At 43.5% G+C, this 62,730-nt stretch overlaps 2 long non-coding RNA genes across 6 annotated transcripts; one reads left to right on the forward strand and one right to left on the reverse strand.

The window, feature by feature from the left end:
* Positions 1-2,027: 2,027 nt before the first annotated feature.
* LOC101787911 (uncharacterized) lies at positions 2,028-58,647 on the reverse strand. 5 transcript variants are annotated; one of them, XR_010049113.1, is made up of 8 exons: positions 58,633-58,647; positions 58,030-58,467; positions 41,574-41,688; positions 41,003-41,075; positions 35,864-36,790; positions 28,782-28,834; positions 9,804-15,539; positions 2,028-3,335 (listed from the first exon to the last, which is right to left on the reverse strand). It is a non-coding gene; the product is annotated as an uncharacterized LOC101787911 (long non-coding RNA). The 5 variants fall into 5 exon arrangements; XR_010049112.1 differs by lacking the exons at positions 2,028-3,335; positions 9,804-15,539; positions 28,782-28,834 and adding an exon at positions 16,219-25,414 and having other exon boundaries at positions 35,864-35,953; XR_002789722.2 differs by lacking the exons at positions 2,028-3,335; positions 9,804-15,539 and having other exon boundaries at positions 16,219-28,834; positions 35,864-35,953.
* On the forward strand, positions 53,291-58,825 carry LOC134477221 (uncharacterized). The gene is made up of 2 exons (XR_010049115.1): positions 53,291-53,426; positions 53,693-58,825. It is a non-coding gene; the product is annotated as an uncharacterized LOC134477221 (long non-coding RNA).
* The last annotated feature ends 3,905 nt before the right edge of the window (positions 58,826-62,730 follow it).

Genomic DNA, 62,730 nt, shown 5'->3' on the forward strand with positions numbered 1-62,730 from the left:
GCCCGGCAAGGCTCCTCTGAGCGTGGCAAGGTGCTGGATGCCGAGGGGCCCTGACAAGCTGCATGGTCACAGGTGGAACCTGCCATTTCACCCAGGAGATAACTGACCCTTATGCAGGGCAGAAAGGGGTGCTCATCCCCCCTCACCGGCCACAGGGACACAGACCTGTTGAGGAGACAGGTAAAAACAGTGCAGAGAGCAGGTGAGGCCCCCTACAGCCACCTGCCCGCCCAGGGCCGGGCACGCTGTGTCGTCATCTCACCTAATGGAGCTATGGGGCTTACGAAGCATCGTGATGCATCTTTTTCATTGTTGTTTTTCCTTTTGTTGTTTGAGAGAGGATCTCACTATGTTATAGGGAATCCTTTGCTGCCATGTTATAGAGAATCCTTTGCTGTCCTCATCTCGATCCAGGAAGGTTTATATTTGTAATCCCATGGAGAAGTCACTGGAATTCTAGTAAGCTGATTCCCACCTACACTTCCGGTGCGACCCACAGGAGAATAAAGACACTGAGACAGAGACACAGTAGTGGGGAGCTAAGGGGTCCTAAGTCCAGCCTAGACGGTGTTCACCGGAACAAAGGCCTTGCCCACAGGTTTTCCTAATTCTCCATGAGGGGAGTGGCTCGGGGGTGGGTGACAGTGAGAGCGGCAGGAATGCACACCGGGAGCGGAGTTAGGTAGCAGGCCTGAGATCATCTCTGCGATAAGCAGAGGACAAAAAACGCAGAGACAGCTGGGGATTGAGCTCAGCGGCAAGCACCTGCCTGGCAAGTGCCAGGTTGGATCCCCAATACAAAAAGCAAAACACAAGAAACGCAGAGAGAGAAATCTGCATAACACAGCTGAGGTAACAGCTAATCATTTGGGGTCTGTGCTTGAGTTCTGATGTAAAATCATTTTTGCCTTGAGAAGTTGCAGCCTCTGGAGCACAGTTCTCCATCCTGCCCAGCTCAACCACGTATTTGGGGGTCACTGGGCAGGGAAACACTGACCTGTCCCTTTGCTTCAGAGATGACAAATCAGCCCCTCAGCTAACGCAATTTACATTGCTTAGAGCCAACTTGAAGTGGCAAGGGAATAGCCCAGCCGGCTCTGTGCATATCAATACTTGGCGATAGAGACACGTTTATCCAAAATGGAGATAGAAGAATCAAGGAGAGTCTCCTGGGTGGTTCCCCACACTACATAATTCAGAGTGGCCTTGAACTCATGGAGCTCTTCCTGCCTCAGCATCCTGACTGCTGGCTTAACACATACGCACCACCATGCCCAGGAGCCCTAGATTCCTACAGAATTAGGAATTATTTCAGAAAACCCTGGCCCTGTAGAGAGTCCCTGCGGAGAACTATTGTGTTCAGTGGTTTTTTTGTAGCCTGTTGAGCTTCAGTAAAGAAGCCGAGATGATTCCCACTCCGAGCCCCACCGTGAATGAGCCGCCTTTCTCCGTGCACGCAGCTGACAGTCACAGCCCTCAATAACGGCATTCATTGCAGGAAGGCTGTGCGAGCCAGGAGGCTGCACAGCGAGCTATATTTAGAGAACTCTCTCGTCTGGGTTTGCAGCACTGCAGATTACTGGGAGACTCGGCTTTAACCCTTTGATCAAGCGCTATGCTTTTTTCTCTGACACTATTGGACAAAATGGGAAGCAGGCTCCATAAAATCTCTTCATTTACGAGTTCAGCAGAGTTTGGCCAGGGGAAGAAACCAAGGAGGATTTCACAGAGTAAGTTGGGTGTGGTGGTGCACGCCCATCATCACAGCACTCAAGAGACTGAGGCAGGAGGATCACTGCAAGTTTGAGACCAGCCTGGGTTCACACAGTGAGAGTCTGTCTCAGAAAATTAAAAGCAACACCAAAACCCAAGAAACCCGAGCTGTAGCTACCCCAGAAGCTTGTTCCTCCATGCCCCTCGACTGGTGTTAATCTGAGCACCACCCAGCAAACCTCTGACCGTGGCTCTGAAGTGCTGGGCTCTGTCCTGGTGGCTCCACTACTTGAAAACACGGCTCAGTCTATAGATTGCTTTATGCACAGTTTTGCTAAGTTTATTAAATGTATGTATCCATTCACGAACACATGCAAAATATGCTCACTTTAAATAACAAGCCGGGTGTGGTGGTGCATGCCCATCATCTCTGCACTCAGGAGGCTAAGGCAGGTGGATCCCCTGGAGTTCAAGGCCAAACTTGACTACATAATGAGACCTTTCTCAAAAACTCAAAAATAACTATGGTAACATACATCATAAATGTGAGATGCATCTGGTGCAACATGCCCATCCCATGCAGGGCCTGGTAAATGCCCTGTCTGGCCCACACAGCTGGTGACAAGGTGGAGCTCTGGGTGTGAGGTGCCCTCGGGGCTTCCAGTGGGATCAGTGCTGGGCTGGGTTACAGCCTGGCAGCTCTGGGCCTTGTGCTTTGTGTGCTGCTCCTGCATCTTTTTTAGCCTAGAGCCTTGTGGGGCTCAGACCTTCACACTGTGCTTGGGAGGGTCAGTGGAGATCCCAGGGGACTGGGGAATACCGAGGGGTCTGAGCTGTTAAAGCGACAGATATGTAATGTGAGCTGCACCACATCCATGGTGGATGTATGCATTATGTACCAGGAACACACATTCATTGCTGTAGTTGTCACTGTTTTGGGTCTTGCTGTGTAGCCCACATTGGCCTCAAACCTGCAGTGATCCTCCTGCCTTAGCCTCCCAAGTGCTAGGATGAGAGACTGCACCTCCATGCCCATCCACCCGGGCAGTGCTGGTGGACATCGCAGCCTGAGGCTAGAGAGAGCTGTGCTCGTCCTGGATGTCGGCAGCCGGGTCCCTAGGTCCTGTCCCGTCTGGTCTGGGACACGCAGAGCTCCTCCTGTGGGCAGAGCTGCATGGTTTCTCTCCTCCCCGCCTCTCAGAATTCACTGCCTGTGCTGGCCCTCGGAGTTGTGCCTGTGATCCCAGAGCGCAGAGCGCCAGACCACGAGCTAATTAGGGCTTGTCATACACACCACGGCACCTCAGTAATGCACCAATTAACAGTTGCTTTAATTACACCGAGCACATGAGATTAATGAAGAGCTGGGCTCATGAGCTGAGGACTGCCATGGAGTCTGCAGTGAAATCTGCTCCTCCCCAGAGCCTGGGATGGGGCACTGAGCCTGCAAGGGCAGAAGGGGGAGTCGGTTCATCACTGGAAGACTCAGGCTTTTAAGTCGGGAAGCTGAGTGCAAATCTGATTTCCCGCTGGCCGGGCATGGTGACACACACCTGTCAATCCAGCACTGGGGAGGCTGAGGCAGGAGGACTGCTGGGCTCCATAGTGAGTTCAAGTCTGGCCTGGAAGAGATAGTAAGACTCAAGAAAAGAAAGATGCATCCCAAATGGAAAGGAAAAAAGCAAGCCTGCTTTATTTTACAGACAGCATGATCACTTACACAGAAAAACCAATGCAATCGATCAGAAACAAAAAGCCCTGGGTTCAATTCTCAGTACTAAGGAATGATATTCAGTGATTTTCCTACCTAGAGAAAATCCACTGACTTTTGTTAACTAAAATAGTTTACCATTTAAAATAAGCATAAAAGAGTACTTATTTTAATAATGTGTTAAAATTAAGAATACATATCCATGTAATTTGTTTTGAGTTTATGTTTAAAACTGAAAGGGAAAAGTGCACTATTTGAAAGTTGGAATGTTTTTATTTTAAACAGAAATGACATATGCCATTATTGAAAATTAACTTAATGTAGAATAATGTATTGTTATTATCTATGTTCTAATTTTTTGCTTATTTATTCACTTTTATTAGTACATTTTGGCCATATACAATGATCACATTCATCATAGGAAATTTTTACCTATTCATATATTTTAATTCTTTTTCCATTCTCCTCCCCCTTTTTCAACCCTTCTTCCCTTCTCCAATTACAAAATATGTGTTTCTGGTTTTCCCTTCTATTCATTTTTAAAAACTTTTCTCTTTCTTCCCTCCCCCTCTCTTTCTCCACTTCCCATTCTTGTTCTTCCTGCCTCTTGATATCTCCCCTATATTTTGTTCCTCAGTTATCCTTCAGATCTATTACACAAGAGAAGCAATGTGACATTTCAAAAGTGTATCTGATTTATTACACTTGACATTTTGGTCTTGAGGTACATCCAGTTGCCTAAAAATGACTTGTTTACCCTTCTTTATGGAAGAGTAGTACTCCATTGTATATAAATACCAAATTTTCTTTATCTATGCATATATTGATGTGCATATGGACTGTTTTCAAGATTTAGCTGATACAAATTGTACTGCTATCATGTATCACTGTGGTCCGATGCTTCCAATTCTTCCAGAAGGATACCTAGAAGGGACACAGCTGGGTCAAATGGAATCTCTAGTTTTTGTGTTTTGAGGAAGTTCCATACTGATTTCCATAGTGGTTATATCAATTTATACTTCTGCCAGTGATGGAAATATGTTCCGTTGCCCCCACAGTCCCACCAGAATTTGTCATTGGTTCATTTGTTGATGATAGTTATTTTTTCTGGAGTGAAATTAAATCTAAGTGTTGTTTTAATATGAATTTCTCAAAGGACCACTGATGTTGAATATTTTTTCATATATTTATTTGCTGCTTGCATTTCTTCATTTGAGAAATGTCTGTTCATTTCAGATTGCCATTTGTGAATTGGATCTTTAAATTTGGGGGGATCTGATTTTTTAAAGTTCTTTATTCTAGATATTAGTCTATTGTATGAGGAATATATGTTAAAATATTTTTCCCATCCTGTGGATTGTCTCTTCATTCTGTTGGTGCTTTCTTTTTTGTGCAAGTGTTTTATAATTAGAGGTGATATGGGTTGTTGGTTCTTTGTAGCATTTCCTGTATGATCAGGGTTTTTTAAAATTATTATTTAGAGAAAGACAAAACCAAGTAGAAAATGGGCAGAAATAGTAGGGTACATACTTTCAAAGAAAAGAAATAAACAGTAATAAATCACTAGTTGGTGTATACATATTGTACCCCCACAAACAGTTGTTCAGGATACAAAAGTGGAACACATAAATGGGAATTCAACCAGGGAGACTGCAAACAGTTCTGTTCAACTATCCAACAAAAACTAAATAATATGGCTATCAATCCTATACACTTAGACATGTATGCATTTATCCATAACTTCATTTGTGTTGAGACCTAACTAAATTTATTAGATTAAAGTCCTTCTGAACAAAGATTAATAATATTGCTGGATTTCACATCGTAACACTCCACAATCAGCACTGGGTACTGCAGTGCCCCTTTCTTTTCTTCAGAATATTTGTTCATTTCATCATGTGTCATAAGAACAGTTCTCATAAACTGTTTATAGGTTTTATGCAACCATGAGTCTGAGCATGTATTTCTGTCCTTTCTATGTTAGAGGGAGAAACAGAGCAAAGCAGGACAGAACTAAACATATTCCTATAAACACATAAAACTAAAAAGACATATAAAACTGCTGTATAAAGAGTTCTACCATGGTCACTGTGCTGTTTCTTGTTATCAACAGAACTGGCTATATCATCAGATAAAGTATAATTGAATATATCAGTACATAGCATAATTAATAGAAATACAACTTTGTTTATAATGTAGAGCTACAAAATCAGGTAGTAATCAAATCAGAATGGATATCACAGTGAATCATTGTCATTTTCAGTATAGTTGTCTATACTGAACTTGATGCCAGCAACCTAACAGTTTTGAATAAAATCTTGTCAATAATAAGCAGCAATGAAACAAGTCAGATTTAACTAAGATCAGTCATGATATAACAGTATAAGCCATACATGAATCCTGATTTAGTTAATAGGAAATTAAAGATGACCACTGTGCTATGTCCTGATACCTTTGGGACAGCAGTCTGTGCCCTCAGACCCAGTGCTTGTATACAAACTAGGACGAAAAAGTTCCAACCAAGCAGATTGGTGCGAGTAATAAGGGTTTTAATTCATGATACACTATTAGCTATATCTTCTGCTGCTTTTTTAAAAGACTGTGCTTCCTCTTTAAATTCCCCAGGATGAACTGTGTATTTTTGGGTCTCCCAACACTCACGGTTTTTATTGGGGGGCAACCTGCTATTCACCTCTGTGTTTGAACTTTCTCACTGCTGGACTGGATTTCTAGTTATATTTCTTCATTTATTAAAGCCTGTTTGTTCAACCTATCCATAAATACTGGTCAGGTTACCCCTATTATTCTCTGGTTCCCCATCATATCAAGTTCCATTGTCTCGTATTTGATTTTGGTCCATATAACCTTCTTCAGGCTAATTATATTTCCTATTAAAGAGCCTCTCAGTGGACCCTACCTCTTGATCCACTCTGTCTGTGATTCTCTCTTTTTTCCCTTATGTTAGTGTATCTAGGCCATCTATATTATAAATTATATCCTACCTTTTCTGTCGCATTTCTGTTGTGCTCTTTTTCTGTCATTAGTTGTCTGTCTGTCTTCTTCATTTCACTTTTTGTTCCATTTGTTGGGGCTTCTCTGCCATTGTTCCAGAAATTCTTGTGCTTTTTCTCTCTCTTTAGAATGTCCTGTAGTTTTCTCTCTGGAGTTGGATTGGTGGTTGCAAATTCCCCCAGTTCCTCTTTAACTTGGAAGGACCATTAATTTTCCATTAATTTTTAGGGACAATTTTGCAGGAGATATCAATCTTGACTGGACATTATTGTCTTTCAAGGCTTGGATTATTTCATCCCACATTCTTCTAGACTTGATGGTTTGTGCCGAGAAGTTTGTTGTAATTCTGATGGGTTTTCCCTTGTAAGTGATCTGTTTCTTATCTCTGACAGCTTTTAATATTCTTTTCTTATATTGGATTTCTGGAATCTTGATTATTCTATGTCTGGGTTTAGTTCTGTTTCGATTGTGGGTGGCTGGAGTTCTGTATGCCTCATACATCTGAGCTCCTTTCCTTTTCCTATGTTTGGGAAGTTTCCCTTAATTATTTCTGTGAATAGCCTTTGCAGTTTCTTTGTTTGTACCCCTGCTTCTTCATTCCATTCTTTATTTTTAAGTTATAGATCCTCTTGTCATCTTCTAGCCTTTGTATGTTACTGCTTGTTTCCTTGTTATTTTCAAGAAGTTTTTCCTTTGATGTTCCCACTTACAAACCTGCCCTCCAGTTCAGATAATCTATCCTTAGTTTCTTTCACACTATTATGCCAGCTTTCAATAGAGTTTTTAGTTTTCTGGTAATCTCTTTGAACCTGCTTCATGTATTCTATGTTTTCTCTATTTTCTCCATCAAACAGTTCTCCTTTTTTTCTGTTCTTCCATTCTTCCATCTGTTTTTTCTTGGGAGGTGCCTAGCATTTCTTTATTTATTCTATTTATATCTTGCTTTACTTGGTCAAATACTTCACTTTTGAACTTGTCTATGAGGTCCCAACGATATCGCTTTATGTCTATTAGTGCCATGACTGGTATTGCATGTATTCTGTCCTCATTCTCCACTACATTTACCTTTCCTGGATCAGTGTTCTCAGGATTGGGGACTGAGGACTCTTTCTTGTTGCCTCCTCTTCTCATATTTTTTTTCCTTCCATACAGGCATATATAGGAGGCCCAGTTTCTTTCTTTGTTGGTTTCAGTTTGTCTGAAGCACACTGACTAGGTAGTCCTGCTCACTGCAGTGTACTAGGAGGTACAGACTTGGCAGCCTATGTTGGGCCCACCCCTCTATGTCAATCTACTAAAAGCTTCACTGCGTTTGGGTGCACTGTCTGGCATAAGGACTTGGTTAGGGCTAGCCTATTGGGCTTCAGTGCATGGCATCACGCAGGTCAAGTGCTCCCCACCAATCCTGCTTGAGAACATATTCCATATCTGGCTGAAGTCACTGCAGTGCCTTGTTCTGGCCAGTCTGCCTGGTCCCAGAATGTCCTCTGTTGGGGTCTCTTTGTCTATCGAAGGGTTTTTATTCCCCTCACTCACTGCAGGTCGATGCAGGGTTCCCTGCCAGCTCTGCTCTCAATTTGGTGCACCAATTCCTGCTCTCAGAGTGTTCCCATCTCTAGTGAGTTGAAACTAGTGGGCTATCCCAGCTATGCCATTTCAGGTGCATCGGTGACAGGATATTCAAGCTGCGAGTTCAAGCGGTGGCACCGAGACTTTAGTTGTTCCAATCATAGCACCAGGACTGTATTTTTAATTGGTTTCTCTCAGCTTAGTTCATTCCTGGGTTGGCAGGGTGTTTCTCCCTCTGTTTTGGGACTCCCCATACTGTATGATTTTTGGAATCTAAGTTGGCTATCTCAGAGAGCTTCTGTAGCTGCTGTTATCTATCTGCCATCTTTTCTAAGCATGATCAGGGTTTTGTCATAAAGTTTTTGCCTATACCTTTGTCTTCAAGAGTTTTACCTATTCTGTGTTTCAGCAGGTTAAATGTTTCTGTTTTTATATGTAGATCATTGATCCATTTTGATTTTAGTTTGGAGCATGGTGAGATATATATGGAGGTTCAGTCTCTGACAAGTGGGAAGCCAGTTTTCTCAGCATCATTTGTTAAAAAGAAGCTTTTTCCAATTCAGTCTCTTTGTCAAAGATAAGGTGGCTGAGTGTATTTGGAGTTGTTTTCTGTGTCTTCTATTCTGTTCCATTATTCCTGGGTCTGTTTGTTTGCCAGTACTATGCAGTGTTTTGTTTGTTTTATGGTGGTAACTTTGTGGCATAACTTCAGATTGGGAATTGTGTTGCTCCCTGTCCTGTCCTTGTTTACTAGAATTGCTTTTGATATTCTGTGTCTCTCCTGGTTCCAAATAAGTTTAGAATGATTTTCTCTCACTCTGTGAGGTATGCTATTGGTATTTTATTGGGATTCATTAAATTTTATAACAGATAACAGTCATAGAAGTATGACTTTTTCCTTATATTTTTTCTGTTTGTTCATGAACAGAAAAAATTAATCTCCTAAATTCATTAATCTCCTTTGTCAGAGTGCTACAGTTTTCAATGTAAAAGTCTTTTATGTCCTCTATTAAAGTGATTCCTAAATATTTTATTTTTCTTTATGTTATTGTGAAAGGTGTTTGTTGATTTCTCTCTCATTGAATGTGTTACTTGTACACAGAAATGGTATTGATTTTTGAGTATTAACTTTTATACTGCTTGGTTAGATAAAAATTTGCTTAACACTTGAAAAAAAATCTCTTCCTTATGTATTATATTAAAAACTATCATTACTGTCCAAAAGTCTCAGAGAAGTTTTTAGCATTTGTGTTTAGCATGTACAATGTATTAGAACATGCTCTGTGAGCATGTATTTGTTGGCTATTTAGAAACACACACATCTTACCACAAATTACCCCAATACTGAATATGGAACTGATATGGGAGATTAGAATGTGGCAAAGTTGGCTACAGAAGTGGGTGTGACCTGTTAATTACAAAGTCCTGGAGCACATGCACACACTGTTCCCAAATCCCTCACCTGAACTTGTTGTAAGAATTTGCACAGATTTTGAATAGGATAGCCTAGACCTGGCATCAGTCATGGATGTGGGATCTTAGTATTGCCTCTCAGGATCCATATGTAGAAGTGTTCACGGATTTACTTGATATTTTAACACTATAAAATGTCTCAGATGCCAAGAAAAATGTGCTATTGTGCTTTCCCCGTGAGATCGCACTCTGCTTTCTCCAGAGTGTTATTTTATCGTAATTTTTCTTCTTTCACTCAGATCAAGCTTGTTCTGCAGAACCAGTTTCTCCCATACTCTTCACTTTTACTTTTTAAAAATAAACCTTACCCCTGGTTTTTGCTTACCTCATTCAATTCTTTGTTTGAGATGAGAAGACTCTCAAATCTAACTCCAGAATGGGAGGTGAGTAACCTAGAATCCAGTAATGTTCAATTGGCAAGGCACTTTTAGATGAGTTACCCTATAATAGAAATATGAAACTTAATGTTTGCTCTGCTGGATTTTGGTCTTTCTTGGGCCCTATTTCTTTCTATCCCCTTATTAGTACCTTGTGGAATGGAAATGTTTATCTTGTGTCATTTTTATGTTAGATATACTTACCTTTCTTTACATTTTTATAGAGAATCATAGCTAAAGATTTGCCTTAAATCTTAGAGGAGATTTTGGATCTGGACTTTTCTGTAAGATTTTCACTTGCTGTGAGAGTTCCTAAAACCTAATGATGACTAATCATGAAAGAGTTTCAAAATTAATAAGAGTGTTCAGGTAATACGTACAAACCGAGAGAAAGATACTTATTGTATTTGGGTGAAATGACACAAGGAATGTGACAACATTCTCCCTGTTACTGAGGCACAACACAAAACTCCCACAAGTTAAAGGAAGGAAGGTTTATTTCAGCTCACAGTTTGAAAAGTTTCAGGCAGCTAGTTCCAAGGCAGGGAAGCATGGCAATGGAGCATCACAGAAGAGAAACAGTTCATGGCAGCAAGGAGCAACAGCAACAAAAAGTCTGACTTTCCCTTCTCCTTTTACATTTTGAGATATTATAATGGATCAAATATTTTGTTAAGTTCATTTTTAAAAATTCATTCTTAAACTATTTGAACCATCTATGCAACATTCATGTATCACTCATCCATAGAAGCCCTGTAACAAAATCCTATAGCTGTGTATGCCCAGTCAGTCCTACAGGTTGGGTTTTTTAAAGACTGTGCAGTGTAGCTGTGTTAGATGTGTTTTCTGAAGACCACCAAAACTAGTCATCCTCTCAAGGTTGTTTCTGTGCTGGGTTGGGAGGCCTGGAGTAGAGTCTTGAAGGCTACTCTGATGTCAAGTCTTTGGAGAAAGTGGCCATCTCCAGCTGCTTCTTTTCAGGTAGGGACCACTCATCTTATTAGAGTACCAATGAGTTCATTCAATGAATGAATGATGGAGAAATTAGAGCATGATTGGTCTGTGAAAAAGTGACTCGCTTAGAAGTCAGAGGTAGTCTGCTTCATAATCTGAGCACATTGCTCATAGAGAATTCAGAGAACTATTATTTTGGCTGATTTGACCATGAAACGTTGCAGGAATAGATTAAAGCTACGTGTGTTCTGAGCCAAGAGTTTCAAATTTTGTGGGTGTTTGATTTAATCTTCATGGTGGTTTTCTCTGGATGGTGGGGTTTAGTGTGGAACATTGATTTCTTAGTTCAAATATTTACTAACTTCTTTTGTTCTATCAGACATAAGTGAGCATTTTGTGAAGAAAGATTGATACATATTTAATAAATTCCATGATTGTAATTTGAATTTCTAATATGCATAATAAATATTTACTATGCTAATAAGTATGCCTTTTCATCTGGCAGTGGGATTTTATGCCAGTAATAATGAGTTCAATGATTTTTAGGAACAAAATTTCTGATTTTATTTTATTTTAAAGAAGATAAAATTAAACACAACAAAACAGAACATAAGAAAGCAATGTAACAGACATAAATTTTTTTCTACAATTTTTTAATTTTAATTTTAATTTTATTTAAAGGAAGAATAAAACAGAAAAAGGGTAGAAATAATACATAATTTCAAAGAAAAAATAAATAGAAATCACTAGTTGATAATTACATATTGTCCTCTTACAAATAGTTGTTCAAGTTATGAAAGTGAAGCATACAAAGTAGACATTCAAACAGTGAGGCTGCAAACAGTTCTCTTCAACTATAAAACAAAAACTTACTAATATGGTTAACAATCTTATACACTTAAACATACATGCAGTTGTCCATATCTTCATGTATGTTAAGATTAAACAAACCAAGGCAGGCTAAAATCACTCTGAGCAAAGAATAATAGTATTGCTGGATTTCACATCATGACACTTCAGGATAAGCACTGGGTACTGTAGTGTCTCTTTTTCTTCAATGTAGTTCATTTCTTCATGCATTATAAAATCAGTTCTCATATAGATTCTACGCATGCATGAGTCTCTACATGTATTTCTATCCTGTCTGTATTAGAGGGAGAAACAAAACAAAGCAAGACAAACAAAACATATTCCTACAAATACATGGAATGAAAAAGTCATATAAAACTACAGTACAAGGTGTTTTACCAACTGTGTTGTCTATTGTTATCTTCAATAGAATTGTCTATATCATCAAGCATAGTATAATTGAATATAGCAGTACATAACAATGTTAATAAAAACAAAACGTTGTACAGTGTGTAAAACTTCAAAAGCAGGTAATAATCAAACCAGAATGGTATCGTAGTGAATCTTGTCATATTCAGTCTAGTTGTCTATACTCTCAGACTTGATACTATCATCAAAACAGTTTTGAATAAAATCCGTCAATACCAAACAGCAATCTAACAAACCAGATTCAACTAAGATCAGTCATGGTAAAACAGTATAAGTTACACAGGGCTTCAGATTAAGTTAATAGTGAGTTAAGGATGATTACTGTGCTATATTCTGCTATTTTGGGGATAGCTGTCTGGGGCCCTCAGATCTAGCGCAAATAGGCAAACTGGGACAGAATATAATCTATCTAAACAGAGTGGTGTGAGTAATGTGGGTTTTAAATCCTGATACACTATTAACAATATCCTCTGCCTTCTTTTTTTTTAGATTACTACTCCCCTTTAACTCCCACAGGATGCACTGTGCATTTTGGGGTCCCACCAAATCCCTCAGTTTTTAGAGTGAGGGGGCAACCTGCTATTTACCAAAGTGCTTCTGAACATTCTCCTTCCTGGACTTAATCTCAAGTTGTATTCCTTTACCTACAAAACCTGTCTTTCCAACCTATCTGCAGGTGCTGGTTGAGTTGCCCCTATTACTCCCTGGTTCCCTGTCACATAGAGCATTGTTTTCTCATATTTGATTTTTGGTCTGTAAACCCTTTTTCAGGTTAATTATATATATACAGCACCTTGGTGGACCCTGTCTCCTGATCTACTATGCCTGTGTTTCTTTTTTCTTTTCTTTTTTTTTAGTGCATCAAGGCCATCTATATAAGAGATTATAGCAACCTTCTCTGCCTCATTTCTTTCTATTTTTCTGCCATTAGTTGTCTGCTTTTCTCTTTCATTCCACTTTCTGCTCCATTTATTGAGACCTCTCTGCCATTGTTCCTGAAATCCTGGTACTTTTTTCTCTTTCTAGAATGTCCATCAGTATTCTCTGTAGGGTTGGATTGGTGGTCACAAATTCCCCTACTTCCTCTTCTCTTGGAAGCATCTTGTTTATCCATTAATTTCTAGAGACAGTTTTTCAGGAAACATCAATCTGGGCTAAAGGTTATTTTCTTTCAGGGTTTGGAATACTTCACTCCAAGCTCTTTTTGATTTGATGGTCTGTGTTGAGAAGTCTGCTGTGATTTTGATGAATTTTCCTTTATAGATTATCTGCTTCTTTTCTCTGATGGCTTTTAGTATTCTGTTCTTTATTGAATTTCTGGGATCTTGATTATTATATGTCTGGGTGTAGCTCTGTTTTGGTTGTAGGTGGCTGGAGTTCTGTATGCCTCATACATATGACTATCATTTCCTTTTCCTATGCTTGGGAAGTTTTCCTTAGTTATTTCTGTGAATAGCCTTTGTATTTCCTTTGTATGTACCCCTGTTTCTTCATTGACATTTTTAATTCTTAAGTTATAGATCCTCTTGTGGTCTTCTTGCCTTTGTATGGCTACTGCCTGTTTCCTTGTTATTTTTAAGAGATATTTCATTTCATGGTTAACATTGCAAACCTGCCAAGTTTTGAGAGTCTATCATTAGTTTCTTTCAAGTAGTTTTGCCAGGTTTCAATGAAGTTTTTAATTTCCTGGTAATCTCTTTGAATCTGCTTCATGTATTCTAGGTTTTCTTTATATTCTTCATCAAACATTTCTTTCCTCTTTTGTGTTCCTCCATTGTTATGTCTATTATGTCTTCTTGAGAGGTGGTTAACATTTCTTTTATTAATCCACTTATATGGTTGTGGCCACCCCAAAAGGAGAACCACCAGTGTCTCCTGAGATCCACGCCATGTTGGAACTTAGGGCCCTGGGAAACCAAGCAATCAGCTTACCTCCCTGGTAAGGGGCTGTGGTGTGGCAGGCTGTAGCCACCCCAGGGTGAGAACCAACAGCGTCTCCTGAGATCCATGCCATATTGGATCTTAGAGCACTGGGAAACCAAGCAACCAGCTCACCTCTTTCTAAGTGGTAGTGAACCTACTGGCACACGGGCTGAATCAAACATCCCACTTCTCCTCCCACTCCATTAGCAAATGGGAGCCAGAGATCTGGGCATCTCTTAGGAGGTTGACCATGTGCAATATAGCAAATAAGGGGGATTTCCTTCTGCCATCTCTTTGAAGGCAAATATTTTTACCACTGTTTTGCTTTATTCTGATTAATGGTATTGCTCTATTCAATATTCTGTTTTGATAAGTTCTATAATGTTCTGTATTTCATTTCATTTTGCTATGCATGATTGAAAGAACAATTGTTGTGAAGATAACAAGAATACTGTGGTACCTGTTACTGTTATCCCATAATCTGCTGTGAAGTTCTATACCAATTTCAGTACACTGTCTAAATTGGCTTTATTCTGTCTTGTTCTGTTGTATTTTACTACCTTCAAAGTAAAAAAGAAAAAAATTAATAAACTTATATCTTGCTTTACTTGATTAAATATTTCACTTTTGAGCTTGTCTATGAGGTCCTGAAGATACTCTTCATGTCCACTGATGCCATGCATGATAATGCATGTTTGCTGCCTTCAGTCTTTTTGTATTTAACTCTCTTGGATCAATATTCTCAGGATTGGGGACTGGATACTTTTTCATATTTCTTTCTCTTGTCATGTTTTGCTTGAATTATTTCTTCCATACAGGTGTATAGAGGAGGTCCCAGGCCCTTTCCTTGTTGCTTATGGTTCTTCTGAAGTGCACTGCCTAGGTATTTCTGCCCTCTCCAGTTTGCTATTGATCATTGAGGTGCAAGCAGGGGCAGCTTATGTTGGCTTCTCCCCTCCAGGTCAGTCAACTTTCAGGGGCCTTCACTGCATTAGTGTGTGCCCATGTATACATAATTAAATCATATAAGTGGACATTCAAAGAGTGAGACTGCAAACAGTTCTGTTCAATGATCCAACAAAACTCAGTAATATGGTTATCTATCTTATACATTTAAATATACATGCAGTTATATCCTTTAGAGCACTTTCTTTTCCTCTCTTTTGTACAATGACAATTACACATTTTGGGTTTTATTACTTCCACAGTTCTTATTACTTTTTTTGAAGAGAATAAAACCAAATGTGACATAACAAAACAGAGTCAGTCAAATCAAAAGGATAGACCTAATACATACTGTAAAAACAAAACACAAGGTGATCAACAATGGTTACCATTCTGCCTCTTGGTATCTTAAAAAGAATTGCCTAGATCATCAGTTATAATAAAATTGAACAAAACAAAACCAATACAACCAAAACATTGGAGACATTACAGGACTTCAAAAGAAGATAATAGTCAAATCAGAATGGGCGTCATAGTGAATCTTATTGTCTTCACAGTTGTTGCCGATATTCTCAAACTTGGTACTATCAAGCAAAACAGAATAGAGGAAAATCAGTCAAAACAAGATGGTGACAGCAATACAGGGTTTCAAATCAAGTTAATAGAAAATCAAAGTGGGTTACTATAATACATTCTGCTATTTTTTATTTATTTTTCCCTTAATTAAAAAGATAAAGTAAATAATAAAAAAGGAGATTGAGATTAAAAAAGGACGTAACAACAAAACAGCACAGGTCAAAACATAACCATTTAAGCAAAATAGTGTTTCACCTACAGATATCCCAACATAAAAGTAGTTACCACAGTGTCTCTTTCCTTGAAATCTTTGAGTATAACTTCGTATACTGTAGCATCAAACATATCAAGACAATGTAAAACCATTCAAGAAAATTACAGTATTACAGGGTATTTAGAATCAACTAATAGAAAATGAACAATGGTTTCTGTATATTCTCCTTGTCTATAAAAGCTTTTGTTTATATTGTCACATATAATCAAATCCAATACGATACAACGTGTTAAGACCAATGGAGACAGAAGAACAAAACTTTGATGGGACTTCAAAACAAGATGATATTAAATCATAACTAGCTGTTATGATGTCTTGTTTTCTCCAAAATAGCTGTTTCTACCATCCAACCTTCTCTGCCTCATTTCTGTTGAGCTCTTTTTCTGTCATTAGTTGTCAGTTTGTCTTCTTCATTTTGCTTTCTGCTCCATTCATTGTGGCCTCTCTGCCACTGTTTCTGGAATCTTGGTATTTTTCTTGGTATTTTGGTTTTAGAATGTATTCTGCAGTATTCTCTGTAGAGTTGAATTGGTGGTGGCAAATTCCCCTAGTTCCTCTTTATCCTGGAAGCACCTTGTTTTTCCATCAATTTCTAGGGGTAGTTTTGCAGGATATATCAATCTTGGCTGGAGATTATTATCTTTCAAAGCTTGAATTATTTCCCCCCATGCTCTTTGTGATTTGATGGTTTGTGCTGAGAAATCTGCTGTAATTCTGATGGGTGTTCCCTTGTAAGTGATCTGTTTCTTGTCTCTGATGGCTTTTAATATTCTGTTCTTATATTGGATTTCTGGAATTTTGATTATTATATGCCTGGGTGTAGCTCTGTTTGGGTTGTAGGTGGCTGGGGTCCTGTATGCCTCATACATCTGAGTATCTTTACCTTTTACTAAATTAGGGAAATTCTCCTGGATTATTTCTGTGAATAGCTTTTGTAGTTCATTTACTTGTGTCCCTACTTCTTCTTTTACGTTCTTAATTCTTAAGTTATAGATCCTCTTATCATCTTCAAGCCTTTGGATTATTGCTATTTGTTTTCTTGTTATTTTTAAGAAATTTTTCATTTCATGCTCCCAAATTACAAATCTGTCCTCCAATTCAGATAATCTATCCTTAGTTTCTTTCAAGCTGTTGGGCCAACTTTCAATAGACTTTTTAGTTTTCTGGTAATCTCTTTGAACCTGCTTCGCGTATTCTTTTTTCTCTGTTTTCTCCATCAAACGATTCTCTCCTTTTTTTCTGTTCCTCCATTCCACCATCTGGTTTTTCTTGGGCGGTGCTTAGGATTTCTATAACTATTCTACTTATATCTTGCTTTACTTTGTTAAATACTTCACTTTTGAACTCGTCTATGAGGCTCCAGAGATATCACTTTATGTCTATTGGTGCCGGGTCTGATATTGCATGTTTTCTGTCCTCATTCTCCTTTGCATTTACCTTTCCTAGATCAGTGTTCTCAGGATTGGGGGCCGAAGACCCTTTCTTGTTTCCTCCTCTTCTCATATTTTTTGTTCCTTCCATACAGGCATATATAGAAGGCCCAGTTTCTTTCTTTGTGGGTTACAGTTTGTTTGAATCCACCAGTTAGGTGTTCCTGCCCACTGCAGTGTACTAGGGAGACACAGCCCTCCACAGCATATGCTGGGCCCACCCCTTCAGGTCAACCTACTGAAGGTTTCACTGCTAGGGTGCACCACTAGGTGCTGGGACCTGGTTTGGGCTAGCCTACGGGGTCGTAGTATGCGGCGTCACCCAGGCCAAGCACTCTCCACCAATCCTGCTTGAGAGGGGAATATGTGACTGAAGTCACTGCAGCGCCCTGTTTCGGCTATTCTGCCCCATCCCAGAATGTCCTCTGTTGGAGCCTCCTAGTCTATGGAAGGGTCTCCGTTCCTCTCACTCACCACAGGTCGAGCACTCACCAGTCCCGCTCTCAACTCTGTTCGCCAATTCCCACTCTTCGAGTTTTCGCATCTCTGTCCCTATTGTGCCGATTCAGTTGAAACAGCAGCAGCAAGAAATTCAAATCACGGTTTCCAGAGGTGCAGCTTCCAGCTTTGGCACTGAGATTTTATCTGTTCTGGTTATAGCACCAGGATTGCATTTCCATTTGGTTTCTCTCAGCTTAGTTTGTTCCTGGGTCAGCAGGGTATATCTCCCCTTGCTTAGGAGTCCTCACACGGCACCATTCCTGGATTCTAAGCTGGCTATCTCAGAGAGCCTCCATAGCTGCTGTTATCTATCTGCCATGTTCTCCCCAAGGTCTTGTTTATCTCTTTGGAGTGCTTTGACCTGACAACTGCAGCCCTCTTCTCTCCAACTTAGAACGGTTATAGTCTAAACTAATGGCAAATCACCATTTCTACAGGATCTATGTGATTTGAGGAGTCACACAACCACACAAGTTAGTGATGGGAAGTTCAGTGCCAACAAAGACCATTCATCTCAATGTGCACTGCTCTGGGAAGTTGTCTGCTCTACAGTGCAAACATTTTTTTGACAATTTCATAGACAAAATATTTGGCTCATGGAAAACAAAGGAATTGGGGATGTTTCATATTCCCCAAAATGACAGCTGGAAACAGTGAAGGCATCTATAACTACATTCGAGAGCTGATATGGGAATGTGTCATTTGAATGTGTCATTTGACTCATTTCTCATGATTGACAATAGTGGGTGAGAGGAATCAGATCTACAGGGTAACAGCAAGAAGCAAGTCACTGCATTCAGGTCACAATTTAGGATCTTGATGGTGTACAACCTTGCCATGCCTTGCTTCTTCATGACTAGGAAGATCTCAGAATCAAGATGACCAACAATCTTGGGCACTGTGGGGTAGTGTCTGCTGGTATAAACACCAAGTGAGGGCTTATAGGACATGCAGGACATGGTACTTGCACTTGTGATTCCAAAAAAGTCATGGGGCTGCTTTGGGACTAAAGTTTGCAGACATAACTTCAGGGATTTGGATCTCCACATCTGCTCCTTGTCTGCCAAGAAGACAGTCAGAAAAACAGGAAGGCTCACAAGCTGATTCCTCTGAGAATGCATGGCTTCTCCATGGAGCCAGGGGATCTGCATGGTCATGCAGTGGAAAGGCAGGCTCATAAAAAAATAGTATTGGCTGTCTTCAGCAATCTTAATCATACACCACCTATATCTTGAGGCTTCTGATCCTGCAAAGTCAACCTGTCCTTTTAAAAAAAAAATTCATGATGGTTTTTGATCACTCTATTCTACCTGCAGACTTGCTGGCACCCTCACTGGATTCATAATCTGACCTGACTGAGTGGGGAAATGAGAACCAGTGGTGGAAATCAAAACCATTGCCACCATGGGCAGGATATCATTTAGCACAAACTTTTAATAATGGCTTCAGCAGCATGCTCCTCATTCCACTATGTTCCTGATGAACTCAGCTCAAAATTCTGGATTATTTCAGCATCTAGGAGTCATTCTCCTTTTTATTTTGTCTGAGAAAGTCACCATACAATATTTGTCTTCTTAGTATGGCCTATGTTATATACCGCCCAGTCACCCGAATTGCTACAGCAACACATGAGGCCATAAACTTGGATAGGATGAAGTTTCTGCTAGCCTTAAGGACTTTCAGCTTGTCTTTGCAGACAATGTATTGAAATAGCATCTTTAGAGACATTGATCCAGATATTTGCTGGATGACTATGAGTTTTGAGAAAAATGTCTTGGCCTCAAGGAAGGCAGCTACATGTCAACAGTAACTTGCAAGAGATTTGCAGCCCATTAGCACCTCCTATTGACAATTTTAGCCACAGATTTGTAATTAATTAGCTCAATGTACATTTAGGCATATTTAGAGGCTGTTACATCATTTAGATTGTGAATGTGTGAATAGCAACCAGGATCAGAGATGGGAGACTCTGGATGCTGGAGAAACTTCCTGCCCAATTTGAAAATATCAAATTCGATTCAAGACAGAGATTCCTATGACTTTCCTCAAAATCCTTGATATTAGCTAGTACACAAACTGCTATTTCTGTCCATTAAAAATTTACTCAAAATATTCTTTGCTTATTTTGTCTCAGAAGCTTCTAATATAAATTCCCAGCACTAAGGACATAGTGTGATCTATGCCAGTCACACATGGGATTGTGTCCTCTATCCCTGCTGCACAGGGCCCCTAATAAAACCTGTGAAGATTTACAACTACAATGGGGGGAGTAGAAAGTGACACAACCATAACTGATGTGGCCCAATGGAGCAGGACAGTACATTCAACATATTTAAGAAATGCCGCTGTGAACTGACTCACAAAAGAATGATCCAAGGGGTCTTATGCATTCATAGTCTGCTCCTGCTCAAATTCCCACTGTCTGGAACCCATGTACTTACAGAGCCCAAGACTGAATCCAGACACTAGATGCAGAGTCTGTGGTCACAGGATCTTGCAGAACCAGGCTAAGTATCCCTGTCAGGTTGCACATTATCAGTGACACTCCCCACAGAATGTTAGCTAGAGCTACAGGTCCAGTTCCGCATTTTAGGCAACAATGGACCTGGGACAGAAAATTAACCCTGCTGACATTTGATACAACCTGGAGACAACTCCAGGCTATACACAGGGCTCAATATTGGATCACAGTTCTAGTCCAGAGGCACTCGACCAGCAAGGGCCACTACTGTGAGGTAGCATCTTTTTCTTTGAATGGCATCTTAACTTTTATAACTGAGAGAAAACTACAAGATGAGCTAAACTCATCCTGAGAATGTCAGCAGGAGCCTAGGCCCATTACAGGTTCCTACAATTCAGGGAAGGACCCGGCCATCACGTGCTGGTATTATCCTCACCTCACTTTGTGCCTTCATGCAGAAATAAACCTACAACATACCTGAAGATTTGGGAGAAGCATTTCCTGAAAGATGCAAGAAAAATACATTTGACTCAAGACAACATTAAAATACCAGATGAAATCCACCCTTTTCTGGGAGGTGGGTCACATCAGTCAATGCATATTCCCATTAGGAAATTAGGGAATGGAAAACACTAAGCATTAAGTCAGCCTGGAAAAAAACTTCATCTCATTTTGAGGTTGAAGAGTGTGAATGACAAGGCAGGTCCCTTGACAGTTGTTCGGGGAAGACACTTGTCTTAAATGCCAACAAGCATCAGTGGTCATGTGCAAGGACAGTGGGCGATTTGCCAAGAATTCAGGGAAAAACCAGGCACAGAGATCTGGGAAAAACTGTTTCAAGGTAAAGGACCACTGTACTGAGTCCAAATGCCCAGGAGACCAGTTTGTTGTGGTCACTAGATTTGTCTATGCATGCTCAGAGCAATGGACAGGAGGTAAGCCCAGGTGTGTCAGGGAGGCCGAAGGTACCTATAAAGGACCCTGGCTGGACTTCAACTAATATTTAGTCTTGCCTTTGCAAAGGGCTTCAAGGCTTCCTTACAAACAAAATCGTAGTACACAAGGAGGAGATGCCCCCTAGCAGGCTGAGACTGTGTGTGCTCTAAGCCTACTCTGGGCTCCCCACATAGGAAGGGAGGTTCCTGCCCTGGAACCTTCTGCTTCTCCATATCAGTTGCTCAGATAGTGGGCAGCAGTTCCTGCCCTGGGGGCTCTCGACTTCCTTGGCTAGAATTGCACCAAGGGCCAGAGAAAGGCAGGGGAAGTGCCACTGCAGCATCCTGTAGTGACAGGGGGTGGCATGTGGGCCGCAGGAGAGCTCTCCCTAGAGAAACACACTTGGATCAACAACACCTTGGTTCCCTTTGGACAAACAGGGATTGTGAGGGAAGTGGGAAGCACTATGGTTTTCCTTTCTGCAGGCAACATTCCATTTCCCCTGCAGGGTAGTGCTGTGCCTAGAGCAGTAAGGTCTTAACTGACCATCCGAGATGGCCCATCCTGATTTAAGGAAAGTCTTCCAGGGGCTGGACCTCAAGCTGCATCTCTACTCCTTATAGTCACCTCTGTGGTGACTATGAGAATTGTCTGCTCCTTTATCTCCATTTCTTGCCTGCAGCCCTTGAAGAATGGGGATCATGCTTTTCGAATTGTCACTCTGACCTCTGCTATAATGGAACACTGCCAGGGCCCCTGGCTTCTGGTCACCATCATGTACATAAAAGAGCATCTCTACCCAACACACTGTGAAACCCTGTGAGAAATCTCCCTGGACTGACAATGACACTCTCCTTGCTTCTGGATCTGTGCTCCATACTCTGCTATAAAAGAAACCCAGCTGCTGGACATCTGTCCTGGCTTCCAGCCTTCCATGTGCTGCTGACACTTCCTGGCTTGTTCCTCCTGCCTTCAGACAAAAAGTGATGATCAGGTACATCTTCTCCAGATGGAATTCCAGGACTCCTGTGGATCTTTTTCCTGATCAACCCTTATTCTCCTGACTCTGGAAGGCTGTGTCAGGGAGGACCACTATAACTGAACTCAAGACACTTGGGTTCTATTCTGCACTTGTCTGGACTCCAGCAGATGTTAGAGTAGGTTGCAGGAGATGTCCAGGCAGATCAGGGACTAGTTTTGGGTCAGGGAACTGTGCATAGTTAGAGGCACCCAAACTTATTCCTTCAGTGGTTCTTGCTAGAAATCAGTGTCATCACAGATAAGGAGCTCTCTTCCAACTGTGCCAAGCTCCTGTGGGACATTAAATTGTGCATGGCCAGATCATTTGCTTTCTGGACTCCCTAGATGCAGAAGGAGCCATTCATGAAAGCACACCACTGGTGGGGCTAGTACAGATGCTCTAGGGTCACGCACTGCAGGTGTGTCCTAGAAATGCCTGTGGGTAACTGAATCTAATGCTGTACTTAAATGTCAGATACTTTGTCCTGTTCCAACTCCATGGGATGCAGAGAAACATATGCAGCAAGAATTCCCAGAATTTTGCACAAGATGCTGTTCCATGAGGCAGGTGGGGGGTGTCTCCCAAAACTGGCTTGATTGCTCCCTGGTGATGACTGCTTGAAATAGTGAATGAGACAGGTGGCTAATCAGCATCTGACTGTCACTGTGTGGTGTCTGAGGCAAATGTGCAAATTCCTTCTCGGGTAGCCTGAGGTATACACAGCATGACTGCTATCTTTGTCCCTACCTCTAGGCTTCATAGGGGAGCATCCATATGAGTCACCTTCCACATATATTGGCATAACAGGTCATTCCTATGTCCAGCAGGGTGAGCCACACTTTGCACTATTTACCTCTTCAGAATACAGAGCACAGGAGGTATGAATAAGTCTCCACAAGGAATAAACTGGGAATCCCTCATTCCCATGAGTGTTACCAGAAGATGAATGGACCATGATCCTTCTAGTCTATGATCAGGAAGCTAAACTGCATTTTACAAAGATGTCTCACTGTGCTTACACACTAGAAATCCATGCAACGATAGCTCAAAACCTGAGAACTTGACACAAATGCCATATTTCATCATGATCCTGCCTGCAGGACTCAATGGACAACTTCACCTTCACCAAAGGCAAAAATGGTAAGAAACCTCACCACTGGATTACAGTGGGCCCAGCAGGACAACACTGTGTGTGACCACCACTAAGGTGTCTTTCACTGGAAGACTCTCTCCCTCATGACCAGTGTTCCAACAGCTAAATGACAACCAAGGGAAATGAAATTTCTGCAGAAAGAAACCATCCCTAGTGCCATGACTGTTTCTGTGTCACCTGTGATCACATTCAGCTTCACTTTTCCTGAGGGATTCTGTAGGTCTTGTCCAAGTCTAGCTGTATTCAGAAGTTGAAGTATTCAGAGGTTACAATTCAGCCACCTAACAATGCATTTTCTCTTATAGACACAGACCAGGCATGGAACACAGAAAGTCATGGATCCTAAACAGAATAATGTGTGGGCTGACTGTAACGTTGGAGCATAATGCTCCAAGTATATGAGCCTGATGGGGACACTAAAGCCTCAAAACTCACCGAGGGGGAGGCCAAGGCTCCAGCAGACAATTATATGGCCAGACAACCCTGTCTTCCCAATCTGCCCCCTCATGATTTTCACAGGTGTTGATCCCCAACACACATGGGATCTTAGCACCTATCACAAATCTTGACCTCCTTATTCAGGGCCTTGTAGAGGAGCGAGTGGTTTAAGAGCATGGAGAGGCCTCACATGGAAGCCCCTCCTTCAAACAGTTGTTTCTAAACCCTTAACCTGCAGACAATGAATGTGCAGTCCACTGTCAGCTCCTGAAAGTCCTAGACAAAGGCCACACAGACCCAAAGGGTGAATGTGGATCCAACCCAGACCCATCTCCCACAGCCCCTCAGAAGTGACCACCAGGAAAGGAGGACCTGAGGCCCTTCCTGACATGGCATGAGACCTGGTGCTCAGTGAATGAAAACCCCTATCTTTCTGGCTAGGTCCACTGAGTCTTGGGTTTGGAAGACAGGGACATCTCTGCCAACTAAAACATTAAAACCATCTAAAGAAATACTAAGCAGGGTTATTTCCCTCTATCCACCTTCTACTTGGAGTGGTATTTTTAAATTCATTTATTTCTAGAAGAACTCAGACTTCCTTCAGGTAATTTCTCCTCAGGATTTCATATTGTCAAGATGTGGAAAATGTTTAGACACAAGTTCATTCTTGTTCCACAATTATCTCAAAGATTTCATTTCCTTAGAATCCACCCAGATTTCCACTCTGGTTAATGAGCACTCTCATGAGTACCAAACCGGCCTGAATATACTGTGCCATGTGGCTTCCAGATATGCCTGAAAGGTATCGGCTGTCTTGAACTGATTCTTGATTCACTCAGCCACACTATAATTTGTTTATTCAAGACTGAAGATTTCTGCTCCCCAGCTGAGCAGCTCATTCAACCAAGTGACAATTTCACTGTTGATCCTCAGAAGTGAGGGCACATCAGGACAAATAAATTCAGGTGTCTTATGCTCTGGGTGATTCATGTGGGGATGACAATGTGCAATGTATGTACCATTGTTGCCCCTGATTGATGTGTCTTGACATTTTGTTGTAGTTTTTCCTTTTAGTCCTTGAACAAAATGGATTTTGAAAAAAAAAAAGATAAGGATGCTAGGTTCACTTGAACCTCCATGAGACAAACTATCTATGTCCATAGCACTGTGATGTGTCCTACATTTCCTCCATGTCCTCTGCACCACCTCTGGAGAGCCCTGTTCAGAAATGGGAGCTTTTTAGACTCAGTTATACCAGCCAAGGCTCTCTCAGGGGATGTGGGATGAGTCTAACACATCTAGCACATGAAGAATTAGAAAACTGGGAGAGGAGAAAATGGTGGCTTGATAGAGAGCTGGATCAAGAGCCTCTGTGGGGAAGGCAGGTCAGATGCTAGAATTTGACAGCATGAAGAGGGCCAGATGATTGGAGGATGATTTTTATTAAGCCAGGAGGAAACCGAAGGGAAAAATAAAAGTAGGAAGAGGAAGGAAAAGCGCGGGTGGAGGGCTGTAGCCCAATACGCTCACTGAGACCCATTCCGTGACCCATTCTGGGCTGTGCTGGGTGTGCCCTGTAGTCAGACAATCCAAAGTCCTGCTGAAGCCACAGCTGCAGATAACGGGAGTCAATGAGTCCTGGGCCCTTGATGGGAAGACGCGGCACAGTCTAAAGTGGAGCAAAGGGGGAAGGCGTTATTGGCTCTCAGTGAGTACTGAGTACAGAAGAGAACCAGTGCAGTAATTATGCAATATTAGACACAGCATCAGCGGACATAAAGAAATACCTTTGTGACCTCATAGACGAATTTAAAATTGTACTCCTGATCCAAGTGAGGCAAGATATAAAAAGATTAATTAAAGGAATGATAAGCCCCTCCCAAGAGAACACAGATGGAAGAACGGAGGAACTCCAAAAAGGAAGAGAAACCTTTTATGAAGAATATAAACCAAATCTAGAATACATGCAACCAAAGAGGTTACCAGGAAGCTAAAAACTCCATTGAAAGTTGGAAAAATGCCTTGACAGAAACTAAAGTTAGCCTTTCAAAACTTGAAGAGAGATTTATGATGTATGACTGTGAAAGAAAAGATCTCTTAAAAATAACAAGGAACCAAGAAGAAACAATTCAAAGGCTAGAAGATGACAAGAGGACTTATAACGTAAGAATAAAAAATATAAACAAAGAAGCAGGAGTAATCACAAATGAACTACAAAGAATGTTCACAGATATAATTAAGGAAAACTTCCCAAGCATAGGAAAAAGAAATGGTATCCAGATAAATGAGGCATACAGAACTTCAGCCACCTATGACCAAAACAGATCTACACCCAGACATATAATAATCAAGGTTCCAGAAATCCACCACAAGAACAGAATATTAAAAGTGGTCAGAGAAAAGAAGCAGATCACCTACAAAGGACAAATCATCAAAATAACGACAGATTTATCAACACAAACTCTCAAATAGAGAAGAGCCTGGGGGGAAATAATCCAAGCCTTGAAAGAAAAACTTCCAACCAAGGCTGATGTACCCAGAAAAACTCTCAAAATTAATGGAGAAACAAGATATTTCCAAGACAAGGAGGAACTATGGGAGTTCATGGCCACCAACCCAACCCTAAAAAAAATACTGAAGGACATTCCAGAGAGAGAGAGAGGAAAAAAATACCAAGATTCCAGCAACAGTGGCAGAGAGGCCTCAATGAACAGGGCAAACAGTGGAATGAAGGAGTAAAGTGGACAAATAATAGCAGAAGAACAGAATAGCAGAGATGAGGCAGAGATGGTAAGCTATAATTTTTAATATAGATCGCCTTGATACACTAACAAAAAAGAAACACAGGCAGAGTAGATTAGGAGGCAGGATCCACAGAGAGGCTCTGAATAGGAAATACACTCAACCTGAAAGAGGGTTAATAAACTGAAAGTCAAAGATGAAAAAGCAAAGCTATATGTAACAGGAAACCAGAGAGAAATAGGGACAACTTGTCCAGCAGCTGCAGATAGGTTGGAAAGCTATGACACTTATGTGCAGTGTAGAACTATACAGCTGGAAGGAAGGAAAACCTTTGTGGCTTTAGTGAGTAAAGGAGTACAGCTCAAGATCAAGCTCAGGGGTAAAATGGTTCAGCAACACTTAGATAGATAACAGATTGATCCCCTAGTCTAAAAACTATAGGAGCTAGTGGGACCCAAAATATACAAAGCATCCTGAGAAGGGGAAAGGTGAGGAATTGCCTAAAAAAGGAAAGCAGAGTACATTGTTATAAGTGTATCAGAATTTAAAAGCCACCATAGTCTCATAGCTCTGCTTAGTTTGATTATATTTTGTTCCGGTCTGTCTACTCATATGGGATTTGAGGACACAGACAGCTAACCCAAAAATAACAAGTTATACCACAGTAACTATCCTTAATTTCCTATTAACTTAAACTGAAACCCTGTATTACTTACATTGTCTTACTATGACTGATCTTATTTGAAGCTGGTTTGCTAGACCACTATTTTGCCTTGACTGATTTTATTTGAATTTGGTATGCTTGATAGTATCAAGTCTAAGAGTACAGACAACTACTCTGAAGATGACAAGATGTAAAAGATATCCATTCCAGTTTTGATTATTAACTGCTTTCAAGTCCTACAATGTCTCCAAGATGTGTTTTTATAAAAATAGCTATGTAATGCTATGCTTAACTATATAATGCCTGATGATGTGGACAATTCTATTGAAAATAACAAGAAAAAGCATAGTAACTACTATAGATTACCTAATATTGTGGTCTTATATTCTTTGTCATTTCATGGTTTTCTAGGAATTTGTTTTGTTGTCTTATTTTGATCCATTTTTCCCTAAAATACAGAAAGGATAGCTATACGTGTAGAGATTCACACATGCAAAAAATTTCTAAACTGTTTATGGGAACAGATTATACAATACACGATGTAATGAACAGATACTCTGAAGAAGAGGAGACACTAAGAAACCCAATGCTAATTCTGTAGCATTATAATATAAAATCTAGCAATACAATTATTCACTGCTCAGAGTGATATTAGTCTAGTCTCTTATGTTCAATTTCAGCATACATAAAGATTAACACAGCTATTTTGAAGAGAATGAGAGACATTATGGTAGCCATTATTGACTTCCCAAAATCAGATCTTGAAGACTTAAAAAGCCTTCATGATCTTGTAATAATTTGATAAGTTCTATAATGTTCAGTATATATTCAATGTGTGTGAAGATGGGGACAACTATTTGGAAGAAAACTAGAGACAATAATATAGATAGTGAAGATCTCCAGTGGACTTGCTTAGAAATCTGTGTTTCTTTAAATTGTTTCCTTATGAACTGTTTTGTTCTGTTTTGACATATTTAATCTTATCCTCTTTAAGATAAAAAACAAGTGTGTAGGACTGATAACCATATTACTAAGTTTTTGTTGGATCATTGAGCAGAACTGTTTGCAGTGTCATTATTTGAATGTCACTTCGTATGCTTTAATTTTGTAACTTGAACAACTATTTCTAAGATAAAAATATGTAATTTATCACTAGGGATTTCTTACTGTTTATTTTTCTGAAATTCTTTTTATTTGTACCCTTTTTATCTTTTTTTTCTCTTTAAATAAAAATAAAGCATTATGGGTTGGGGTTTTAGCTCAGCAGCATAAGCACCTGCCTTGCAAGCAGGCAGGTGTGAGTTCGATCCCTGGTACTGATAAAAAAGAAAAAGACAAAAAAAAAATAAAGCGTTAGAAAGCTATGAGGAAAAGGTCACTAAACAAGCCTCATGCCCTAGAGAGTCAAGCTAAAGAAACTGAATCTATTGCCATGTCAGACACTTAACAGCCCAATAGAGAAAAGCAGGACTTATTATTTTACTCAGCTCAGTACAGTAACTCTTATGGAGAAGATGGAGATCAAAAATCTACTGACTCAAAGACAAAGAATGGCACAGTGTAGCTTTTAACATAATCAGCACCACCACTCATGTCCTGGCACTGCTTCCTTTGTGAAACATCTTCTCACCATTCCATTCCTTTGTCTGCATCCTTCGTTGGAAGTACTGATCAAATAAAAAGCTGGAACAGAAGAGATAGGAAACCTTTCAATGATCCTCAACATTTTTAGTTCCATCATTTCTTTTCCATCACATCCAGTTAACTCTGAACTGTTAGGAAATAGAGAGGTTGGATGCCAAGTGTAAGCTGCCCTACCACTTGGATTTCTGCAGTTACACAAAGTGTCAGTCTGTAATTCAGGGGTGCATCTGGTTCAGAGTGAGTGAGCATTCCCTGCAGATGGCTGGGAAAGGATCAGAGGTTCTTTCTAAGCTACACCCATTTCAGCCCTCTGACTATGCCATGTCACACAACTTAAATACCATTTCTCAAATGTTGACCACTTTAGTTTCTGCAGGGGTTGAAGCAGGAGTAGATCCACAGTCCCTGCTGGCAGAGTTTAATATGCAGAATGCTGATTCTTAGCTTCCTGATGTCCTTTAAGCAATGGATCACGCCAGTCAAGAGAACATGGATAGAGACTTCCAGAAGAACATGGCGGATAGATAGCAGCAGCTACGGAGGCTCTCTGAGATACCCCGCTTAAAATCCAGGGATGGTGCGATATGAGGAGTCCTAAGCAAGGGGAGATACACCCTGCTGACCCAGGAATGAACTAAGCTAAGAGAAACCAACTGGAAATCCAATCCTGGTGCTATAACAGGAACAGATAAAATCTCAGTGCAGAAGCTAGAACGCATGCCACTGGAAGCCACAATTTGAATTTCCTGCTGCCGTTGCTGTGTCCAAATCTGCAGGGCAGGGAGAGAGACACGCAAAAGCTCTGAGAGCAGGAATCTGTGAACAGAGTTGAGAATGGGACTAACAGGAAGCCCTACATCGACTTGCAGTGAGTAAGCAGAATGGGGACCCTTTCATAGAGTAGGAGGCTCCAGCAAAGAATATACTGGGATGGGCAGACTTGCCAGAACAGGGCGCTGCAGTGACATTAGTAGCATATTCCCCTCTCAAGCGGGATTGGTGGGGAGTGCCTGGCCTGGGTGACGGCCGCTGACTAAGACCCAGTAGGCTAGCCCAAACCAGGTCCCAGCTCCTGGAGGTGCACCCTAGCAGTGAAGAATTTGGTAGGTTGACCTGGAGGGGCGGGCCCAGCATAAGCTGCAGAGGTCTCTGTCTCCCTAGTACACTGCAGTGGGTGGGAACACCTAGCCAGCGCAATTCAAACAAACTGTAACCAAAAAAGAGAAAAAAATTGGGCCTCCTACATTTGCTTGTATGGAAGGAACAAAAAGTATGGGAAGAGGAAGCAACAAGAAAGGGTCCTCGGCCCTCAATCCTGAGAAACATGCAATATCAGACATGGCACCAATAGACATAAAGCGCTATCTCCAGAGCCTCATAGACAAGTTCAGGAATGAAGTTATTAACGACCTGAAGCAAGATACAAGTAGAATAGTTAGAGAAATGCTAAGCACCACCCAAGAAAAAAACAGACAGTGGAATGGAAGAACAGAAAAAAGGGGAGAATTGTTTGATGGAGAAAATAGAGAAAACATAGAATATGTGAAGCAGGTTGAAAGAGATTGCCAGGAAACTAAAAACTCTATCGAAAGCTGGCATAACAGCTTGAAAGAAACTAAGGATAGATTATCTGAATTGGAGGGCAGATTTGTAATTTGGGAGCATGAAATGAAAAACTTCTTAAAAATAACAGAAAAAACAAACAGCAATATTACAAAGGCTAGAAGATGATAAGAGGATCTATAACTTAAGAATTAAGAACATAAAAGAAGAAGTAGGGACTCAAATAAATGGACTACAAAAGCTATTCACAGAAGCAATCCAACAGAATATCCCTAATTTAGGAAAAGATAAAGATACTCAGATGTATGAGGCATACAGGACCCCAGCCACCTACAACACAAACAGAGCTACACCCAGGTATATAATAATCAAAATTCCAGAAATCCAATATAAGAACAGAATACTAAAAGCAGTCAGAGACAAGAAACAGATTACTTACAAGGGAACACCCATCAGAATTACAGCAGACTTCTCAGCACAAACCATCAAATCACAAAGAGCGTGGGGGGAAATAATTCAAGCTTTGAAAGATAATAACCTCCAGCCAAGATTGATATATCCTGCACAACTGTCCCTAGAAATTGACGGAAAAACAAGTTGCTTCCAGGATAAAGAGAAACTAGGGAAATTTGCAACCAGCAATTCAACTCTACAGAAAATACTGCAGGATATTCTAAAAAAGGAAAATACCAAGATTTCAGAAACAGTGGCAGAGAGGCCACAATGAATGGAGCAGAAAGTGAAATGAAGAAGACAAACTGACAACAAACAACAGAAAAAAAGAGCTCAACAGAAATGAGGCAGAGAAGATTGGATGGTTGGAACAGCTATTTTGGAGAAAACAAGACATCATAATAGCTAGTACTGATTTAGTATCATCTTGCTTTGAAGTCCCATCAAGCTTTTATTCTTCTGTCTCCACTGGTCTTAGCAGGTTGTATCTTATTGGATTTTATTATATGTGATAATATAAGCAAAAACTTTTATAGACAAGGAGATTATACAGAAACTATTGTTCATTTTCTGATAGGTGGTTCTAAATACCCTGTAATACTGTCATTCTCTTAAATGGTTTTACATTGTCTTGATATGTTTGGTGCTACAGTATATGAAGTTATACTCAAAGATTTCAAGGAAAGAGACACTATGGTCACTACTTTTATGTCAGGATATCTTGTGGTAAAACACTATTTTGCTTAAATGGTTATGTTTTGACCTGCGCTGTTTTGTTGTTATGCACTCTTTTATCTAAGTCTCCTTTTTTTAAATTATTTACTTTTTTATTTTTCTTTTTAACTAAGGGAAAAATAAAAAAAGCAGGATACATTATAGTAACCCACTTTGATTTCCTATTAACTTGATTTGAAACCCTGTATTGCTCTCACCATCTTGTTTTGACTGATTTTCCTCTATTCTGTTTTGCTTGATAGTACCAAGTTCAAAAGTATAGGCATAACTGTAAAGACAATAAGATTCATTATGATGCCCATTCCAGTTGACTATTATCTTCTTTTAAAGTCCTGTAATGTCTCCAATGTTTTGGTTTTATTCTTTATTGTTTTGTTCAATCTTATCATAACTGATGATATAGGCAATTCTTTTTACGATAGCAAGAGGCAGTATGGTAACCATTGTTGATCACCTAGTATTTTGTTTTTACATTATCTATTATGTCCATCCTTTTGAGTTGACTGACTCTGTTCTGTTATGTCACATTTGGTTTTACTCTCTTCAAAAAAAAAAGTAATAAGAACTGTGGAAGCAATAAAACCCAAAATGTGAGATACTTGTTGAAGAGACCAGAGAACATGGCGGACAGACAACAGCAACTACCAGAGGCTCTCTGAAAGGTTCGGCTCAGAGGCCAGAAATAATGCGGACTAGGGAGACATGAATCAGTAGAGATATGCTCTGCTGACTCAGGAACGAACTGGGCTGAGAGAATCCAACTTGGAATACAGTCCTGGCGCTAAAATAGGAACAGAAAAATCTCGGTGTGGAGGCTCGACTCCGCGCCATCGGAAACCGGTTTGGATTTCCCGCCGTGCGGCGGCCGGCTATCTCCACAGCGGCTCAGCAAGGAGAGACGCGCCGAGCTCTGGGAGCGCCGAGCTCTGGGAACGGGAGAACGGAGTCGAAAAAAAAAGGACGGACAGAGGTGTACACGAAAACTGACTGGTGGCGAGGTGAGTGAGAATCTGACCCCCCACCACAGTTTGACTCTAGCGGAGATCTCTCTGGGCGCCATTCCCCTCTCGGACGGGATTGGAGAAAAGTGCCTGGCCTGAGTGACGCTGCTGGCGGACTCTCTAGGCTAGACTAGCCTAACCCAGATCCCAGAGCCGGACGATGGCCCGGAGGAGCGACTGACTTCCGCGTAGGCTACCTCCTCCGACTCCCTGGTGCGCAGCGGTGGGCGGGAACAACTAGCCAGCGCAATTTGATCAGGCTGTGGCTGACAGGCAGGGAAGCCGGGCCTCCTTTGGAAGATTGCATTTTATAAGGAACAAAAAATATGGGGAAGGGAAGCAACAAAAAAAGCTCCTCGGCCCCCAATCCTGAGAAACAGGCAATAATGGATGCCGCACCAGTATACATTAAGCACCATATTGAGAGCCTCATAGACCAATTCAGGAATGAAGTTATCAATGATCTGAAGCTAGAAGTATGCAGAATAGTTAGAGAAATGCTAAACACCACCCAGGAAAAAACAGATGGTGGAATGGAAGAACAGAAAAAGAGGGGAGAATTGCTTGATGGAGAAAACAGAGAAAGCATTGAGTATGTGAAGCAGGTTCAAAGGGACTATCAAGAAATTAATAAGTCTATACAAGACTGGCATAACAGCTTGAAAGAAACTAAGGACAGACTATCTGAACTGGAGGGCAGACTTGAAATATGGGAGAATGAAATGAAAAACTTCTTAAAAATAACAAAGAAACAAACAGCAATAATACAAAGACAAGAAGATGATAAGAGGAGCCACCACTTAAGGATTAAGAACATAGAAGAAGAAGTAGGGACACAAACAAGTGAATTACAAAAGCTACTCACAGAAATAATCCAGGAGAATTTTCCTAATTTAGCAAAAGGTAAAGATACTCAGCTGTATGAGGCATACAGGACCCCAGCTACCTACAACCCTAACAGAGAAACACCCAGGCATATAATAATAAAAATCCCAGAAATTCAATACAAGAACAGAATATTAAAAGCTGTAAGAGACAAGAAACAGATCACTTACAAAGGAACACCCATCAGAATTACAGCAGATTTCTCTTCACAAACCATCAAATCACGAAGAGCATGGGGGGAAATAATTCAAGCTTTGAAAGATAATAATCTCCAGCCAAGATTGAGATATCCTGCACAACTGTCCCTGGAAATTGATGGAAAAACGAGGTGCTTCCAGGATAAAGAGGAACTGGGGGAATTTGCAACCACCAATTCAACTCTACAGAAAGTATTGCAGGATATTCTAAAAAAAGAAAAATACAAAGAACCCAGAAATAGTGGCAGGGAGGCCACAACGAATGGAGCAGAGAACAAAATGAAGAAGACAAACTGACAGCTACTGACAGAAAAAGAGCTCAACAGAAATGAGACAGAGAAGATTGGATGATAGGAACAGCTATTTTTGAGAAAATGACATCTTAATAGGTAATGCTGATTCAGTACCATCTTGTTTTGAAGTCTCATCTAGCTTTTGTTCTTCTGTCTCCAATGGTCTAACCAGGTTGTATCTTATTGGATTTTGTTATGTATGTTAGTATAAGCAAAAACCTTTTAAAGACAAGGAGATTATACAGAGACCATTGTTCATTTTCTGTTAGTCAATTCCAAATACTCTATAATGCTGTCATTCTCTTAAATGGTTTTACATTGTTTTGATATACTTAATGCTACAGTATATGAAGTTGTACTCAAGGACTTCAGGGAGGGAGTCAATATGGTAACTATTTTTAAGTCGGAAATATCTGGTGGTGAAACACTATTCTGCTTAAAAGGTTATGTCTTGATCTGCCCTGTTTCGCTGTTATGCCCTCTTTTTCTTTTTCTCAATCTCCACTCCATTATATACTTTTTTATTGTTATCCATTTAATTAAAGGGAAAAATATAGCAGGATATAATATAGTAACCCACTTTGACTTTCTATTTTCTCGATTTGAAGCCCTGTATTACTCTCACCATCTTGTTTTTGACTGAGGTTCCTCTATTCTGTTTTGCTGAATAGTATCAGGTTCGAAAGTTTAGGCATCAGCTGAGAAGATAATGAGATTCATTATAACGCCCATTCTCGTTGACTTCTATCTACTTTTGAAGACCTACAATATCTCCAATGTTTTGGTTTTGTCGGTTTTATCCTTTATGGTTTTGTTCAATAGTATTACAACTAATGATATAGGCAATTCTATTAGAAATAGCGGGAGGCATTAGGGTAACCATTGTTGATCACCTTGTATTATGTTTTTATATTATCTATTATATCCACCCTTTTGACTTGACCGATTCTGTTCTGTTATGTCACATTTGGTTTTACTCTCTTCCAAAAAAGCAATAAGAACAGTGGGAGCAATGAAACCCAAAAGGTGTAATAGTCACTGTACAAAAGAGAGGAAAAGAAAATGCTCTAAACTATATAACTGCATGTATATTTAAATGTATAAGACAGAAAATGATATCACAGAGTTCTAATGGATCATTGAACAGAACTGTTTGCAGTATCATTGCTGGAATGTCCACTCTACAAACTTTAATTCTGTGACTTGAACAATTATTTCTAAGATGGCAATATGTAATCTATTAACTAGTGATTTCCTACTGCGCATTTTTTTCTTCTGTAAATCTGTATAACTTGTACCCTTCACTGTTTTTTTTTTCTTTTCTTTTCTCCTTAAATAAAAATTAAAAAAAAAAAAAAAAAAAAAAAAAAAACAAAATGTGTAATTGTCATTGTACAAAAGAAAGGAAAAGAAAGTGCTCTAAAGAATATAACTACATATATATTTAATTGTATAAGATAGATAACCATATTACTGGGTTTTGTTGGATCATTGAACAAAACTGTTTCCAGTCTCACTGTTTGAAAGTCCACTTTATATGCTTTAATTTTGTAACTTGAACAACTATTTCTAAGATAACAATATGTTATCTATTAACTAGTGGTTTCTTACTCTTTATTTTTTCTGAAATTCTGTATAACTTGTACCCTTTTTCTGTTTTTTTTTCTTTTTCTCCTTAAATACAAAAAAATTTTTTAAAAAAAGAGAACATGGATACTAATGAAGCCATATGTTGAGCTTGATTCCTCCATGTATGTGATGTGATAATTGTGCAGATCCTAAGCCACAGACCTACATTTCTGCTAAAGAACATGGAAGCTCAGGAGATGAACCCCTCAAGCCCAGTTCCATCCACGGTACACCCAGGCTCACAAGCTTATGGTCATAAGCACTGACAAAGAGCAGAAATCGGCACTTGTAAATGAGCTTGGCTTTGCTTACCCTATTCCCATGGAGATCTCGATTCCAAGCATTCCATGAGACTTCCTGTTTTTCATTTTGCACTGAACATGTGATAATATTGTGGGTTTCCTATCCCAAGGGGGGAAAAAAACGTTGGGAAATATCACATTTTGGGTCATCACCATCATTCTGATTCTTACTGCCCAGGGCCTCTTTAGAAAATAAATCCATAGCATTTGGAACTGAGAAGCAAAGTCCTATTTAATCCTACACATGGGCTACAGACCAACACAGGAGCATCTACATCAGAATGAACAGCTTGTTCATGATTCTGGCATTGTCCATGTTATTTCAGTCTTTTTTTCATGTTATCCTGTTAGATAATATGTGAGTGGAAATTAGCAAATGAATGTGTCTTCAGTGCTTTTATTCAACTTTGTGAGACACAAGCTAGAGAAATTTCTGTACCCTTCCTGGAAGAGGCAGGGAGGTAACAGCTTCCTCCTCCCTCCCAACTCCCAGTGCTTACCTGAAGGCTAACCTAGCACTTTCTCTAAATCAGACATCCACTGTCAGTTGGGGGCCTGTCAGATAACTTCAGACATAATAATTTACAGAAAGACTTCTAGTTACAAGTGTCCTTCATCCTGTTAAAGATTTTGTATTTGACTAGGGAAATGTGACTACATTAATGAACATTCAAAACAGATTCTTATTTCTATAGCAATATCACTCTCCCACTCCCACACACTAAAACAATAGGAATATCCTGGATACATGGCGAACAAAGTAAATAAAGTCTTAGAAAAACAGAACTGCTTAAGGTCAGCTATGTTCTGGATGATCTAGTGATTCTTCAGTCAGCACTCTTGTCCTATCAGAGTCTCTTTCCAAGTGTCAGCAGTAGCTCTCGCCTTGCAGATCCACCCAGTCACCACACCAGAACATTGCAGTGGAATTTTCATACTATATGTAATTGAATCCAAGTGGCTGAGTCAGAATCACCACTGACTCAGAAACCTTCAGTTACATGCATTAGGTACATGAACAAATACTCACAGGCCCCCAAAGAGAAGGAAGCTGAATTCTTGTGATTATTTGAGGTGACAGAACAAGAAAGATCCAGATATGCTTGCCCAGTGAATTGGTACAGTCCCAAGTCACTGACTGTATATTATTACCTGGGACATAAATACCTCTCACAGTGCTGTTCAGATTTGTCTATCCATGAATCATACTTAGGCTATTACAATGAGGAGACTGAAGAAGTTAGACCACTGCTGCAAAAAGCTCTAGGCCCAGGTAGACCTCGGCCTCTCTTTAGGATACCAGTGCAGAGTCAGTGTCAGCCTGAGACACCAACAGTAGAACCTTAGCCTCCCACACCCACAGTGCAGATGGAGAGGCAGGCCCAAGCTACCTGGACACTAAGTCCTACCCCATGGGGCCAGATATTTAGACCCCTCAGGGACCCTGTCTTCTGAATATTGTGGTGTTTTTCACAGAGTTGGAAGCCAAAGATCTTTCCTTTTCATACCCAGAGTCAGTCAACCACAGAGCATGGCTACAAATTGAAAGTCTGACTCTCAGGAGGAAAACTCAGACCTCAATGATGATAAACAGGTGTTGGTGCAACCTGTCACAAATCTTGGGCTATTCAATGCCTTGTACAACAGCAAGTGTGAAAGAGCACGGAGAGGCCCCAGGTGCAGCACCCCCCTGCAGACAGGTGCTCCTGGCCTGCTCTCCACTTCTGTTCAGGTAGTGTGAGTCTGAAATCCCACCGGCTCCCACAGGTCTATAAAGCCCTGGACTGCTCTGCATACACAGACCCACAGCAACGTTGGTGATGCAGCCCAAGCCCCATTCTCCAGCAACCTCTTAGATGTCAGGACTGGAGAAGGAGTAACCTGGGCCCCACCTTCCTGCTCATAAGCCCTGAGCATTGCACTCTGCCTGCCTGGCAAATGCCTGGTTCCCTTTGGGCATGTAGGGGCTGTATGTCTTCAAAACCAATCTGAAGACATGTACTTCCTTGTCATGGAACAGCAGCAAAGAGACTTATGAGGCATCACTGCCCTTTTTATAGCTCTCTAGGATCTGCAGGACTTATCAGTGCTCCTTCAGATAACTTCCATTCCACTGTAATTTTACATCCTCAGAGAGGAGGGAAGTTATTTTGACATTTCACCATATATCTCATAACTGGATTCCTAAAAGACAGTTGTGTTCGCACTAGGATTAATGAGTAGTCCATAAATACCATAGAATTGAGAGCTTATGGTGGCATGAGGCTTCAGCATAAGCCAACAGTGTCACCTTTCCTGAACCTCATAGAATAACACGTGGAAACAGGAATCCTTTAAGACTCAGCTTTCCGGGCAGAATTGTAATATGGGAGAATGAAATGAAAAACTTCTTAAAAATAACAAAGAAACAAACAGCAATAATACAAAGACAAGAAGATGATAAGAGGATCCATAACTTAAGGATTAAGAACATAAAAGAAGAAGTAGGGACACAAACAAATGAACTACAAAAGCTACTCACAGAAATAATCCAGGAGAATTTTCCTAATTTAGCAAAAGGTAAAGATACTCAGATGTATGAGGCATACAGGACCCCAGCTACCTACAACCCTAACAGAGCAACACCCAGGCATATCATAATAAAAATTCCAGAAATTCAATACAAGAACAGAATATTAAAAGCTGTCAGAGACAAGAAACAGATCACTTACAAGGGAACACCCATCAGAATTACAGCAGATTTCTCTGCACAAACCATCAAATCACGAAGAGCGTGGGGGGAAATAATTCAAGCTTTGAAAGATAATAATCTCCAGCCAAGATTGAGATATCCTGCACAACTGTCCCTGGAAATTGATGGAAAAACAAGGTGCTTCCAGGATAAAGAGGAACTGGGGGAATTTGCAACCACCAGTTCAACTCTACAGAGAGTATTGCAGGATATTTTAAAAAAAGAAAAATACAAAGAATCCAGAAATAGTGGAGGCCACAACTAATGGAGCAGAGAACAAAGTGAAGACAAACTGACAGCTACTGACAGAATAAGAGCTCAACAGAAATGAGGCAGAGAAGATTGGATGATAGGAACAGCTATTTTGGAGAAAATGACATCTTAATAGGTAATACTGATTTAGATCATCTAGTTTTGAAGTCTCATCTAGCTTTTGTCCTTCTGTCTCCAATGGTCTAAATAGGTTGTATCTTACTGGATTTTATTATGTACGATAGTATAAGCAAAAACCTTTTAAAGACAAGGAGATTATACAGAAACCATTATTCATTTTCTGTTAGTCGATTCTAAATACTCTGTAATGCTGTCATTCTCTTAAATGGTTTTACATTGTTTTGATATACTTAATGCTACAGTATACGAAGTTGTACTCAAGGATTTCAAGGAAAGAGACAATATGGTAACTACTTTTAGGTCAGGATTATCTGGTGGTGAAACACTATTCTGCTTAAATGGTTATGTTTTGATCTGTGCTGTTTCGTTGTTATGCCCTCTTTTATCTCAATCTCCACTCCATTATTTACTTTTTTAATACTTTTTTAAAAAATTTTTATCCTTTTAATTAAAGGAAAAAAAATAGCAGGATATATTACAGTAACCCACTTTGACTTTCCATTACCTCGATTTAAAGCCCTGTATTACTCTCACCATCTTGTTTTTGACTGAGGTTCCTCTATTCTGTTTTGCTGGATAGTATCAGGTTCGAAAATTTAGGCATCAGCTGTGAAGATAATGAGATTCATTATAACGCCCATTCTCGTTGACTTTTATCTACTTTTGAAGACCTACAATGTCTCCAACGGTTTGGCTTTGTGGGTTTTGTTCTTTACTGTTTTGTTCAATTGTATTATAACTAATGGTATAGGCAATTCTATTAGAGATAGCGGGAGGCATTATGGTAACCATTGTTGATCACCTTGTATTATGTTTTCACATTATCTATTATGTCCACCCTTTTGACTTGACCGATTCTGTTCTGTTATGTCTCATTTGGTTTTACTCTCTTCCAAAAAAGCAATAAGAACCGTGGGAGCAATGAAACCCAAAATGTGTAATAGTCATTGTACAAAGGAGAGGAAAAGAAAGTGCTCTAAACTATATAACTGCATGTATATTTAAGTGTATAAGATAGAATATGATATCACAGAGTTTTATTGGATCATTGAACAGAACTGTTTGCAGTATCATTGATGGAATGTCCACTTTACAAGCTTTAATTTTGTGACTTGAACAATTATTTCTAAGATGACAATATGTAATCCATTAACTAGTAATTTCCTACTGTTCATTTTTTTTCTGCAAATCTGTATAACTTGTACCCTTTCTCTGCTTTTTTTTTCTTTTCTCCTTAAATAAAATTTAAAAAAAAATTAAAAAAAATAAAAAAATAAAAAAATAAATAAAAAAAAAAAAGACTCAGCTTTCCACATTTCCTCTTGGGGTGCAGGATTACTGTACCCACAGTACTCAGTTCTTGGTACAAATACTCATGTGATGCTCTTTGGTTTATCCTAAACCTCCCTGAAAAATTTTGCACAAGAGTCTCATTATGTCTCCCTGTTCTTCACACACAGCTTCAGAGGAATGAGGGGTCCCTATTTAGGACAGAGGATTCTTTGTTATTACCTTGGCTAAAACACAGGCTACAGGCACATTTGAATTTCTCCACATTGATGGGAAAAAATTCTCAAACTAAGCCTGAATTTTAATTCTGGAAACATCTCTATAGTCTTATGGTGTGAATCCCATGGGGACAATATAGCTATCATTTTGGACCAAGCTTGATGTGCAAGCACCACACTGGAGCAACTCAGACTGTTCCTACATTGTTGGTCTCACTGTCTTCTCAGATGGGGCAGAAAGGGTTAAGCTGCCTAAGAAAGGACAATTACTTCCCGCTGGCAACTTGGAAGTCACTACATCAAGTTCTAGCATTGGGATCCCCCCATATGAATAGCCCAGCCCCTGTCTCCACAGATACACAAGGCTGTGACCCAAGATGTCAGCCACAGTATCTGGGGCTGCTTTGCACAGCGAGGAGGTATACACACAGGTGGACTCCATGGATGCAGAGGAGGAGAAAACCCCCCCAGGAGCATCAGCCCTCAGAGGGCCACCCAAAGCAAGCCCAGTGAGTACCTTGCCCTCAGGTCTCCCACATTCATGTCCTGGTGGCCACATCATCTCTCACTTGAGAGCACAGCTCAGGATTCTGCAGAAAAATAAGACAGAGAGCCTCAGGAGGCAGGGTGTATTGATCCCGCTTCTCCCTCTATACTGAGGTTCAATTTTTGTTTTCAGCATCTAAAGCTCAGACTTTGCCCTTACAGCCCTCAGCTCCCCAGAGCCAAGTGCAGCTCCTCCTCAGGCTCTGCTCTGTGGACAGGGCTGTATTTTGGTCCCAATTTTGTTAGAAAAAATTAAGGCAATGAATGAAAATGATTGCTAATAACTGGAAAATTCATTTCTAACTCTTATAACCATAAAGATTCACCCATCTTCATGCTTCCTCCCAACATGCCACAAACTTGATGAGTCTGGTAAAGCATACGGAGGCCTAGCATGGCTGTCCTATGCAGCCCAATTGAGGAGATGTGGTGGGAAAAGTCAAGAAAGCTCACAACATGCTGTGCCTCCCCTGAGCTTCCAGGTGGCATGGCTTTTCCACGGAACACAGGAGTTGGGGAAAGGGAGAAGCCAAAGTACTCACAAGGCAGTGTTAGCAATTTCTTCAGTAGGAGAGATGGAATAGACCAGAAGATCACATACACACATCCCTGTGTCTTGCCATTTATATCCAGCAACCAGATTGTCCTGATGTAAGTCTACAACAAGAGGAGATACCAAAGGTGGATTTACATGAATAGTTTGAACTTTGCAGAAATCCTCATTTTGGTACTAAACACTTTTGGCTAATGACACAAGACATGGGCCACATGCATGAGATGAAAAGACACATGAAAAAGTCTAATTATTCACGTGCCTCTCCATCTTCTTGTTTTTTTATAAATCACCAGTCAGCTATGCTTTGGGATCACCTTGACATTCATCAAACAAGAATCATAGTGGTGATGGAAGCAAAGCAGAAATGATAGAGAGAATGGAAAAATGAAGTTAGAAGAGCAATGGGAAGAAAAGGAAAAACAAGAAGCTATTTGTGTTTCAAGAATGCTCAGAAACTCTCTCAGGGACACTTTGACTTTATTGTAAGCTATTTGTTTTATTCATCCAATCACTCCTTTGCATACAGAATGACAAATAGATCAGTCAGAAGTTTGGGAAATAGGGGAATAAATGTAGTTATGGCATCTCAAAGCGGAAGCATACCCAGAGAAACAAGCACCAAACACCATGGACCAGTTCTAGGTCCCAGGGAGCAGAGCCCTGAGCCCAACTTAGCCCCAACATGACACAGACATGTGTGTAGGTGTCTGTATGGTCTCTGCTACTCTTGTTGATAGAGCTACTTATGCTGCATTTTATGAAACAGACAGAGTGGATGGGATGGAGCAGCTCTTGCAGACACCCAAAGATCAGGTTTAGTTTTGGGCATTTGTCTCCCATGGCTAGCAGTGTGCTCCTAGCAGCCAGCTTGGGTCAGTTAACAACATGCGTCCCTTTGGTGTCACAACAGAAGGGCCCTGTCCCAGTGTCTGTGGTGACAGTGTAGCTGGCCAGACACAACAGGACACATATACCGCTGCAAACAAAGTAAGGTTCACTAGTCTGGCACAGGAAAAATGTTCCCACCCAAGGTGATATTCGCTGCAAGGCTGGGTGTACTGCTCAACCTTTGGTAAAGATTGGTGCAGGCCCAAGCTCTACTTTTATTCTTGTACAAGATAATACTGCTTTTCCAACTATTCTCACTCCAAGCCATGAATATGTGGTCTGAATTGCTGGAAACACTGTAATTCCTTTGATGAGTAGGAGGTTTAAATGTCTAAACAGGGTTCATGTTATATATTCAGAAATGATGTATGAAGTTTACAGTTGTAACCTGAAAAGTATTCTGGGCTCTATTGAGTCGTGGGTCACATAGTGCTTACATTCTCAATGTTATTACACTAGAATTTTTCTAGACAACAAAAACTTTCTCTAAGATAAGGCCTGAAACAGGAGGTGCTGTGTCTTCCAAGTAAAATAAACCATTCTATTATCCTGGCCCCAATTATTTTGTATCTCAGTCTCTTCTGATGAGACAAAAAAGTCACATGATGGTCCAGGGGTGATAACTAAGCTTGGGGCCTTCTAATAACCAAACCTCATAGTCAGGACAAAAGTCAATATGCGTCCTTTAGAATCTCCATTCCAAACAACCACAGAGCTGCTAGGGATCCCCAATCCGGTGAAATGTTGGGTGAGTCCTCCCCCCCACCACCACCTTCCAGCACTCAGTATGTTTCCCAGGGTCCCCAGGGGTGAGTTCCCATTATGGCTCTAAAAATCACAGCAGAGTGAATTTTCTGGTGCAAAGAAAAGGATTTAAAGATTAAACTCTGAAGAAGATAGGGATGCAAGATCATAAGTGGGTGGTATGAGAACTTTTTTATTGTGAGAAAGAGAAAGAAAGGAAAACAGAGATACAAGAGACAAGGAAATTCCTGTTTCACCCCAGCCATTCTCAGCAGAGTACCCTTCCTCTGTAAAGCTAGAATAAAGCTAAAACTCAGCTACCTATACCAGCACCTGCTAGTTTCAGACAGACATGCTATTTGGTCAGACTCATTGCTTTTGTCCACTTGAGCTGAGAAGCAGTGGTGGTGATTTACATGCTTGGCCTAAGGAAGTTAGAGATGCAGCAATCATCACCCAACTGCTTTTACTTTTTCTTTTGATACGGGAATCGAACTCAGCATTTTGTGCTTGCCAGGCAGATACCGTACCACTGACCTATATCACCAGCCCTGATTGACTCATTTTTAAGAGCTTGCCTACATTTTGATTTGACCAGGGCTCCTCCCCTCCAATCAGAATCCAGGGAAGGATGGTTCTAACTCTCACACAGCTCCTGCTCACTTGCTCATTTGAAGTGATGCTCTGTGGTCATCCGGGGCACACAGGGCCACAAGAAACTGACATCTTCCAGAACAGGACAATGGGTGGTAGTGACCTGAGCTCCATGAGAACATCCACTCCAAGCACTGCAGCAGAGCTCTTACTTGTTCACTTCTCTTCTACAACCCCTAAGGAGCAGAGCACTGTTTTCAGGAAGTGAACGATGAGCCAGGAATCAGGAGACAGAGGAATCCCACTCACTTATGAACTAGACGTTGCTCTGTGATATACCCCTAGAGACATTCACAGACAGGTCTCACTTTGGGTCTTAAATTGATATGTGGTTTTAAAAATCAAAGTAGAGAGTTATGAGGGACAGAACAGATATGGTTATGTCTGCATTGCTTGTGAGCCCGAGTCAGAGGAGACACACCAAGGCTTCATAGTTGTGGCCTTGGATTCAGTGATATCCATGAGAAACCTAGAAATGCCACAGGTGTATAGAGGGGAAGTTACCAAAATGTGCCCACTCTGAATGAGTCAAAATATAAAGGGAAGGTTTTCAGGAGACCATGAAAAGGTACCATCTGGGAAAGACAAGGCCAGGTGTCTGAGAGCTGGACTTGCAGAATTAACCAGTAGGCAGTCAGGCTAGAACATTTAAGTCCAGCCCTCTAAACCAGTCTTTCAGGCTGGAAGCTGAGTTCACTCAGACATGGCCACATTAAATCATGCAGGTTAACAGAAGACCCCAGCTTGCAGATTAAATGATGCCTATGGAACATAATCGAGCTGGGCACAACACTGGAAAAACCAGGCTGGCTAGAACCTGGCTCAGCTGAAGACCTGGTAGGGAAAATTATCTTTCTAGAGGCCACCATCTGGGTATGACCTCTGAGGATGGATTTCCCAATCCCATGGCCAGGAATTGACTCTTCAGTGTAAGACCATGGAATGGAATTCTATCTAGGGCTTTCCTTGTCCTCAGCTATTAATACCGAGCTTCCTGGGAAGAGACACAAACTTGTTCATGCAGGAATCTGGAAAGGTCCTTACTCAGATCAAATGGTCACACCTTGCTAGCCATCTGCACCACCCTGAATTCCTCACTACTGCTACTTCTTGTTCTTGATTATTAAAATATTAAATTCAGAGCCTGCATCAGTACACTCACAGGACTCCTGTGTTTTTGCTGATCATTATCCATGAAATACAATCAATATTTTAGAGAAAGCCGTTATCCAGATCCTGAAACACAAAGCACACTTGTTGTTTGGCTCTATAGTCATGGTTGCATAAGAGATGTTCAACACATTAACAAGAAATTCCAGGGCCCCTGCCAGATTACACAATCAAGAAAAATGATGACAGAATGGGCACGATATAATAAGATGTACATTTTCCAGAAGTGAGAAAAATGTTCTTGAAAATTTCTGATACCTGTACTTTTAATCCCTCTAACATCTGCTGATGTAGTTACTACCTGGAACTTTCCAAGTTGTTTGTGTGCACTCCCCATCTGAAAGGACTTGAGCTGCACACTTCTGCAGATACAAATGAATCTGCATTATGAACATTCACAAAACAAATTGTGGAAGTAGCTCCATGCCTGCCAGACATTGTCATGGTTGTGCTGCTGTGTGTTTACTATACAGTGTGGTCGTGCACAGTAATATAGCGCTCAGAGTTCAGCCCATCCAGAAGAAAAAGGAAAAGCAGTGCTGATGTGGAGGGAACTTCTTGGAAGTGCAAAGCAATAACTACAAAAACCAAAGGGAACATAATGGAGATTTGACTGAGGCAAAACATGGTAAATGTTGCTCATTCTAAAACATGAATTGCTCAACCACCAACACAGTTCTAAAGAATGACACTGTGAACATTTGAAGTCTGCTGCACCAGTGAAATCAACAAAAATATTCAAAACACAAAAGCACGGTACAGTGAGACATGGAGAAAATTCTCCCTGAATAAATGCAAGATTAGCATCAGCATTGAGTCTAACTCAGCTTAATGCTTATTTGAGAAGAAGCTAAAAACCTGTCTGAAAACTTGAAAATAAGAGTGAACAGAATGCGTCATTCACTGCCAGCCACAGGTGGCTTCACAGATTAAAGGCTCCAGCAAAGCTTCGCAATGGAAAAGGAAAGTGGTGAGGCTGTACGCATAGGTGCCATAGACTCATGAGAGTTCACTGTGACACTCAGATGAAGGTGTCTATTGACGCTGACAGGACTGTGCTGGAAGGAGGCCAGAAAGAAGCTACGTCAGTAAAGAGAAATAGATGATGTGAGGCTTCAAAGAAGCAAAAGACAGACTTTGTTTCTTGGTGGCAATGATTCTGGTGCTTCCAAACAGAACACAAGAGCCCTCAAAATTGTACGCAAAGGCGCTCTGCCTGTTGTGTGGAGCAGTAACTCTAAGGCCTGGGTTACACAGGCAATTTTTCCAGGATTGGTGTTTCCACCACCATGTCTCGGAGAGAAATATTGTTTGCAGAAAGATATCCTGTTCAATGTTCTTTCACTGCTTGACACTGCACCAAGTCACCCCAATTCATGGATGACACCATCCCAATGTCCCAGTGTTGTGTTTGCCATTGAATATTATGGTATTTGTTCAACCTGTGTACCAAGGAGTGGTTGCAACTTTCTTTTTTAAATTTTATTTAAATAAAGACTAAACAAAACAGAAAATGAGTAGAAATAATACATACTTTCAAAGAAAAAAATTAGAGAGATGGATTTATACAGGTCACATCTCTTACACCAAGATCTGAAGGGAAGGTGGGTACAGGTCTTTTAGATAAGAAATATATACAGGATAAGTACCTAAAACAGGGATTTTGAGCAAAATTTAATTACAAGTTTGATTCAAATTCCACTTTTCAGAAAGGGACAAGAAACAGGATAAAGTAATGAGATCCCACTGGCAAGTGTGAAATAGATTTAAAGACACAGGAGATCTATCAAACCTGATCTCAGGATTTCTATTTTTTTTTTATTATTTTTTCATTTTTTTATTTTCCTAGCTCTCCCATGCTGGCCCAGGCCCAGAGCTCCCTGCTGTCATTCCCCCATAACAGGGAGGCCCCCCCATGGCCCTGGGGTCTTGGGGAGCACCAGAGAGCAGCCCACAGGTTCTGAGGTTTAGGGGACCAGGCCTGCAGGGGAGAGAACCAGGGGCTGAAGGTGGTGGAGAGCCCAAGATGTGACAGAGCCTGGTTTCTGCTGCAGGCAGGATAGGGCCACCCACTTAGCCCCCTGTCTCTGTCCCTTCCTAGGAGGAGGAGGAGCAGAGTGCTGATCCATTTTAGTTTCATTTGAATCTATTTTCTCCACAAAAATCCATCTCCCCCTGGATGAGGTGGCACAGACCCTTAATCCCAGAATTTGGAGGCTGAAGTACAAGAATTGCAAATTCATGCCCATCCTAAGTCATTTAGCCACCTAGTGAGAGCCTGCCTCAAAAGAAAAGAATGGGAGTGCAGCTCACTGTGAAGGCTGTGGGTTTCATCCTCAGTACTGGGGGGCGGGGGATGTTTAAATAAATAAAGGGGGAAGAGAGAAAAGATGGCAGATAGATAACAGCAGCTACAGAGGCTCTCTGAGGTAGCCAGCTTAAATTCCAGTAATGGTGCAGTGTGGGGAGTCCTAAGCAGAGGGACATATACCCTGCTGACCCAGGAACGAACTAAGCTGAGAGAAACCAATTGGAAATACAATCCCAGTGCTACGATTGGAACACCTAAAAAACTCACGGCTTGAATACCCTGCCGCTGCCACACCTGAATTGGCACAGCTGGGATAGCCTGCTGGTTGCAACTCACCAGAGATGCAAACACTCTGAGAGCAGGAATCGGTGAATCAAATTGGGAGCAGAGCTGGAGGGGAGCCCTGCATCCACCTGCGGTGGGTGAGAGGAATGGGCACCCTCCCATAGACAAAGAGACTCCAACAGAGGACATTCTGAGACCAGGCAGACTGGCCAGAACAGGGCACTGCAGTGACTTCAGTCACATATTCCGCTCTCAAGTGGGACTGGTGGGGAGTGCTTGACCTGGGTGACGCCACAGACTGAGGCCCAGTAGGCTAGCCCAAACCAAGTTCCTGTGCCTGGCAGTGCAACCTATTGCAGTGAAGCCTTCTGTAGGTTGACCTGGAGGGGCAGGCCCAGGATAGGCTGTGGGATCTGTACCTCCTAGTACACTTCAGTGGGTGGGAACCTAGTCAGCATTCCGCAGACAAACTGAAACCAACAAAGAAAGAAACTGGGCCTTCTATATATGCCTTTATGAAAGGAACAAAAATATGAGAAGAGGAGGCAGCAAGAAAGGGCCCTCGGTCCCCAATCTTGAGAACATTGATCCAGGAAAGGTAAATGCAAAGGAGAATGAGGACACAAAACATGCAATATCAGACACGGCACTAATAGACATAAAGCAATATCTGAGGGACCTCATAGACGAGTTCAAAAGTGAAGTATTTAACCAAGTAAAGCAAGACATAAGTAGAATAGTTAAAAAAATGCTAAGCACCCCCCAAGAAAAAACAGATGGTAGAATGAAAAAACAAAAAAAAGGGGGAGAATTGTTTGATGGAGAAAATAGAGAAAACATAGAATACATGAAGCAGGTTCAAAGAGATTACCAGGAAACTAAAAACTCTATTGAAAGCTGGCATAATAGCTTGAAAGAAACTAAGGATAGATTATCTGAACTAGAGGGCAGGTTTGTAACGTGGGAGCATGAAAGGAAAAACTTCTTAAAAATAACAAGGAAATAAGCTGTAACAATACAAAGGCTAAAAGATGATAAGAAGATCTATAACTTAAGAATTAAGAATGTAAAGGAAGAAGCAGGAATACAAACAAATGCACTGCAAAGGCTATTCACAGAAATAATCAAGGAGAACTTCCCAAACATAGGAAAAGGTAAAGATACTCAGATGTATGAGGCATACAGGACCCCAGCCACCTACAATCCAAACAGAACTACATGCAGGCATATAATAATCAAAATTCCAGAAATCCAATATAAGAACAGAATACTAAAAGCCATCAAAGACAAGAAACAGATCACTTACAAGGGAATTCCCATCAGAATTACAGCAGACTTCTCGACACAAACCATCAAATCTCAAAGAGAGTGGGGCAAAATAATTCAAGCTTTGAAAGACAATAACCTCCAACCAAGATTGATATATCCTGCACAACTTTCCCTAGAAATTAATGGAGAAACAAGGTGCCTCTACGGTAAAGAGTAACTGGGGGAATTTGCAACCACCAATCCAACTCTACAGAGAATACTGCAGGACATTCTAAAAGAGACAAGTACCAGGATTCCAAAAACAGTGGCAGAGAGGCCACAATGAATGGAGCAGAAAGTGAAATGAAGAAAACAAGCCGACAACTAATGACAGAAAAAGAGCTCAACAGAAATGAGGCAAAGAAAGTTGGATATAATTTCTTTTTTTTTTTTTAATTGGGACAGGGGATCAAACTCACGACCACATGCTTGCAAGGCAGGCGCTTATGCCACTGAGCTAAATCCCCAGCCCAGGTTGGATATAATTTCTAATATAGATGGCCTAGATACACTAACTTAAGGGGGGAAAGAGAGAATTGCAGGCAGAGTGGATCAAGAGATAGGGTCCCCCAGAGGCTCTTTATAGGAAATATAATTAGCCTGAAGAAGGTTATATGGACCAAAATCAAACATGAGAAAATGGAACTCGATGTGATAGGGAACCAGAGAGTAATAGGGGTAACTAGACCAGTACTTATGGATAGGTTGAACAGACAGGCTTTAATAAATGAAGAAATATAACTAGAAATCCAGCCCAGGAGTGAGAAAGTTCAGAAACACTTAGGTAAATAGCAGGTTGCCCCCCCCCAATACAAAACTGTGAGTGTTGGGGAGACTCAAAAATACACAGTTCATTCTGGGGGAGTAATGGGGAGGAATAGTCCTCAACAAAAAAACAGCAGAAGATATAGCTAATAGTGTATCAGGAATTAAAATCTCTATTACTCACACCACTCTGCTTGGTTGGAACTTGTTCCATCCTAGTTTGTATACAAGCACTGGATCTGAGGGGCACAGACAGCTGTCCCAAAGATATCAGGACATAGCACAGTGGTCATTTTAATTTCCTTTAACTCAATCAGGATCCCTGTATGACTTATACTTGTTGTATCATGACTGATCTTAGTTAAATCTGACTTGTTTGATTGCTGCTTATCATTGACAGATTTTATTCAAAACTGTAAGGTTGGTGGTATCAAGTTGAGGAGTATAGACACTATACTGAAAATGACAATGATTCACTAAAATATCCATTCTGATTTGATTATTACCTGTTTTTGTAGCTCTACACTATCTACAAAGTTGTATTTCTGTTATCCTGTTATGTACTGATATGTTCAATTATACTTTATCTGATGATATAGCCAATTCTGTTGATAACAAGAAACCGCACAGTGACCCTGGTAGAACTCCTTATACAGCAGATTCATATGTCTTTAGTTTTATGTGTCTATAGAAGTATGTTTAGTTCTGTCCTGCTTTGTTCTGTTTCTCCCTCTAATATAGAAAGGATAGAAATACATGTTAAGATTCATGCTTATGTAAAACCTATAAACAGTTTATGAGTACTGATCTGATAACACATGATGAAATAAACAAATACTTTGAAGGAAAGAAAGGGGCACTGCAGTACCCAGTGCTGATTCCAGAGTGTTATGATGTGAAATTCAGCAATATTATTAATCTTTGTTCAGAAGGATGTTAATCTAGTAAGTTTAGTTAGGTCTCATCATAAATGAAGATATGGATAAATGCATACATGTCTAAGTGTATGTTAGCCATAATACTTAGTTTTTGTGGGATAGTTAAACAGAACTGTTTGCAGTCTCCCTGGTTGAATTCCCATTTATATGTTCCACTTGTGCATCTTGAACAACTATTTGTGGGGGGATAATATGTATACATCAACTAGTGATTTATTACTGTTTATTTCTTTTCTTTGAAAGTATGTACTATTTCTGCCCATTTTATATTTTTTTCTTTCTTTAAATAAAAAAAAAAGAAAGAAATAAAGGGGAGTGCCAGGACCCTTGGCTTGCTGAGGAGGACGGTACTTCTGCAGCATCATGGGGTGCAGCTGGCTGATACAACCAGGGTTCAGGGTGGGCAGCCTTGGGGGTGAGGGGTGGAAAATCCTGCCCCATCTTGCCGGCCTACCTGGCTTGGGGGACCAGGTGCGAGAGAGACTTTCTGAGCCCCCTGGGTGGGACCTGCTTTTTTCTCAACAACCCCTGCCCGGTGTAGCCACTGGGGACCAAACAAACTCCCAGCTAAAATAACCTGCATGGGTGGCCCCGAGCATGACAAGGGGACCCAAGGCCCTGCTGGTCCTGTCAGCCCTAGCTGCGAGCCCAGAGGGGTTAGTTAACCTGCCCCCAGCAGCTGGGCCGGGGACATCCCAGAAGCCCTGACCTCCCTGGCAGTCCAAGGGCACAGTGGTCACTTCTTTCCTTATTTAATCTTTTTTCCTCAGTACTAAGGGTCAAGGGAGGGGCAGAGCCGGGTGAGTTCACCCAGACAGTCTGGCCAAATCTCTTGCCCCAGAGAGTTTCCATTCCTCCTTCCTGGCCAGGGAAACAATGGGAGGCTGAGCCTGGGTCCCTCTTTTACTCGGTTGCCCTCTAACCTTGTGTTACCCACCTGCTTCACTGTAGCTGGCATGTGAGTGTTGGACACTCGAGACATGGACAGGAGCCCTGGGCATGGGGCTTGGGAGATGGGAGCCTGCTGGGAAGGGCGGGCGCGTCAAGGCACTGCCACTGCTCCCTGGACAGGTGACCCGTCCACCTATGCTGTGCTCTATGAGGTGCAGTCACAATTCACAGTCAGCATTTAAATTAAAATATATCCCAGTAAAGACACAGTGCCAGGAATCCCCCAAAATCCTCCCCGGCTTTGCAGATACTCATCCCACTGTCCGGAGTCCTCTTTCCTGAGCGTCTTTTGCTGTGCTGTCCTGGCTGCCTCCATGTCCTGAATGGATTCAAAATGTCTCCCTTTCCTGGTCACTGTGACTTTCGGGAAGAGCCAGAAGTTGCATGGTGTCAGATCCGTGACTGAGGCAGTTGAGGACACAGTGTCATTGAAGTGCCTTTCTGTGGGACGGTGCCCAGCAGCAGCATCACTGTGACCCTGATCACAAGTGGTCATGACACTTGATGGTCATGACACTGGACTTGCTCTTCTCCACTCTGCCTCCACCATGGACCTCGCCTCCTCTCTCCCAGCTGGGCAGGGCCCCCAGACCCAGCGTGTGCTTTTGTAGGGTCAACAAGGCTCCTCTGGGGGGCTCTGAGGGTAGGGGGGCAGGTGAACTTTCTGCAGCGCCTGCCACACAGGCGTCACGGTCACCCTCACCCTCCACGGTGTCTGCTGAGGGCCTGAGCTTCCGAGACAGAGCCCAGCAGAGGGAAGGAGTTCGGGGGCCAAGGTGGGGGTTGGGGAGGGGCGAGGGTTCAGCTCCCAGCACTGCCACTTAGGGGCTGAGGTTTCAAACCCCGATGAACCCCAGAGCTTTGGCTCTGCGGAACATGGTTCGTAGTGGCGCAGGCCACTTTCATGGGGCCTTTGATACCCAAAGGAGAGGACAGATACAAAAGCGCTCAGGAAAGAAGGGTGAGACCTTAGTGCGGGAAGCTGCAGGTCCCCGTGGAAAGGAATGAAAGATCTAAGCCCAGGAAAGCCGTCCTCGCCACTCCAGGCTGGAAGATTTCACACTGTGGAGACTGAGGCCTGCAGCCACTGAGGCTGAGTGCAGCGGACCCGCCAGAGCCTCGCAATCTGAGCCCTGACAGCGATAGAAGCCGCTCACCTCAGCGTCGCTGAAAGCAGAATGCGTCTTTTTCTTTTTCTTTTTCTTTTTTTTTTTTTTTTTTTTTTTTTTGATACAAGGTATCACTATGTAGTGCAGGCTGTCTCGAACTCACTGTGCAGCCCGAGTGGGTCTCAAACTCTTGGCAGTCTTCCTGCCTCAGCCTCCCAGTGCTGGAATTACCGGCACGCGCCCGACCCCACTTCCGGGTCCCCCACTGCTCTTCCCAGCGTGCGTGTCCCTAGGCCACTGTGAGGGTACAGGACGGCACACATGTATGAACAGGTGTATGTGTGCAGCGGAGTATTTTGGACACGCGTGTGCACTAGCGTATGCATGCAGTGTGGCGTGTGCACACACCCGTGTCCACGCCTGCCTGCGTCCTCACGCATGGTGCGGGGAGGGGGCGCAGACAGGCTCCCCCGCCTTACCAATTGCGGTGCAGGAGCTGACTTCTGCACTTGAACCCGGCCTTCCAGGCGTTAGAAGGGTGAACTTACCGAAGTAAGAGGCCGGGACATGTTTTAGTTACCAGTCCGCGCGCCCGTGCCCAGCTTTCAAGCAGCGAGGAGAGCAGTGGGCGGAGATTGCCCTGCGCTTCCACACCTTGCCGGCAGAGGACAGGCGAACACAGCAGCGGGAGCGGCGGCCGCGGGAAGCCGGCCCAGGTGGGTCCCAGCTGGTCCCTGGCTTCCGGGCAGGGAGGGGCCAGGTGCGGAGGGTGACGGGTAGGGGCAGGGGCAGGGCTTTGGGGGCAGTCTCTACGCTGCTCCGGCGGCCTCCAGTGCTCTCTGCGCTCCGGGTGGGACCTGGGTTCTGTCCTGACGGCGAGGCTATGGAAGGGCTGCCCTCTGACCTGCGGTCATCCCCTCTTTGAAATGAGATGACGACACCCGGCCTGGTGACCCTCTCGCTCTCCCCTTTCTGTTCCCAGGGAGGAGCTGGCCTTGCAGCCTGGGCAAAATCAGGTCCCTTGGCCTGGCCGACGGCGTCCGGGTGCAGCTCCGTGGCTCTGGGTGGTCGCTGACTTCCGGCCCAGGGGCTTAGGGCCCGCAGTGACCAGGCAAGATGAGGCTGCAGGCAGGACGCCCAGCTCGGTCGCCCAGGGAACTGCAGCAAATGCGAGACTCCCAGAGCTGGGGTGCAGGTAGCATCAGCTGAGGGTGAGATGCCCCTTCAGTCTCGGTTTGTTTTTTTGTACCAGGGACCTCACATTTACCAGGCAAGCACATGAGCCACTGAGCTAAATCCCTGGCACCTTCTTTTTTTCTTTCTTGGGACAGGGTCTCGGTATGTAGTTAGTTCAGCCTAACCTTGAACTCACTGTGTAGGCCACGCTGGCTTTGAACTCAAGGCACTCCTCCTGCCTCAGCCTCCTGAGTGTTGCTGAGATGACAGATGTGCGTCACCACACCTGGCTGTCAGCCTTGCCCCTGGCAGTGATCCCAAAGGATCTGGGTCTAATCTAGCAAAGGTGAGGGAAATGGGCAAGGGCATCCTCTTTCGTTTATTCCTGAACTCAGCAAACACAGCCCCATCCCCTCCTTTGCTGAGCCCTGCTAAATGTACACATTATGGCTTTTGGGGGGTTCCCACCGAAGATAGAGGCCCTCAGAGGGCTCAAGGCATGGGAGGCTGTGGGAAGCGGGAGCGGGCAGCTTTGACCAAGAAGCTGATGTCTGGATCCCCCACCTTGCCTGAAGTCAAAGGTGGAGGAGCTGAGGAGCAGGTGACAACCCAGAGTCACACAGCCACAGCCCAGGACTCCTAAGCTCTGACTCCCCCACAAGCTGCCTTGGGGCCTAGGGCTCTGGGAGGGCCCGGAAGTGGGATGTGTCATCAGGTGGCTTCTCTATCCCCAGCTCTGCTGGCACAGCTGCCACCTGCAGGGCCTTGCCCACTGCTGACCTAGATTTCTCAGCCACACCGTCAACACCTCCAAGGCAGGGCACAGCATGGCTCTTTGGAGCCCAAACAGCCCTGCACAGTGACCCAGCTTCCACCTCGGGGCAGGGTGGGGCCAGAGCCCAGTGCTGTACTGGCTACCTGGTGCCAAGAGGCCATCCTGGGGATCCAGTGTGGTTCCTGTGTCCCCTTTCAGTGCTGGGAAGGGCAGACCCAAGGACGGTGCTCAGGACCCCTGTGAAGCAGCTCCCCAAGACCCCTGCACGAGGGGTGCACTGTGTGTGAGGTCCATTGCTTCTGACTCTTGCAGGTTGCTACTCAGGACTCAGAGCAATAGGGGTTCCTGGGGCTCCCTGTCCAGTCTCAGGGTCCTTCTCTCCTGTTTTCCTGGGCTAACTGGACCTCCTTGTCCTTCCAGTGTATCCAGGCCAGCTGATCATGCAGCCACGCATCCCAGAGAGCTCTTGGCGACATGCAGCAGCCCGTACCCATCTGACACCCACTCCAGGTGGGACTTGGGGCTGAGCCAGGGCACCAAGGGACAGCGGTTCAGACAGCTGGGTGTTCCCCACTAAGAACAAGATGGGGCCTGGAGAGTGCAGGGTGCTGGCCATCAGGGGAAGGACTCTCTGTCCCCAAGATGCTGCTGCTGGTTCCCCCTAGCCAGGGGACTTAGGCACACGTCTCTCTGAGGTCCTTTGAAGCCAGGAAATGATGTGGCCTTAATTTCTCATGGAGGAAGGAGCGTTTACACCAGGTATGGTGATGCACAGCTGTGCCGTCAGTGTAGACACCCAGCCGGAAGTCCTGGGCACACACCTGGCTGTAAGAGTGGGCTGACCCAGGCCCAGGGCTCATACAGTACCTGGCAGGGACAGCTGACTTGTGCTGGACCCAGGCAGCCACTCCGACACCCACACACTCAGTGTCCAGCTGTGAAAACCCTGGGAATCAGGTTACTAGGCCACCTTCTGAACTTCCAGAGGAAATGTGATGGTCACCCGAGGGCCAGGCTAGAGACATCATCTCCCTGCACTACACTTCCTCATCCTAACTGCACCCCAAGCTGCAGAATCAGAGCAACCTTGGTCCCTAGGGTCTGGTCTGGAGGGGGGTACTGTGAAGCAGCTCCCCGAGACCCCTGCAATTGCCTTCTAGGCTAAGGGACAGGCTCCTTACGGAATTGGGATAGAGAAGAGCAGGACAAGGGGGCCAGTAGCGGGGTCCCCACTGCTGGAGAGACAAAAAGTTGCATGTGTTGGCCAGATCTTGGGATACTCACCCCAACACCCCAAAATGGCCTCAGCTGGCCATACCCCACCCTCTGAGCTCAGCCCCCAGTGTGCCCCAAGTTCTTATGTTGAACCCTAATCCTTGATCCGATCATGTTAAACCATAATCCTTGATGCAATGAAGGTGAGGTCTTTAGAACCAAGAAGAGAGGCCACAGCTGACACCAAAAGTGTTGCCACCTTGACCCGCCTGCACTCCAAGAAAAAGCTGCTAATGTTTACGGACACCCCATTTATGGTATCTCGTTAAAGCAGCCTAAACAGATGAAGACTAAGCAGACCAAGCCTGCCTGTCATCCTAGCACTTGGGAGGCTGAGGCAAGAGAATCACTGTGAATTTGAACCCAGCCTGGGATACAATAGTGAATTAAACCAGGCATGGTGGGGCCTGTAATCCCAGCACTTGGGAGTCTGAGGCCAGCCTGGGCTACACACTGAGTTGAAGGCCAGCCTACACTACACAGCAAGACCCTCTCTCAAAAATAAATAAAGACAAAATGGGATGGACCACTGTCTTAGCGCACCTATGGTCCTCTAACCAGATACCTGACCCTGTGCAAGTGATAAAAGGGTAGAGGTGGCTTGATTCCTAAGGCTGGGAGCCCGAGATTGAGGTGTCCACCTCTGGTGAGGGCTTCCAGCTCCACTGTCCCGTGTGCGAGGGCAGCAGAATGTGCAAGTGCAAGAGAAAGGGGCCGAACTTGTCCGTTATCAGCAGCCAGTTCTGCAAGGAAGCCCCCCCACCCCCCAGTGCTAGCATCGATCCCTCTTAAGGGCGGAACCCCAGCTCCAATCACTTCTTCAACCCTCGGTACCCTCACGTAGGAAATTCAGTTCCCAGCACAGGGATTTGGGGTTCACCTGCCAACTCCAGCAGCCCTGTTGGGATTCAAATGGGGCCCCTCTGAATTTGGGGGGGAGGGTGCTGCTTGGGTGCTGTTAAGAGGGAGCCCTTTAAAGGGAATCAGGCTAAGAGGCCTCCTCTGTTACTGATGGGATGAAGGCCTGTATAGAAGAATGTGATGGTGCACCCCCGTGATCCCAGCTCTCTGGAAGGCTGAAGCAGGAGGATTGCAAGTTCCAGCCTCGCCTGGGCGATTTAGTGATTCAACAAGAATCTGTGTCAAAGAAAGAAAAGGAAAAGGGCTGGGGCTGTAGCTGAGTGCAAAGACTCCACATTCAATCTCTATTACAGAAAAAAAATGTTTGAAAAGAGGCTTCTTTATTGCCTGACTGGCTCACCTTCTACCTCCAGCCATGTGGACATACAGCTTTCTGCATCGGACAGATAGACAGGCCTGCTGGGGTCCTGCTCTTGATCTTGGGCCTTAGGGTCGCCAAGTCTGGGGTCGACTTCCATGGACCTGGGACAAGTGCACCCTGTGCTGCTTGGCAACTGGCAGATCCATACAGAGCCTCCCTGATGCCCCCCTCGGCTTGGAGCTCCCCAAGGAAGTGCCAGGTGACAGACACATCCGCTGGGAAGTGGGTGACATCTTGAGCCCTTGGGCATGGGTCCCTGCTGTCTTCCTGGCCTCTCCTCTACCTAGGGTCCCCGTGGGCCCCGGTCACAGATGCCCTTCTGGTGCCCACCTTGTCTTCCCTGACTAGCCTCAGCTCTGTAGATGTGTTGGGGTTCTTTAAGGGCCACACCCCTGTGCCCTGCTGCTCTATAACCTCTGACCCCAGTGCCCCAGGGCTTCCAGGGACTACGGGACTAGGTGAAGTGGCACAGTCTACAGTCCCAGGTGGTAGGTCTCCCAGACACCAAGCCCTCCCAGGCAGAGCCCAGGGGCATCTCTACTTCCAGGCTGTGTGGCATCGAGCAAGTTACTCAACCTCTCTGGAAGAGAAAACAAGCAATACCTGCCTGGTGATTACAAGGAGGATCGCATTGTCCTGGGCCAGCATTGCACAAGGGAGCTCAGAACTGCGACTGATGTCCCCTCCCCTGAGACGAGGGGGAACTGAAACCCGAGGCGAGGGACCCACCCATCCACCTAACGCGGAGTCACCCTGGTCGCCTCCCTCCTCCTGAAAATCCTGGGGGGCAGCGGGGGGTGGGGGCACTCACAGTCCTGGTTCAGCGCCTGGCTAGGGAGCAAAAACAGAGGGCCCAGCTGGCCTTCCCTCGGCAGAGGAGGCGTCTCGGTGGGTGTGACATTCCTGAGTCTCGGGCGCGATTCAATCCCTTGAAGGGCGGCCACCAAGCAGGCTCCCCGTCCGCAACAGGAGTCTCGGCTTCGCCCACCTAAAGGAGGTGGATGCCTGGAAGTGGTCGCCGGAAGACCGAGGCGATGGGCGTGGCTTGGTGTGGGCGTGGCAGGTGGGCGGCATCTGCTCTGCTGCACATGCGCAGAACAGACACCTTACCCGCACACCTACAGCGCCTTCCTACAGCCTGGTTCTCCATCCTTCGTTTAAGGCTCTGGGATGCCTCTTGCTCCGGTTGTTGGCTCTCCGTGCTCGAGCTTGTTAGGGTAGAGGTGACGCCACGTGGTGACTGACACATCTGCTGGTGACAGAGTAGGTGCCAGTGAGTGCTGGCACCAGGAGCGGTGGAGGGATAGGGCAATGGGCCGCCTCCCTATTTATTTAACATTAATACTTTCACTGGAGATGTCCATAATGTGGGCTGCAAAACACTCTCTGTAAAGAAAAAAAAAAAGCCACTTACACGACCATTGAAATAACCTCTTCTGGGCATGGTACTGCACGCCCGTAATTCCAGCACTTGGAAGGCTGAGGCAGGAGGATCACTGCGTGTTCAAGGCCAGCCTGGGTTACAGAGTGAGTTCAAGGCCAGCCGGAACTGCATTAGTGAGACCTTGTCTCAGACAAAAATAAAATGAAGCTGCTTTCAAAAGCCAGAGTGGTGACACATGCCTATAATCCCAGCACTTTGGAGACAGACAGGAGGATCACCATGCATTCAAGGTCAGCTTGCATTATATAGTGAGACCCCGGAAAAATGAAAAGAAAGTAACCCTAAAATTACAGGCAGAACCAACAAACGCGATCATGCAACGCCTGGTGACAGTCACTGTCAGACCATGGAAATGACAGTTGTCCCCTAAAATGACACGGCCCAGGGACATCAAAGCTGTTTTAATTTGTGACAGTGATGCTTGCACAACAGAAGAGAAAGCCTAGCTAAGCAACCACAGTGGTTTCCTTGTCATTCTCAGAGGCAGGACCATGACTACACCCCACCCCATCCCTCTCCCTGGCATATCTGACTTGGGTACTGGGTGTGCAGCCTGGGAACTTGGCCTGGTCGGTTTCCTTTTACTTGGCTGAAAATCCTACAGCCCTATCTTCCAGCCATCTGTATCTATGTTTGAGAATTCACCTAACAGATGTTCACAGCAGACAACCATCTTTCTTCTTCAGAGTTGGGGATGTGAGAGGTATGATGTATGTGCCACTACCCCCACCCCGCCATCTTCCCATGTCATTGCTTACAGTAGACAAACCTGATCCACAAGCTAGGAAAACACAATTCAGGTCCAGTCCCTGTAGCTCAGAGGGTGTGATTTCAGCCAATCACTATCATCTATAAGTCTCGGGGGAAATCCTCGTGCCTCAGTGGGCTTCATGGGACCCAGCGTTGGCTTCTATCTTCCAAACCAGGGTATAAATTCCTTTGATAAAACTCAGAAATGGCTGGGGATGGTAGCTCACACCTGCCATCCCAGCACTCAAGAGACTGAGGCAGGAGGATTGTGGTGAGTTCGAGGCCAGCCTGACCCTATTTCAAGAATAAATAGATAAATAAGTAAATAAATAAGATTTAGGACTTGAAAGAAGTTTCACACCTGAGACTCAGAGTTTCTGGCTCTGGACCCATCTTACCAAAGCCCGGTGTCTCCCCTGTTGTGGGCTGACTTTTGTCCCCTCCAAAAGAGGCTAACTCCCCTCAGCCTCTTGTGAATAGGGCCTGATTTGGAAACAGAGTCTCTACAGATATAATCCACTTAAGTGAGGTCATGATGTGAGTCCTGATCCCGTACAATCATGGGTTTTTTGTCTTTTTGTCTTGAGCAGGGTCTCACTATATAGTTCAGCCTGCCCTTGAACCCATTATGTAGCCCAGGCTGGCCTTGAGCTCAGAGTGATCCTCCTGCCTCAGCCTTCTGAGTGCTAGGATGACAGGTATTCACCACCATGAGGAGAAAGAGCTGTCATGCAAAAGCTGAAGCCCCCAGAGAGGTCATGCAGAACAGGTAGAGACTGACTTCTTGAGCCCCAAGCCCAGGGACACTGAAGATGCCAGAAGCCCAGGCCATACCAGGCAAGATGAGCCAGAGTCCCTGAGGGACCCAGCCCTGCCTGCACCTTGGTCTTGAATCTCCCAGTTCTGGGCTCTGAGGATACAAACAGCTACTGTTGGTTGAAGACAGCATTGGTAGTCCCCGATGCTCCTGAGTCAGAGCACCACTCGGAGCTCTGATGTCCCCTGCAGGAAGCAGGTGGCCTCGCTCTCACCCCTTGACAAAGTCCATGTGCTCTGGAGAAGGGACACTGCTTAGGCTGTCCCCTCCAGACCCAACCCTGGAGAGGTGGATGCTCTGTGTGTCCTGCTCAGGAGGTGGCGGTGGGGACACATCTATGCCCAGCTGGGCTAGCTGGACCAGCCTGAGGGGCAGCCTCACTCCTGGCCTCTAACCAGCTGGGCGGGAATGCAGGGAGGCTGACAAGCTCTGCGCGGGCTTCAGAGCCCAGCCCACAGGCTGCCGGGCCTCAGGGACACAGGGCGCACTGGCTGGGCTGGGTGGTGCCCTCACTCCCCTCCCCTATGCACAGGCCCTTCCACTGGCCTGAGACCTTTCGAGGCTCTGCCATGAGTGGCTGGTGGGGTTGCAGGTGGCCCCAGGTCCCCACGCTAGGCCTCCATCTGTCCTCTTCCTACAGCAGGTGGGAGGCTGGATAGGGGGAGGCCAGGAAAAGGGGGCTCCTTTTTTGCATACAGCTCCCCATTCTCCTCCCTGAGCCTGCATCCTCAGCCGCAGGGTGGCCCATGAAAACAGACTGCTTTCTGGGGCTCTCATCTTAATGACAGCGGGCTCCCCTTCCATCTTGCAGTCCTTGCTCAGGCTTAGGTCCTCCTGAAGGAAAGGGGGGCACCCTCCTTGCTGGGAGGGTGCGGGCAGGTGATTGCTCATCCACCCAAGGCCGCACTAACAGCTCTGGGCCTGGGAGTGTTTTTATTTTTGATATTACCTTTCTTTTGTTTTTGTGATCCTGGGAATTGAACCCAGGACCTTCCCACTGAACTATGTCCCCTGCCCTTTTTAAAATTGTTCTTTTTTAGTTTTGAGATAAGGTCTCACTAAATTGTCCAGACTAGGTCCAAACTTTCAATCCCCCTGCCCCAGCCTTCCAGAGGGCTGGGATCACAAGTGGGAGCCCCCACACCCAGTTGGGCACCCTCTTCTGCCGCACTCACCCATCCATCGCCTGTTGACTGAGCACCCGCACCGCCCCTTCAAGGGTTAAAAACTTCTCCCCCACCACCCCACCCCACCCCCTCTCCAGTGGCCTCTCTGGGCAAGGGTGGGGTGAGCTCACTCAGCTGGACAGGCAGTGGGGGAGCAGGTGCTGGTCACCCCAACCTTGAGATGGACCTTGAGCCCTGAGATGAAGGTGCAAGGCCACCAAGTGGTGCCCTGATCTGCCCTTAGGGTAAGGGACAGTGCTCAGGCAACTCCCCCTCTGAGCTGGGGACCAGAGACACACTGAAAGAGGCACCTTGGCCTTACAGGACCAGGGCTCAGTGACCCTGAAAGACATGGCACTCCTCAGTATTGTGCCTGGAGTAAGATCTACAGGAAGGTCTAAATTCCAACCTGCAGTCCCCTGAGGTCTTCCTGTCAGAGTTTGGTCTCCCCAGCCCCTTCTTCATGTACAGTACTGGGGCCTTTGCACTGATCTACACCCCCAGCCCTTCTGTATTTTTTATTTTGAAACAAGTTCTTGCTCAGTCGATTAATTGCCAAGGTTGCGTTTGAATTTGTGACCCTCTTGTCTCAGCCTCCCAGCCAGTTGGGATTACAGCCTACACAGCATACCCAGCTCTACATCCCATCCCATCCCATCCTTTTAAAAACCTGAGAGAGAGGTAGCAAGGTTCGTAAGGCTGCATGTGAGCTGGGTATGTGCCTGCAGGTCATGTCGTGCCTGATCCCTGGGGGCAAATCACAGTGACATTGCAGGCCCTGGCTGCCACTTGAGTGGTGGCTGACAGCAGTGGTGGGCATCAACAAAGGTCCCTCTAAGGAAAGGACCCGCCGTGCTGCCAACCAGCTTCCTTTGCCCCAGGTTCCTTGGGACACCTGCCCTTGATCCGTGGTGGCTCACACTGGTGTTCAGCACTGTCTGTCCCTGCCTTTGAAGGTGGCCACAGTTGGAACTCAGAGCAGGGGACCATTTGGAGGTTCTGTGACATGAAGTCACTCACGCAAGGCTTGTGACAAGTCTGCATTGGAGTCATCCAGAACTGTGTCTGTGTGCCTGGTGTGACGGCGCACTCCTGTCATCCCGGCACTGGGAGGCTGAGGCAGGAGATTCGCTGGGTGTCTGAGGCCAGCCTAGGCTACATAGAGAGACTTTGTCTCAAAAACAAACAAACAAACAAATAAAACTCCCAGGCCTGAACAATGAGGTGCCCTGCATAAGTTGCCCCCATCACCAGAGGTGCTCTTGTCTGCTGTACCTGAATTCGGCCTGTTCTCTCCCCTCTTGTGGAGCCATACCATTGAGGCCAGGCTGGGGT

The sequence above is a fragment of the Cavia porcellus genome, unplaced genomic scaffold (genome assembly GCF_034190915.1).
Source record: "Cavia porcellus strain 051 isolate PalLab524CR breed Dunkin Hartley unplaced genomic scaffold, mCavPor4.1 scaffold_8, whole genome shotgun sequence".
Taxonomy (NCBI): domain Eukaryota; kingdom Metazoa; phylum Chordata; class Mammalia; order Rodentia; family Caviidae; genus Cavia; species Cavia porcellus.